This window comes from Pseudochaenichthys georgianus, unplaced genomic scaffold (genome assembly GCF_902827115.2).
Source record: "Pseudochaenichthys georgianus unplaced genomic scaffold, fPseGeo1.2 scaffold_459_arrow_ctg1, whole genome shotgun sequence".
Classification (NCBI taxonomy): domain Eukaryota; kingdom Metazoa; phylum Chordata; class Actinopteri; order Perciformes; family Channichthyidae; genus Pseudochaenichthys; species Pseudochaenichthys georgianus.
Window position 1 is genome coordinate 10,436 of NW_027263024.1, and position 72,089 is coordinate 82,524.

General features: G+C 44.1%; 2 pseudogenes; both read left to right on the forward strand.

The window, feature by feature from the left end:
• The first annotated feature begins 32,580 nt into the window (after positions 1-32,580).
• LOC117442722 (stonustoxin subunit alpha-like) lies at positions 32,581-46,007 on the forward strand (annotated as a pseudogene).
• A 127-nt stretch (positions 46,008-46,134) lies between these two features.
• Positions 46,135-57,021, forward strand: LOC117442724 (stonustoxin subunit alpha-like; annotated as a pseudogene).
• The last annotated feature ends 15,068 nt before the right edge of the window (positions 57,022-72,089 follow it).

Genomic DNA, 72,089 nt, shown 5'->3' on the forward strand with positions numbered 1-72,089 from the left:
ACCTCATGAAAGACGACACAAGAAGTGAGGATACCTGGCCCGGAGGAAGCCCGGGGTCCCCTTCTGGAGCCAGGCCCAAAAGGAGGACTCGTCGGCGAGCGTCTGGTGGCCGGGCTTGCCATGGAGCCCGGCCGGGCCCAGCCCGAAAAGGCAACGTGGGCAATACCTCTGCTTCTCCGTCCCGCAGGCCCACCACCTACGGGAAACAGCGATGGGGTCGGGTGCGCTGCCAGAAGGGTGGCAGTGAAAGCGGAGGGTCTCCACGGACCAGACCAGGGCGACAGAAGCTGGCTTTGGGGACGTGGAACGTCACCTCTCTGGGGGGGAAGGAGCCGGAGCTTGTGCGGGAGGTGGAGCGTTATCAGTTGGATCTAGTTGGGCTCGCCTCTACGCACAGCGTCGGCTCTGGAACCTTACTTCTGGATAGGGGTTGGACTCTATTCTTCTCCGGAGTTGCTCAAGGTGTGAGGCGCCGGGCGGGTGTGGGGATACTCACAAGTCCCCGCATAGGTGCTTTGTTGTTGGAGTTTACCCCAGTGGACGAGAGGGTCGCCTCCCTACGCCTGCGGGTTATGGGGGGGAAAACTCTGAATGTTGTGTGTGATTATGCACCCAACAGCAGTTCAGAGTATACGGCCTTCTTGGAGACCCTGGAAAGAGTCCTGTATGGGGCTCCTGAAGGGGACTCTTTAATCTTGCTGGGAGACTTCAACGCACATGTGGGCAATGATGGAGACACTTGGAGGGGCGTGATTGGGAGGAACGCCCCCCCTGATCTGAACCGGAGTGGTGGTTTGTTACTGGACTTCTGTGCTAGTCACGGATTGGCCATAACGAACACCATGTTTGAACATAAGGATGCTCATAAGTGTACGTGGTACCAGAGCACCCTAGGCAGAAGGTCCATGATCGATTTCGTTATCGTATCATCGGACCTGAGGCCGTATGTTTTGGACACTCGGGTAAAGAGAGGGGCGGAGTTGTCAACTGATCACCATCTGGTGGTGAGTTGGGTCGAGTGGCGGGGGAAGCCTCTGGATAGACCTGGTAAGCCCAAACGTGTAGTTCGGGTGAACTGGGAACGTCTGGAGGAGGCCCAAGTTCAGGAGGCCTTCAACTCACACCTCCGGCGGAGCTTTTCGGGCATTCCTGTGGAGGTTGGGGATATTGAACCAGAGTGGTCGGTGTTCAAAGCCTCTATTGCCAAAGCCGCGGCGGGGAGCTGTGGTCTCAAGGTCCTAGGTGCCTCAAGGGGCGGTAACCCTCGAACCTCCTGGTGGACACCGGTGGTCAGGGAAGCAGTCCGACTGAAGAAGGAGGCCTTCAGGGATTTGTTATCCCGGGGGACTCCCGAGGCAGTGGCAAGGTACCGACAGGCCCGAAGGGCAGCAAAAGCAGGGCAAAGCAGCAGGTGTGGGAGAAGTTCGGAGAAGACATGGAGAAGGACATTCGGGCGGCACCAAAGTTGTTCTGGAAAACTGTCCGACACCTCAGGAGGGGGAAGCAGGGAACCATCCAAGCTGTGTACAGTAAGGATGGGACGTTGTTGACCTCAACTGATGGAGTGTTAGGGCGTTGGAAGGAACACTTTGAGGAACTCCTGAACCCGACAACTCCGCCCTCTATGTTAGAGGCAGAGCTGGAGTATGACGGGGGATCAACACCAATCTCCCAGGGGAAGGTCACTGAGGTCGTCAAACAACTCCACAGTGGCAAAGCCCCGGGGGTGGATGAGATCCGCCCGGAAATGCTGAAGGCTCTGGGTGTTGAGGCACTGTCATGGTTGACACGTCTCATCAATGTTGCGTGGAAGTCGGAAACAGTACCGAAGGAGTGGCAGACCAGGGTGGTGGTTCCCCTTTTTTAAAAAGGGGGATCAGAGGGTGTGTGCCAATTACAGAGGCATCACACTACTCAGCCTCCCCGGGAAAGTTTACTCCAAGGTACTCGAAAGGAGGGTCAGGCCGATTGTCGAACCTCAGATTGAGGAGGAACAATGCGGATTCCGTCCTGGTTGTGGAACGACGGATCAGCTTTTTACTCTCGCAAGGACCCTGAAGGGGGCCTGGGAGTACGCTTATCCGGTCTACATGTGTTTTGTAGACTTGGAGAAGGCATATGACCGAGTTCCCAGGGAGTTACTGTGGGAGGTGCTGCGGGAGTATGGGGTGAGGGGGTCTCTACTCAGGGCCATCCAATCTCTGTACTCCCAAAGCGAGAGTTGTGTCCGGGTCCTCGGCAGTAAGTCGGACCCATTTCCGGTGAGGGTTGGCCTCCGCCAGGGCTGCGCTTTGTCACCAATCCTGTTTGTAATATACATGGATCAGACTTTGAGGCGTAGTCGTGGGGGAGGGGGTCTGCAGTTCGGTGGACTAAGGATTGCACCATTGATTTTTGCAGATGATGTGGTTCTAATGGCTTCATCGGTCTGCGACCTTCAGCACTCACTGGATCGGTTCGCAACCGAGTGTGAAGCGGCTGGGATGAGGATCAGCATCTCCAAATCTGAGGCCATGGTTCTCAGCAGGAAACCGATGGACTGTCCACTCCAAGTAGGGAATGAGTCCTTACCCCAAGTGAAGGAGTTCAAGTATCTCGGGGTCTTGTTCTCGAGTGAGGGAACAATGGAGCGTGAGATGAGCCGGAGAATCGGAGCAGCGGGAGCGGTACTGCAGTCGCTTTACTGCAGTCGCTTTACTGCAGTCGCTTTACTGCAGTCGCTTTACCGCACCGTTGTGACGAAAAGGGAGCTGAGCCAGAAGGCAAAGCTCTCTGTCTACCGGGCCATTTTCGTTCCTACCCTCACCTATGGTCATGAAGGATGGGTCATGACCGAAAGAACGAGATCGCGGATACAAGCGGCCGAGATGGGTTTTCTCCGCAGGGTGGCTGCTATCTCCCTTAGGGATAAGGTGAGAAGTTCGGTCATCAGGGAGGGACTCGGAGTTGAGCCGCTCCTCCTTCGCGTCGAAAGGAGCCTGTTGAGGTGGTTCGGGCACCTAGTTAGGATGCCACCTGGGCGCCTCCCTAGGGAGGTGTTCCAGGCACGTCCAGCTGGGAAGAGACCAAGGGGTAGACCTAGGACCAGGTGGAGGGATTATATCTCTTCGCTGGCCTGGGAGCGCCTTGGGATCCCCCAGTCAGAGCTGGTTGATGTCGCCAGGGAAAAGAAAGTTTGGGGCTCTCTGCTGGAACTGCTACCCCCGCGACCCGACCACGGATAAGCGGGAGAAGATGGATGGATGGACACTGAGGCCCCAAAAAGGTGGTTATGTCATAGCCGAGAATACTATTTTGCGAGCCCTGCAGAGTAGGGGTCATGTCCTTTTTACACAAACATGGGAAGGTGTGTCTTATGCCATAGCCATAGAATATGTCTGGTCATGTCCAGTCCTGTACATAGGAGGCCATGCCCAGCTTCCACAAATATGGGTATGGAGGAGGTGTTTTTGGGTTTATCTTGTTGTTGAACATAAAGACACTGGCGGAGAGGGAGCAAACGAGAGACAGGCGGGGGGGGGGGGGGGGGTTCCCCTGGTATACTCTCTCCCGGTAAAGCTCTCTCCTCGGAGAGCTGGGTTTTTGCTCTCGGTAAGGTTCTCTCAGACTTGGTAATCTCTAAAATGTCTTGGTTGAATGCTGAGTGAATCTATTTGTGAAATTAGTGGAATGATTTGATATTTGATGTGTTTGTGAAGATTAGGCCCGACAGCTGGGAGGAATCTTCCTCCAAATTCATGCGGATAGGTGTGGGTTTTTGAATGTTAGTCCCGCCACCTGTCGGAAAACATAGGTATGGAATTGATTTGAATTAATTTGGTGAATGAAAGTTTGAATGTGCTTTTTATTATCACTGGTCTTTTATGAGGAAATGCCTCTAAATTCTATCGGGAGATTTAAAAAATCACAACTGAATTGGGCAGTTGAAATGACAATTTCATGTAATAAATGTAAAACTGTGAATTAAAGTTTCATATTAGAACATGATCACAGCATGATAGGTTTAGTATAATTTCTGTCAATTAGTAGGTCTGAGTAATTTGCCGGAATAAATTAGCCTTACACTTACACTGTAAGGATTAGACACATATATTGTGTTTATGTGATAACATTTGGAGATGTTTAAACTCAATGAGAAAATGCGTTAGCATTGGCGCTAGCGTTAGCATACACGCTAGCGTTAGCATACACGCTAGCGTTAGCCATCCTAGCCTGTATACATGCTTATTGGACAGTTAGCATTAGCTATATTTACCTTGTTTACACTTAGCGGTCCTATGTGTTAATCTGTGTATGTTACACTTGCATGTATGAGATCATTAAGTGCCTTGTAACTTCTTTTTTTTGTAGTTTCACTCAGTTTGAATGTCAGTGGACTGATCAATAAAGGAGCATGGCTGCTCATTCCCTGGCTCTCAAAAGAGTTTGGCGGGCAGTTTAATCTCTACCGCTGACCGTAGTAGTGACACTAAAAGTCTTAACTAATGCGCTGCAAAAGCTCTGACATGTTAACTAGTTACAAAAAAGAAGCAGAACTTGTTAACTAGTGGCATACATTTTTCTGTACTAGTTAACTAGTAGCATCCAGAATCATTCGCTAGTTAACTAGTCAAGGCAAAAGGTTCACTAGTTAACTAGTCGACGCCTCTTTTGACCATACTAGTTAACTAGTGGGGCTCAAAATGTCTTCACGTTAACTAGTGAACCCTTTGCCCTTTACTAGTTAACGAGTGAGATACATTTAAATTCAACTAGTGAACTAGTGAGGCTTAAAATGTTCACTAGTAGCACTAGTGGATCCCAAATGCGCACTAGTCACACTAGTTGCACACAATGCTAATGAGGAGGAGGGAAATAATGCATCGAGCTCTCCTATTGGCCCTAAGCTGGAGAGCCACCCAGCCCAAATAGTTTTCTTTAAGAGCTTAACACTAGAACCACCAGAGGTCGCTGTATACCTAAAACCGCCAACGGGTAAAATGTACCCGCTATTGATTTTCCAGGTAGGCTACAATGTTCTTTTATATATCATACAGAACAGTGAGTTTTGATCGCACAGGGATGAAACTTATACCAATAGAATCTGTGGACTCTCAGCTTTTCATATGATATAGTTTGTGCAGATAGCATGAAGTATAAAATATCGCTAAGAGTGCTGATTTAAACGCTTGGTGTAAGACTTGTGTTTTGTTTAGGTACAAATCTCTCTCTCTCTCTATCTATAACTATCTATCGATCTATCTGTAATCTTCTGTTCTATGGATATATAATTGTCTACATAAATAGACGACGCGGACTACTTCTCTCATTGCGAGTATCCATCTTCATTCAACTGGCACGTAACCTGCACACATGCATTACGTCCTCAACGTGAGCTCAGTCATCCAAGATCTTGTATTCTCCAAGATGTTACACTATCTATAACTATCTATCCGTCTATCTCTCTCTCTATCCATCTATCAATATATCTCTCTACCTATCTCTCTCTCTCTCTATATATAAGGAACCGCAGTAGACAAAAGGCGTTGCTATAGCAACACGTCATGTTTACGCTGCATTTTCTATGAGGTAAATATTACCCACTGGCGGATATAGGTATAAATGGCATTTTTTGGGGCGATTTTTTCAATCTGACTTCATATTGACAAACAGAGGGTGCTACACAGGGCCGCCCCTCCCTACAGGCCAATCACGCAAGCTGCATGGGGCCCCGCCTTGCGCAGGGGGCCTCAGCTGCTGTGCACAGTTCTCCAATAAGTTCTCCAGGCAGTTCTCCGCGCAGTTCTCCGTGCACCCCCTGCTGACACGCGAGAGTGAGAGGTGACAAGGTGAGCACGTCTGTAACCCGACACCGTTGCAATGAATCGACATCTAACCAATCACAGCTTTGATACGGCCACTAGTGCAGGTGAAGAGATGTCGGTGAAAAGACAGTAGGCTTGTTTGAGACAAGCGAGACCTGCGCAGTTGCGATCAACGTCTTGCTAGTGCGTTGCATGATGGTTAGTCATTTTGTCGACTTGCGCTGGAGGCTCGCCTACATGAGACGTTGAAATCTCGAAGAAACTAGAGCATCACTCGAAGGAGGGTTATTGTATGAGTCAAATGTACAACGTGCGAATGTTGTGTAAGTCAAATTGCCAATTGCCATATTAAAGCATCAGCTGCAATTCACGACATGAAGAAGGCAGTCTCTGCAGAGCATACAGGCTAATGGAGATACAGTTATTTCCAGCATTCTTTATTTACCATTCATTCAAGTCTGTGATGCCTTTGATCTGCTAATGTGCAGGAGGAAGAGTGATACACTGTCTGTCTAGTTGGCTTATGTAACAGTTAAAGTTTACAGCCTAAAAAACATGGAGCATTTCTTCCCTTTTTATTCATTTTTATGTCAATTTGCACATTTCATGGTGATGCTCAGCCTCTCCCCTTAACTCCTAACAGTCATCATCATGTCAACCACAACACAGAGAAATACTGATAGCAATGTGTGTGTAGTTGTTGATGCATTGCTGACAGAGGGAACTAGAATACAGATTTAAGAAATATCAGGTTTTGAGCATGTCATAAGCATGTTTTGTCTTGACTATATTACAACTATATTATAATAAAATAATATAGTATTTATATGATTGAAATGATTATGATTATTATTATTATTAGTAGAAGTAGTTTATTTGCATTAATTATATTATAATCTTTGTGAGGCTAGTATTTGGCAGGATGCAAACGTATCACCTGTAAACGCATACTGAACGACATACATGCACATTTACCATTTACCTCACTTTATAAAAAAGTAACTGTGATGATGATATTGCAAAGTAGCCTACTTTGTTTCCAAAAAAATATGTGTTCACTCCTGTCAGTTGGGGGGGGGGCCTCATCTCACAAGGTCGCTTGGGGCCCCAAGTTGTCCAGGGGCGGCCCTGGTGCTACATAACACACTTTCAAGAAAAGTCACGGACTGGGAGACTTTAATATGTTATTGAAAAAAAGTTACATAAAATCAAAAAACAGCTGCGGGTAAAATTAACCCGTTGGCGGTTCTAGTGTTAAATACATTGTGTTTTAAAATACAGTCATATGACCATATTTACAAAAGTATAACACAAAAGTATTTTTGTAATTATGATCATATTAAGCGGAGGAATAACAAAACATCAGAGACAGTTATGCTTACTCTGCTATCAGACTGTATCTCAAATTAGGTCAGAACATTGAAGACTTTGTTAAAATGAGAAAGTTGCCTTAGGACTGCAGACAGGAAGTCATATGATCATAATTACAAAAATACTAGTGAGTGATTCTGGGTGCTACTAGTTAACTAGTACAGAAAAATGTATGCCACGCCCACTAGTTAACTAGTTCTGCTTCTTTTTTGTAACTAGTTAACATGTCAGAGCTTTTGCAGCGCATTAATTAACTTGTAAGACTTTTAGCGTCACTAGTACGGTCAGAGGGTCACTAGTTCATCAAAAAGCTTACAAGTTGGGACTTTGGTGCTAGTGCTGCTCCTGGCATCACTAGTAAGGCTTATGTGGTAACTAGTAGTCGGACAAAAGGGCCACTAGTTGCTGAAAAAGAGTGACTAGTGTAATGTTTAATTTAACTAGTAAAGCAGAGTGATAAACTAGTTTGACCATATATCTAACAAGTGAAATCAAAGAGCCAACTAGTGTAGGCAGCTGCCGTCTGATATCAAGGATATGGAATAAATACTCAAATGGCGTGTCATACTTGAGAGTTAATAACACTTGGAATCTGACTGTCAACTTATGCAGTATTTCCCTGCAGACACTAATCCAACAGAAAAGTAAAGTTTTTCTTATAAATCTATGTTGGTCTGTTAGTCCTCACCTGGTGAAGTTGTGTAGATCCGCAGAGTTGTGTGAGGGTCTTCTGACTTCCAGCAGATGCTTCAAGTCTGATACAATGTGGTGTTGAGAGGTGACTTATCAGTCACTGTCAGATACTCTCCTCCCCGAGCTCCACCACGACACGCCTACTGACCTCACACAACCTTTCCCTGTAACAGGCCGGAGTCAGGCTATAAGCCTTATGAGAAATAATGTGACAGGCACATTTGATGCATGCACATGTTCTTCAGTCTGTACTGTTTTAAAGACACAACGTTGTTTACTGTAACTGGTACCAATAAGAGCTTTCTTTAAATGTGTCACCATTTGTATAAAAATGTTCTCTATTTATTAAATGTATCATTATTATGATAATAATAAAAATAAGAATAAATATGTTTCCTCTTGTGGAAATGCATTTATGGTTAGTTAGGACATTCTGTCACAGGCCGTTTCTTCCTATAGGAGGACTATGCAGATGCATAGGGCCCCTGCGGCCACTAGGGGGCCCCCAAGATGAAAGTTCAGGTTCAGCCTCAATATATTTGGGGAGAATTCAAGTGAGCGGTCTTTATTTGTAGAGAGCCAAGCCCCCTCCTGTGTTTGGTGAGGCATTATACGCTTACCAATCAAATACACAACTAAACTGCAATGATAGCAAAGATGTGGCTTGTGTGTGTGGGGATCAATAAAGTCCAAATCATTGTTGGGCTGTCACATTGTTGAGAAAATGCTGCATCTCTTGCATTTATTGACGTAGAGGAGCATTAATGTTTACCTTTTTAATATAATTTGTTGTAAGTTTCAATTGCTTGGTTTTTGTGAAATTAGCCTGTTTTCCTGTTAAAGTGTAACAGATTGATGCATCTCCACAGATCATCGTACAGGCTTCGGAATTCCCCCATTGTAGTTAAAAGACTGTAAAGACAAGGGGTGCATCTCACTTCAGTTAAGTGGATTCCTTGCGTCCCTCACTTGCGTTGTTTCCCTGCGTTTAGTCCAAGCGGCAAACTCTGGAGAAGAGCCGGGACGCCAATACGGAAGTGCCACACACTGCAGTTCATATATTAGCCGATAGGGACTGACTGCAGAAAGGAGCAATATCCATAGACCCCCATGTTAAAATGCCCAACTTTAAGGCAGAAAAAAACATGTTTCTACTAGGGCTGTCAAGTTAACGCGTTAATAACGAGAGAGTATTTCTGTTTAATTTCTGTTCAGTTAAGTTTACAAGGAATAAACCTTTTGTCAACCTTTACTGAGAGAAGTAACAACATACTGATACCGGTTAGTAAAAACCATGGATTCATGCTTTGACAGGTTTGCAGACAAACGGCAGAGAAACACCTTTTAAAATGCGTGTTTTCTGAATGGAGATCGGATCGATCGGCTAAGCTAACGTGGTATATGCTCCGACCGTCCACACTCACAACAACAGCCTACAGACAGAAATGAACCAGCGACTGTAATGTCTGCTATTTAACGGCTGGTTAACTGCCGGTTAGCTGCCGGTTAACTGCCGGTTAACTTCCGGTTAACTGCCGGTTAACTGCTGGTTAACTGCTTATATGCTTAGCTTAGCTGCCTGAAGATTGTTATTTAAAATTAAACTGAAACAACAGTTAATAAACTTAAACTGTTTACCTGAAATAAAGTGCTTAGGCTGCATTGATCTGTTAGATTACATTAACTGAAATTGACCTGTTTTAGTTTCTAAATTGAACCCAAATGAAATTGAACTATTTTAGCAGCTAAACTGAGAATATATTGCTCTGTCTGCTTTGGGTTATTTGCCTAATTTCACATTTATACAAAATAAAGCAGATTCTGGTGGATTGTATTGTACATCACAGCTCTTAAACAAAGTCCTAAAGTGTGAAATGATTCCCACAGGATGTACACGCAGCGTTATCTGCTAGCTTGGCTCCTATTGGTTAAAATCTTGAATAGAAAATATTCTAAAAACATTGATCTAATATCTGCTCCATATAACAGATTTAATAATTATGATACATGTCCTCGTTGTGGTTGGCCAATACAGCTCTCCCTGTTGCTGATTGGTTCATATGTATTGTCCTCCTCTGTGATTGGATGAAATGTCTCTGATGCTGCTGAGAAGCTGAACGCTGAAATAAAACTAATGTTCAATGAAACTGGAGTTATTGAGTTTTTGTGTGAAAAAGTGTGTGTGTGTGTGTGTGTGTGTGTGCAACAATTTATTATTCTATGAGGTAGTAAAGTTTAATTAGATATAGAAAACCTGCACATTTTGAGAAAGAAATATTAATCAAGATTAAATAATTATACTTTACTTATACTGCTATTTTTTTGGAACACATTGAGAGATCTGCCTGGCAAAAAAGTAATTATGTTGAAAAATATTTTATATTTGTTAAATCTTTCCCTTTCTTATTTCCTATCATTTTCAGCTTTACTTTCAAACTGTTTATGTTAGAATAATATTCAAAAGTCTCGTTGTAACCCTGACTCTAGTTGGTCAAACATATGGTCCACAACAAGACGGCCATCTTGAATTTGGTCAGATGTTCTACTTGGTGCTGATGATCCATTACAGAGCGCTTTACATTTCCACATTATATGCTCCAGGTTCTTCTGGTAATAACTGATCTTGAAGATGATTTAAAGGTCTCAGAAATGTATTGATTAGATATCATTCAAATGAAGCGGGCGATGCCATGTTAAGTATCAGCAATTCCTCTCTAACAGGAAGTGACATCATACGATCATGTGGAGGAGCTCTAGCATAAAGTGCTTTACCTTTGGGGTGGTGAATGAGCGACATTCTGAGATATAACTGTCACATAATGAGGTCAGAGTAATCAAGGAAGTACAACTCAGAAACCTACTTTCCATATTTGGCATCGATACAGATCAAATGTTGAGCAGCTTGTTTCCCGACGTCGTGACGTTAAAAACAGAGATCCTTTTTACAGCAACTCGTGCACGTGTGATGTTGTGCACGTTGCTGTTTCCCCAATACATACAACAAGCTGTGTTGACCTGATCCTGGCCTGTTGTCACTGTTATAACTAGTCATATGTTAAGAAAGTGTTTTATATTATGTTGTAGTTTTAATTATGTTGTTTTGTGAAATCTAAATTAATATTAAACTCCCAAGGTTTTTGGAATACAACACTTTCCCCATAAACACACAAGTTGCTAAGAGGACCTTTTGGACTATGATGTTATTCTTGAACCTTTTATACACTAATCTACGCATGTGACAGTGCTGACACGTTCTGGGTATTTCATGATACACTTATTTCCTTATCAATAAGACCCCCCCCCCTGTATTGCTTATCTAGACGCACCAGGCCTCTGAGGAAAAGGGTTGCACCTTCACTCCTTAAACTCCGCAGCAGAAGGGAGCGGCTTCAGAGCGATAACTGCTGCTGCTTCTCAACGTGGGATTTAGTTTGCTCTAGTTTTTGTAAATATCTTTTTTTTTCATGTTTTTTTCCACCAAAGCAAGCGATGCTTGGCATGCACATTGGGTTCGGATTCACAAAGTAGTGATACATACAGCAGTATTCAAGTTCTCATAAGGGTTTCAGAGGAGCCTTTGAGTATGAACTTCATTGTCTCTAACCCTAAGAAGCACATGACATGTTTGACCCGCTGACAAAAGGATGGAGGGGTTTGTTGCTTGTGTAAAATAAGCTCTATGTTCCACTTTCAGTTGTATCAGGCTATGTTCAGCAGAATAATCACGTTTTAAGTATTGAAACAAGTGATTCTTAGGCAGGCTGTACAGTTCAGATAATTGAGAGAAAGACGCAAATGTGTCCTCTATGTGAAGATTATAAATAGATGAAATCCTTTATCAAACCAAACAGTTGAAGCCTCCTGACCTCAGCCCATAGTCTCGTTGAATGACTTACTATTACACCTGAGTCCAAATGATGATTGAGGAGGGGTAAGTCTGCACGAACCACTGAGCCCAGGTGGTGCTGATATAAAGAACACTCATTTCACCCAGTCTGCCTTTTCTGACATTGGTTTGTTTCAAACCAGTGCACCAACTTCTGAATGTTGCATGGCTAATCGTAGAAAAGGTCCTTCATATTCATCGTAATGTCATTTAGTCCGTACTTTGCTTTCTGACGATTGCGTATAATAATTGTAATCTTTGATGCGGTAACATACTTATTGTATTCTGGTTAATATGATCATTCATTGGATAATATCTGTGATTGCTCTATGAAACGCTTTGCACAGGTTCACTGATGCGTAACATGAAGGTAACGTGTTGTGCTGTTTTGGATTCACAGCTCTTTGCTGTCAACATTTAGTGAGTTGCTAAATCGAGCATTAGCATGGAAGAACTTAAAATGTTGAGATCTGGGCTTCCACCCTAATTATTGACTCAATGAAAGTACAAGCTTATCAAACCTGTGTAGAAGTTAATGAACACGTCTGACTCTGCTCCGCTTCCTGTCAGCAGGCAGTTACTCATAACTTTGGAAGGACTTCTGTACCACATTAACTAATGTTACTGATGTTCTTATTCTTTACTAGGATCCACATTAGCACTAGCATGAGCATTAGCTATTCTTCCTGGGGTCCTCACACACGCAAAACATACATACAATGTTCGGCTTCCTCTTTGCCTTATACCCATAACTACTTGACTGGCCTCTGGCTGATCACCCATAGAGCAGAATAAAATAATTATTGCATTTTGATATTAGCTTTTTGATAAAAATGCAAAACCTGATGAAAAATGTAATTCCTTATTGCCGCCATACTTTGTGTCGAATTTCTTAGTCCTTTGTTGGAAAATGAGCACTAAAACTATACATTTTAATTTGTAATCTAATGGCACAGAATGTCCTAACTCTAACCATACCTGCATTTCCACAAGAGGAAATATATTTCTTCTTCTTTGTATTATTATCATAATGATGGGAAATATAACAAATAGAGAACATTTGTATACAAATGGTGACACATTTAAAGAAAGCTCTTATATCTGCTGGGTCCAGGCTCAAGGGCGTATGGCACTCTCAACTCTTTCCAGGACATGCCGGGGCCCTGCCTGCCAGTAGCTTTGCCGATATCTGTGTTGATAGGTAATAGATTAAGAGCGGTGAATCATCTTAGATACAGGAAGCGCTCAAACGTTTGTGTGAGTTTATCTAATTTAGCAGTGATTCCATGTCAGCCACAGCTTGTTACAAAAAACATGACTGATAGTGTGTTTAACGAACTTAAACTAGCTTTATTAAATGTCAGGTCTTTGGCAGGAAAAACATTTTTAATCAATGATTTTATCACTGAGCACAATCTCGATTTTATGTTTTTAACAGAAACTTGGATTGAACAAAATAACAGTGCAGCTGTTCTTATCGAACCAGTCAGGAAAGAATGCATAAGAAAGGGGGTGGAGTTGCTATTCTGTTCAATGATTCCCTTCAATGCAGGAAGACATCGTATGGAAACTTTGATTCTTTTGAATATGTGGCCCTTCAGCTGAAATGCTCCTCTCGAGCTCTGTTCCTAAATATCTATAGGCCACCCAAATACTGTGCAAGCTTTTTTGATGACTTTACTGAACTGCTGTCTATAGTGTGTATTGACTTTGACCGTCTAGTCATTGTTGGTGATTTTAACATCCATGTTGACAACCCCCAGGACAGAGGGGCTAAAGAACTGTTTTGTGTTCTTGATAGCTATGGACTGACTCAGCATGTGACGGAGCCCACGCACAATAAGGGGCACACTCTGGACTTAATTATCTCAAAGGGTCTGAATATCTCTAAGGTTGTGGTGACTGATGTTGCGCTCTCTGATCATTCCTGTGTTTTCTTTGAGAGCTCTATTTCTGTTCACACAAGTGTTCAAAAAGAGGTAACCACAAAGCGATATTTAACTGAAAATACTAGGGAAATGTTTACTCAGAATATTTCTTCCACACTTGCCCCTGCTAACATCTCAGTAAATGAGCTAGTAGATCATTTTAATTCAAAAATTAAAAATGTTATAGATGCCATTGCTCCAATTAAGGTAAAGGAAGTGACTGGGAAGAAAATATCTCCATGGAGAAAGGCCATGACCGTGAAAACAGAAAAAAGAGAGTGTCGAAAAGCTGAACGCAGGTGGCGAAAAACAAATCTCCAGGTTCACTTTGAAATTTATAAAGAGAGACTTGGCCTTTATAATTTGGAATTGAAAAACGCACGACAATCATTCTTCTCTGACATCATTACCAAAAACAAAAACAACGCACGTGCCTTGTTTGCTACCGTCGACAGACTAACTAACCCCCCAGTGTCAGTAGCCTCTGAATTTCTAACCACCAGGGCGTGCAATGATTTTGCCTCCTTTTTCACTGACAAAATTCAGAAAATCAGACAAGCAGTCAGTGCCTCTGCATCAGGAACAGCAAATGTGTTGTCTCTGTGTCCACTTAACATCAATTCAGACATCATGACACAATTCCATCAGATTAATGATAAAAACCTAGAGGACATTATTCAACTTCTGAAGTCCTCCTCCTGCTGCCTTGATATTATTCCAACAGGATTTTTCAAAGATGTTTTGCCCTGCATGGCATATATATATATAGTAAACAAGTCTCTTCACTCAGGTATTTTTCCACAGGCCCTGAAAACTGCAGTCATTAAACCGCTCTTAAAAAAGAATAATCTAGATGCTTCAGTAATGAACAATTACAGGCCCATATCAAACCTCCCATTTCTAGGTAAAATTATTGAAAAAGTTGTTTTTCAACAGTTGAGTAATTTCTTGCATTTAAATAGTTGTTTCGATGTGTTCCAGTCAGGCTTTCGTCCAAACTACAGCACTGAGACTGCTCTTGTAAAGGTCTTTAAGGACATTCACTTAAACACAGACAGTGGCAGAACTTCAGTGTTAGTATTATTAGATCTCAGTGCTGCGTTTGACACTGTTGACCACAGCATATTACTAGACCGACTGGAAAACTGGGTGGGACTTTCGGAAACAGTTCTAAATTGGTTTAAATCCTACTTAAAGGATAGAAACAACTTTGTTTCTATAGGTAAATACACATCTGAGTTGACAAATATGACATGTGGGGTTCCTCAAGGCTCCATCTTGGGGCCTCTTCTCTTTAACATCTACATGCTACCACTGGCTCAGATAATGAAGAACAACAAAATAAGTTACCATAGCTATGCAGATGACACACAAATGTACGTAACAATTTCACCAGGAGACTATGCTCCAATTCAAACACTGAGTAAGTGCATTGAACAAATCAATGACTGGATGTGTCAGAACTTTCTCCAATTAAACAAAGATAAAACTGAGGTAATGGTTTTTGGAGCCAAGGCAGAACGTTTAAAAGTTAGCGCTGAGCTTCATTCTGCAATGTTCAAACCAACAGATAAAGCCAGAAATCTAGGTGTAGTCATGGACTCTGACCTGAGTTTCAACAGTCACATTAAAACAGTTACTAAATCAGCCTACTATCACCTAAAGAATATATCTAGGATTAAAAGACTAATGTCACAGCAGGATTTGGAAAAACTTGTCCATGCCTTTATCTTCAGTAGACTCGACTACTGCAATGGTGTCTTCACAGGTCTCACTAAAAAATCTATTAGAAAGCTGCAGCTGATTCAGAACGCCGCTGCTCGAGTCCTCATATTTTAAGAAAGTGTTTTATATTATGTTTTAGTTTAATTATGTTGTTTTGTGAAATCTAAAATAATGTTAAACTCCCAAGGTTTTTGGAATACAACACTTTCCCCATAAACACACAAGTTGCTATAATTATGTTTAGGACAATATTCTTATTCTTGAAACCATTTATATACATTAATATAACCATATGACAGTGAATCATAACTTCTGGGTATTTCATAATAGAGAACCGCAGTGACGCGTCCAAAAACCCGGAAGTAAACTTCTTCCGGTTCCTTCGTCAAAATGCAATGCACTTTCTCCATAGGACTTTGGAAAATAGCTGGAAATAAGGTATGTGGTTGAGACGGATCACGATTTGTTCAGCCGGATAATTTCCACATGTCTACCCTACTTTTATAATTTTCGAATCATAAATCTAGTCGCCAGAAGCAAAATGCTAACGTAATGCTATAAACGAACTACAAGCGAGAACAGCAGCAGGGTCGCACGACTTCAACGTCACGCCTACTTAAGATCGTTTCAACTGACTTTCGCGCGCGTGCATATTTTAACAAAGCTTTTCATTTGAGCCACACTGAATTTCACTAGAAGTCATGGCTGTGTCAATTACCAGTCTGATATCGTTTTACAAAGATGACAAGAAGAGTAGATAGAGGAGAGAACCACTACAAGTCAGGACACGTACAGCAGTGCAGCCTAGATGAAGGTGTGCTTACCGGTGTTGTCAGGGCTAGCATGAGGGACACGGTTTATAGTGTCGGTGAGTAGTAGGGGTTTAACGGTTCACAAACATTTCGGTTCGGTACGTACCTCGGTCTTTAGGTCACGGTTCGGTTCGGTACGTTTTCGGTACAGCAGAAAAAATTATCACAAAACATAACATATTTTTTTTAAATTATTATTAAACTGTGAATAATGTATTCACTCAAATAAATACAAAATATAATAAAATAAACATTAAGGTGCAGCATTTCGATGAACTGAAATAATCTGTATTTGAACTTTACTGTACTAGTACTCACAAAACATAAACTATTAGTTTTGGGTTTTTAATTATTATTAAACTATGAATATTCACTCAAATAAATATAAAATATAATAACATAAACATTAAGGTGCAGCTTTTCGATTAACTGAAATAATCTGTATTTGAACTGTACTGTACTAGCACCTAAGCAGCCAGTTAGACATAATGACTTGCTTGTCATTGTATTTTCATGTTGTTTGAAAAAAAGATGAACTTGTCCACATTGCTTGCCGAAAGGGCAGATCTGCTGGCACTAGCAATGTCTCCTGCTGTGGAGAACACCCTCTCGCTAGGGACAGAGGTAGTAGCAGATACAGCCAGGTAGCACTTTGCTAACATGGCAACATAAGGATATTTGCCGTTTGTAATAGCTTTGGCTCGGTCTGAAGTTTTTGCGAGTGGTGGAGGCTTAAATGCTAGCGGGAGTTGGGTTTGCACTTCAGTCTTTTGGTACCGGTGATATTCACGTTCGGGTGATGCCTTTTCAAATGAGTGTGCAAGTTTGATGTATTGCCAGCCGCGTAACCAATTTTAGTTGAACAATGCCGACAAACAGCGTTGGTTCGGTCCACCTGTCTTTGTCCGTCATCCTTGTTCGTAACTGCGAAACCAAAATGTTCCCAAACCGGACACTTCAATGATGCTGGAGGATTTTCGAGCTCAACTTTATCTGCGTTCGCCATTTCGATAGTTCCTCAAATTACTGACAACATTTGAACGCATCCCTCTGACCAGCTCGTCCAATGAAATGACTTGCTCGCTCTATGACGCGTTGATCACAATGGGAGCAAATTACTCTGAATGCTGCGACGCAGCACCTGAGAATGCTTCCAAGAAGTTGTTCACGTTCTCATTTTTTTACGTTTAACGTTATATGCGTTCGGTACACTTCGGTACACATGTGTACCGAACCGAAGGGCCCGTACCGAATAATTTCGGTACGGGTACGTGTACCGTTACACCCCTAGTGAGTAGTGATAGCAAGAGTACTGTTAACCTAGAGTTAATTTATCCACATTAGTGACATTAATTTCCATCAACAAATGGGAATTCTCTTCACAAAATGTGAATGCCCACGTGGAGAATGGAAATGCAGTCATGCGGCTGCATTAGCCATCTTTGCCATCCACAATTTCAGCTGGAAGTAGTAGTAGTAGTAGTAGTAGTAGTAGTAGTAGTAGTAGAAGTAGTAGAATCTTTATTTATCCAGGAAAATCTATTAAGAACAAATACTTATTTACAATGATGACCTGACAGGAGGCAAAGGCTTCCTGAGGGGATGGGGTTTGGGAGGAAAACAAATAAAAAGACAGACTCCAGGCACTACAGAACCCAGGAGACAACACAAACACATAGAACCAACATGACAGGCATAGCAGTTAAACATATAAAAACTCTAAATCAATATTGCTGTGGTTCAATCAGTCATTACAATCAGCATCAGGCAAAGCAGCTACATGTGTGTACCAGGGTGTCAATAATAGTGACATTGAAGGTGCGGGGGGAGACAAAGGTTTTCATTTTCAACGTTTTTTGAAAGACATTCCAGCTATCTGCTGCTGCAAACTGAAAGGCGGAGCGGCCAAAGGATGCATGGGCTTTGGGGATCTTTAACAGGATGCTTGTAGCTGACCTGGTGTTGTGCGTCGGGGGTGTGCGGAGTTGCAGTAATTGTGTGAGGTAGAAGGGGGTGAGGCCTAGGAGTGTTTTGTAAACAAACATCAGCCAGTGGATGTTGCGTCTGGTCTCAAGAGAGGGCCAGTTAGCCAGAGAGTACAGGTCACAGTGGTGTGTCCTGTAGGGGGCATTGGTGGCGAAGCGGATGGCGGAGTGATACAGAACGTCTAAATGATCGAGAGCTCCTTTACACGCCGAGCGGTAGATGGTATCGTCGTAGTCGAACAGAGGAAAGACAGTCATCTGGACCAGAGAGAGTTTAGCAGATGAAGTGAATGAGGAGCGATCCCTATATAGAAAGCTGAGTCTAGCTTTAACCTGCCCCACGAATTCCCGTGGGGCAGGCTCTCCCTGCCTGTCCGTAGGCATGTGCAATGCACTCGCAGAGCCAGCCTGCCAGGCGTTTCTTGGACAGAGCTTTCCCGATCACCCCGCCCCCGAAGCACACGAACAGCTGTTCGGTGCGTCTAAGGGCAGCCGTGCGCTCTACATAACATGCTAGCGCACGCACCGGGCAGAGGAGGTGCAGTTTAGCTTCCCTGGTCCCACCATGGGGGGGAAGCCTAAAACTGAATAGCCCTTGACCTGAACGCACTCCTTAGGCTCTTGGGCACAAAGGAGGGGTTCGGTCTGAGTGTCGCGCCACTCTGGTCACCCCGAATCTGTAAACAGCTCGGGTGCACCGACAGAGCAGTTAACTCGGACACTCTTTTGGCTGACGTTAAGGCAAGAAGCAAAGCTGTTTTCCACGACAATGCTTTCAGAGAGGAGAGCTCCAGAGGCTCAAACGGCCCCGAGGCCAGAGCCTCGAGCACGGGGCAGGTCCCACTGTGGGGTGGAGGCGTGCACTACTGGGCGCAGCCTCCTGACCCCCTGTAAAAACCGCAACATCAGTGGTTGACTAAAGGCTGACCTGCTGCCAAATCCCTCATGGCTGCTGCATACACCTTCACTGTTGAATGCGCAAGCCCTCTGTCCACCAGTAACTGTAAGAAGGAAAAAATAGAGCCTAACTCACAAAATAGGGGCTCTATTCTCCGCTCCTCACACCATCGCTGGAATCCTAGCCACTTTGGCCTGTAACAGGCTGTGGTGGATCCAGCTGTAGCTGCCTGGATAGACTGAATAACACTATCAGACAATCCACCCTGTCTCAACCTGTCCCTCTCAGGAGCCAAACCTGGAGAGGACGGCCGAGAGTGGGTAACGCCCCGATTGCACCTGCCTCTTGAGACATCGCCCCCCCCAGAACTGGGGAACCGCCCAGGGCTGGCCCACCTTCATCTGTGTCATCTCTGAGTACCACGGCGCCCCAACGCGATCCGGAAGCCACTAGGATGACTGACAGACGTTCTTGCCTCACTCTCCTCAGGAGGGGGAGAATGAGACGCAGCGTTGGAAAGGCATATAGCAGCTTCCTTGGCCATGGCTCGTGTGCAAACGCGTCCACCCCCAAGGGTGGGTCGTCGCTCCGAGCCACGGAGAACCACAGGGCACAGTGGCTGTTTCGCCGGCTGGCGAACAGATCCACTTCCGCTCTCCCGAACTGGGCCCAGATCTGCTTCACCACCTTCGGGTGAAGCACCCACTCGCCTGACAGGGGGCCGCCCCTCGACATGAGGTCGGCTCCCCCGTTCTCCAGTCCCGGGATATGGAGGGCTCTGAGAGATAACACCACCTCTGAAGCCCATAACCACAGTTCCTCCGCTGTGGTCAACAAGGCGGCGGATCGAACTCCGCCCTGCCTGTTGATGTAAGCCACTGTGGTGCTGTTGTCGCTCCTGACCATTACATGTTCCCCCTGAATTAGGGGCCTGAAATGCCGGAGGACTAACACTACCGCCCGTAGCTCTAGGAGGTTGCTGTGTCGAGACTCTGTTAGAGCCCAGCGCCCACCTATAGCCCTCTTCAGGCAGGTCCCTCCCCATCCTGTTCCGGATGCATCCGTGAACACTGTGATGTAGGAGGTCACCCGTCCCAGTGGAGACCCCCTCCGGAGGTGATCCGGGGACCCCCAAAACCGGAGGTTGCCCCTCACTGAGGGGGGTATGGTCACCAGCCGCCGCTTGTGCCTCTTGGGATCCAAGCGCAGGCTGGAGAACCACCTCTGCAGGCGGCGCATACGGGACCATCATGTGAGCAGCCGCCATGAGACCCAGCATCTGCATGACAGTAAAAGCTGTCACTGTTGCCCCCTGTCGCAGTCTGCGTACCAACACTAGCAGAGCTGACAGGCCTGCTCCCACCGCAATATACAGCCGCTGTACGGAGGAAGATAAACCCCGCCTTACTCCAAGTCCCTCCCCCTTTTTAAAATAGCCGGACCCCAGGGGGTCTCGGGAGGGTCCCCGCGACTCGAGAAAACGCCAAGCCACGCCCCTCCGCGACCCCCCCTATTTTAGGTGCCAATTAAACCGTTATGCCCCATCAGGACGCGCTTCCGTCGCCGACCACCAGGTGGAGCAGTCGGGGGTGTCCGGCAATGCGATACGGGAGCCCACTTGTCGCATATTACACAGCAAAGCGAGTATTCGCTTACCCGTGTACTTATACTCAGTGGGGGGGTTGTCAGTCAACCCGATATGCTAATACCCAATATTTGTAGTATTGTACTTAAACTTATGGGGGGGGGTGGGGGGGGGGTGTCAGTCAACCCGATATGCTATCCCACTTACCAAATATTTGTAGTATTGATTATTCAATGACTGTCCACCCTGACCATATGCTAGCCCACTTACTCTATATATCACATTCAGTTAATGATAACTCAATGACTGTCGACCGTGACGATATGCTGGCCCGCTTACTCTATATATCAAATTGGGTTATTGATGGCTCAATGAGGGTCCACCCTGATAATCTGTCCATTTCATCCACATTTGACTCGTGAAATGTACATGAAATGTACAGGAATCCGTCCATTTCATCCACATTTGACTACTCATGAAATGTACAGCAGAGTCACTGCTGTAAGCAGGGTCCCACGCACACAGGCAGAGATCCAGGGTCACGCACATGACTTTCTTACCCAGCAATAAGTGTGTGAAAGCTGGGTAAAAGTTATGTGAATACAGCAGCAGCAGCAGCAGGCTGTGACACAGAGGTACACAACGATGTGTACACTGGGTCATTCAGAATGTGCTATTTCTGAATAAATAGCACATTCTGAACATATGTCAAACAGAGATTCCTATTAAAAGTTATCAATTAATAGCAAGATTTGACATGGCCAAACAGGCTATTTCACAGGAAACAGGCTATGTCAGACTTCCATGACATAAACCGGGAAAAGCACCTCTCTGTGGTGGCTCACAGAGCCCCAAATGACGGACTAAGCAGCTCAAAAACGATTTAAAACCGTTTGAAATTACTGCCGGGTGCTGATGGAAAGCAGGTGGAAATATTCCTGTTTTCCCCAGGAATAAGTGTTTAAAAGGCGGGTAAAGTGTTCCTGCAGCCCCTCCATGACGGTAATAATGATTAGAAATCATTTCCAGGGCAGAAAGCTGTTTTTAAAAGTGAAAAAACGATTTTCTCAAGACTAAAGTCAAGATTGTCCCACAAGTCAATATGAGAGCCTACTTCAGGGCTCCCACATCTCAATATGGAAGCCCACTTGTAGATATACCTATGGGGATTGGGGCGATGTCCCACATCTCAATATGGAAGCCCACTTCTCAATATTATTAATAATTCCAAAATAATAATAACCCCACATCTCAATATGGAAGCCCACTTCTCAATATTATTAATAATTCCAAAATAATAATAATAATAATAATATAATAATATTTTATTTTTTTACTTGTAGATATACCTATGGGGATTGGGGCGATGTCCCACATCTCAATATGGAAGCCCACTTCTCAATATTATTAATATTTCCAAAATAATAATAATAATAATAGTTTTTATAACTATTAAATATGCACCCATATTGACTTGGGTCACATATAATAATGAATTCAAGGAACTCAAGATTTGATGCCAAGGGCGGGATTTGTACCCCGCTCTCACCACACCAAGGAGCAGTGGCGGTTCTAGAACATTTTACATGGGGTGGCAAAGGGGTGGCAAGAGGTCATGCCAGGGTGGCATGGGAGGGCGGACAGTACGTGGTATTTTATACTGTATATAACCTATTTATTGTTAATGCATGCCCTAACACAAGTGTTCTTAATGCACAAGAGAAACAAGGTGTTCAGACAAACAATTGGGTGCCCTTTGAGTCCCCCAACCTTACTTCAACAATTTTAAATGAAAGGAAACTACAAAATGTATTTTAAAGCAATGAATTAATGAAACAGGTTGTTTTGCATTACAATGTAAAACTAAATGTATATATATATTTTGTTTTTAAAAGATTGGTTGTCTTAGTAGTAGACAGACATATTTGCATGTCCTCACTAAGCATTATTACATATTAATTTAATATTAAACAAATCAAAATGGCCAATTATCCCAAAATGTTGCTGCTAATATAATCATATGATTGTCAACTTTAACTGATCAAAAAGAAATTCGGAAAAAATACTTGAATTATCTATGAAATTGCAATATTGACACACGTCCCTCAGTTTGTTTCAACCCCATCAAGCCATAACATTTACCCTCCTATTAAGTTAAAATAATGGATCAGTCCATGTGTCATCTGCATTGAGGGAATTACATCACAAAAGTCTTCTGAAGAAAAGATGGCAAAGAAAGGCAAGTGTCAGTTTCTTCTCTTATTTCAGTGTTTGTATTTTCAGATTAAGATTGACATGCTCAACATTTCAACTCTGTTATATGAATTAATAATAGTAAATAATTGTTTATTACAAAATAAACAATAGTTTTGCAAAATATTACAATTGTGTAATGTCCTTGACTTCCATGTGGTGCCATATCTTAGCTAAACAAGGTCTCAGGCCTAATTTGTCAAAAACTTCAACCCTGTTACATTTTTTCAAGGACATTTCTATAATTATTTATATTTTGTGCCTGAGGTGGGAACGTGTAAGTAGTCCACTACCAGATGTTGACCAAACATTTTGGTTTCGTTTTTCAAAGATGTAAAGACCCAAAAGGCACCCGATTCAGAGAATACTCAGAATTCTGCGTACTGTAAGTACAGTAAAAGTACTTAGTTATAATTAAGTACACACATGACATCACCCATCTCTTCAGAGAGCAAAAGGTGACCTGTGCAGCAACACATTTCAATCAATATTTGTCAATACTAAGAGTTGCTAGATTGTGCTGCTGTGATGGAATATGTAAGGAGAATAAGAAAATACCATGTGGTTCAGCTGGAATCTCATCTGCCTCCTGATCACTGCCTCTGTCCCTCTTTCTGACACTTCATCTTTATTCCAATCCTCACAGCCTACATGTCTTCTTCTTCACTAATGTCTTCATCTCCTCCTCTTCCTCCTGATCTGACCTTCCTGGTCTCTTCAGTGAACTCTCTTTTCCTTTCCCTCTCTTTGTTCGTCCTGATGACTCTCAGATATATCTTTTTGTTGTTGTTGAATCACTCCAGCTACTCTGGCCTGCAATAGTCTACTTGTGAAAAGCACTGGTACAAATGCTTGTATAACTTTACACATTAGCGCCATGTAGCTAATAAGTAGCATATCATAAATATAACATCAGAAATAATTTATCAAACGCATACAGGCAGCTGTGTTTAGTTCCAGTTTTTACGGTAAAGGATGTATCCTGGTTTCATTGATCTGGCCTCATTGCTGTGATGTGTAGTTTACGTGGATTTAATAGTATGCCTACCGCATAGTTTATCAAAGTGATCGATCTCCCAGCTAGCGCTGTCTGCGTAGTATTTTGTAACGTAACGCCCCAAACAGCGCCCGTCTGTTAAACGCTATCGATTCAAACGGCTGCGTTTTATTAATATTTAGTTTCAAGCTCTCGTCCTTAGTAAAAACAAAACTAGTGGAAGGGGAAATGCTCCCAGGGGAAGCTGATCCACCCTAGGTGCTGGGACAGCTCGTTCCCTCTCTGCACGCTGTGTGAGCCGCGGTCTGTGTGAACGCCGCTCCGCAGTTTAATGCAGGGCCGTAGCTGCATTTTTAACGGGCCTAAAATGATATTTAAAATGATTCACTTTTGACTAATGTAATGCTTGTTTCGTTGCTTGAGAAGCTTGTGGAAATAGTGTAGGTTTGCTTTAGTACAGTTTTAGGAAAACAAAAGTTAGGGGGGCAGCTGGGGGGGGCAAGGCTCTACAGTGGGGGGGCAGCTACCCCCCTTGCCCACCGTAGATCCGCCCCTGCCAAGGAGTGACTCATATTCCATTGCCCCACAAGTGGCGCTAAAAGCTACAAAAGTATCATATATAGACTCCACTATAAAGTAAAAAGACATTTCTCTATCGTTTTGGCGATCAAAATTGACAAAAAAACACATCAAATCACATCTACAAATCAATACGAAGCTAATGAAACCACTTTCAGACTCCTAGCGTGTTTACAAGTTTTAAAACGTAGCAATGGCTTTTCACATCACACCATTGTGTGATATATGATTAATATGATGAAATTAATGTGTATAATGTTTTTAAATGTTCCCAATGATTGTTCTTATAATGTTTCTTAAATGTTTTTGTATAAATGTATTTGTTCTGCTATATAATATGGAGAGTCTGACAGGAGTTTCGAACCCGTGTCACCCATGTAGCGACCTGGATCGCCTCAAGCTTATAGCTGTATAGTCTATTATAAACATTCTGAACGGCACATTTACCTGTGTTTTCCACCATCTTTGCTGCTAGTGGTTAGCATTTTCAATGGAAAAATACATTGAAATGGCTGCCGTTAGCTTAGCGACTAGCGGTTAGCATAATATTAGTATTTCACACATTCACTGTTCACCCTGACATAAATTATAATGTAACCCATTATCCCTCTCTTAATTCAACACAATTGTTTTATATTTAATGATTCCATAATAACTAAACCTATAATAATTAACTTAAAAGTATCCCTCTCTCAATTCAACTAATTTTAAATAATTTTCGCATTTCCATTAAAAGGTCTCAGGCAGGTATCGTACACGGGTCCCCCAGAGCAAAGACCAACGCTTATCTCAGTACGACACATGGCCGCTTAGAGATTACAGGGAAAAAAGTCTACTATATATGGATATATTTCTCAGTATTTATATCAACGGGACATTTTCATATCTTTTCCGCAATCAAAATGTATAAACGACACATCCAATCACATCTACAGACCAAGACGAAGCGAATGGAAGTAATCCCTGCGTGTGAACAACGTGTATTTTACATGTAATAGTTACAAAATGAATAAACCTATTATACTACATAGGCCTACCCTAAAATACTATAACACTAACTATACAATAATCAACTTCAAATATGGAGAGTCTGAGAAGACAACTTTCCACATATAATTATCTCTTGACTAAATATAAAAAATGATGCATGCCATAGCATGGATTCGAACTCGCGATCATCTGCACCAATGAGCTACGCTTATATCACTGCAACTGCAGCGACTCTCATTCCATTGCCCCACAAGTGGCACTAAAAGCTTATTGAACAAAAGTATCATATATAGACTCCACTATAAAGTAAAAAGACATGTCTCTATCGTTTTGGCGATCAAAATTGACAAAAAAACACATAAAATCACATCTACAAATCAATACGAAGCTAATGAAACCACTATCAGACTCCTAGCGTGTTTACAAGTTTTAAAACGTAGCAATGGCTTTTCACATCACACCATTGTGTGATATATGATTAATATGATTAATATGATAATAACAACGTCTGATCGGTTCGGGCTCAATGGCTATTCCCCACCTTTAATTATTCTGCATCCAATGGTACCCTCTCTGAGTCTCTAGGACCTCAGGGGGCGGAGCTAGGGCAGAGCGTCAGATTCGGAAAATGGGATTTCACGTTTTTTAATTAAAAATATCTTATAGGAGCGAACGGTAGCAGCTGGATCCCTGAAATTCTACACCAGTGTACTACATATAGCGGGGAACATTTGCTGTGAATATCAATTGCGTCACTCAAATGCTTGATTTTATATAAATATTATTCCAATGAAAAGCTAATTTGTCTAAAAGTGCTACTAATTCGTATCTTTTGATAACAACCTCTAATTGATTCGGGCTCAGTGACTAGCCCACATTTGAACGTATCCCGCATCCAATGGTACCCTCCGTGAGTCTCTAGGACCTCAGGGGGCGGAGCTAGGGCAGTCAGACGTCAATGGCAGTAATGCATGATGGCATTTGATTGAAAAAAAGTTCTTGGTGGGCTAGGGTTCCCATATTTCATATTCCTGATCTGGGCCCTATTTAGAGGCCCCCTGTGAAAAAATTATCTCTTTAGCCCTTTTCAAAGTACTTTAAACACTCACGGAGCACTGCGGCTTCTCAAAAGGCCTTAACGGAAGGTTTTGTTACATTTTAAGCCGTAACCTTTGACATTTAGTCCCACCAGAGGCATCCATCTGTATCTGCTCTCCGAGACGGTTAAAATGACATCAAGCTCAAAGCGGTCGGACCTTCCTTTGTGCTGTAAAGGGCACCGTACGGCATGGAAACGTGACCTTTGACCTTTGGAGCAGCAGAGGCATCAATCTGCATGTACTTTTCGAGCCGGTTCTAATGAGAGCAAGTTCAAAGCGGTCGGACCTTCCTTTGCGCCGTCGAGGGTACTGTCGGCATTGCGAATGTGACCTCTGACCTCGGTTTTGACCTTATCGAAAGTCGCAGGGTCCCCAAATTTTGCAAGCGGGTTCCACACATGTTAACCAACACACTCTCAAGGTTTCGGAGCGCCAACCACATTCCTTCTTTTTTTCATTTTCTACCCCTCTCCACCACAAGCCTGTCAGACCCTTAACTTATGAGAGGATTTTGTGAGAAAGTTTGACATTTAATTGAATAAACATTTCTGGGTGGGTAAGGGTTCCCATATTTCAGGTTCCTGATCTGGGCCCTATTTAGAAGACCCTGAATAAAAAATTAGGACCCCATATTAGGTTGATGGACACCCCCCTCATAAGTACAAGTACACAGTAAGTGAATACTCGTGTTACTGTGTAATATGTGGAAAGTGGGACCCCATATTGGGTTGACGGACACCCCCGACATGACAAATATTTGGTAAGTGGGACCCCATATTGGGTTGACGGACACCCCCCATAAGTACAAGTACACAGTAAGTGAATACATGTGTTACTGTGTAATATGTGGAAAGTGGGACCCCATATTGGGTTGACGGACACCCCCCCCATAAGTACAAGTACACAGTAAGTGAATACTCGTGTTACTGTGTAATATGTGGAAAGTGGGACCCCATATTGGGTTGACGGACACCCCCGACATGACAAATATATGGTAAAGTGGGCCCTCATATTGCCTTTGGGCCACCCCCCCATGCAGTATAAGTACACACTAATGAGAAGAGCGCCATCTATTGTCCAATGCATGCATAGATACTCATATGCTGTTCGTGTACTATTTAGACTGCCAAGTGACGGTAAACGGCCAAGTCCATCCCATGGCCCTAATATATTGCCCACGGCTGTTATATCCCAATGGGACAAATGTCCATGCCGGCACTAGAGTGCTTACCCCCTGAAGAAGGGACGCACGTCTGCTCTCTGACAGGGTGGCGCGCAACGTGCCTGCATCGAGCACCACACCCAAATACAACGCCCGTTGGTGAGGTATGGGGGTGCTCTTTTTCCAATTGATCGCGAAGCCTAATCTGGTTAGGTGTGTGATCAATTGTGCTGTGCAAAACATTGCCTGTTCCCATGACCCAGCCATGACTATGAGGTCGTATGTAAAATAAAACTCTCATGCCGTGTGCGCGCAGCGGTTGAAGCGCTGTGGCCACACATTTGCTGAATGTGCGTGGGGATAGGGAATAGCCGAACGGCAGCCTGTTGTACTTGTAGGCTATTCCCTGGAAGGCAAAACGCAGATACTTTCTGTGCTTTGGAGCAATTTCTACATGAAAGTACGCGTCTTTCAGGTCGATGGTGGTGAACCAATCGCCTGGCTGCACCAGCCCCAGTAACTGTTTCATAGTTAGCATGCAGAATTTCCTGCGGGAAATGTGGCGATTCAGGCCGCGGAGATCTAGAATAGGTCTGAATTCCCCTGTCTTCTTGGGAACCAGGAAGTATATGGAATAAAGACCCTCTTCCCTGCGCTGAGGGTGCACAACAGACACAGCCTGTTTCTGCACCAGAGCCTGCATCTCTGCTGAGAGGAAACTCATCCCCTCTCGAGAGGATAGCTTCACCTCTCGCATGCCCATAAAAGGGGGTGGGACGCTGCAGAACTGGAGTGAATAGCCCCGTTTCAGCGTCCTGTCCATCCACCTTGATAGTACACAGCTGAGTTTCCATTCCCCATAACACTGTGTTAAAGGGCATGCCCTCAGCTGTGGGGCCGCCTCATGGGAGAACAGATTTACCTCTCGCATGCCCATAAAAAGAGGTGAGTGTGGGACACCCACAAGACAGTGGTCCATGTGATACAGTGGTACAGTGTATAGACATGTGGTACAGTGGGACGCTGCGTCCTCCTGGCCCTCCACCTTGTTAGCACACAGCTGAGTTTCCATTCCCCAGAACATTGTGTTAATGGACAGGCCCTCAGCTGTGGGGCAGCAGCTATGAAGCTGTGATACTCTCTGGTGACCCGTTCCACCGCAAAAACTCCCCGCGAAGGGAAGATTTGCCCCTGGAGGGTTGACACAGAAAGGGCCGATTATTTACTGAGGACCCTGAACGCACCGCCGCGCGCTCTTGTGTGAGCGCGCGCTCCACCCTAATGCTGTTCTCACCAATACAGTAAACAGCATTAATCGGAGTCTTTATAGGCGTAGTGTGTTTTACTAAGGTCCCTGAACGCACCGCCACGCGCTCTTGTGTGAGTGCGGACTCCGCCATAATGCAGCCTTTACCACTACGGGTAAACTGCATTGGAGTCTTTGCTCTAGGCATAGTGTGTTCTCTGACAGCAATACGCCGGCCATAATGTCCCTGTACCCGCATAGTGCTCTCCTTTAGATAGCACTCCCTGCGGTTCATCCCTCTCTGCGCATGCCCATTAGCCACCTCCTTTACAGGAGCTACAGCTGGGGCAGCGAAGCCTTTGTGGAAACAAAAGACACTTAGATTTGGATACAGATCAACCTCATTCTTATTAGAAAACGTAGTGATCTGTGCATTATACAGGGAGGAGGCGGGATTCACCCCCTCGTCCCGGGCGGAGAGATGTTCTCCCCCCGCCAGCCAGATCCGTAAAGACGGAAAACCCGTCCCCGTGAGTGCCGGCACGCCGGTTCCACGGGGTGGGCCGAAGAGGTGGAGGGCGCCACGGGCACGGGATCTCCGTGCCTGCACCTCTCCCTTCGTCTCACCTCTCTACTGAGATCTTTGAACGCACCGTGGCCCGCCCTCGGGGGAGGGGGGCCACGCGCGCCGTCACAATGCCGTCTCTTTGAAACGGACATTATGGGGGAAAGTGGAATTGTGGAGAGAAATGACTCTTACTCTGGGATAAATGCAATAGTCTTTACTGAATGCATTTTCCCCACACACACACACACACACACACACACACACACACCTCACTCCAGAACTAGAGTTTACAAACGTAAACCACCGTTCTCCTGCGGGGGTCCCTGAACGCACCGCGGCCACTCTCACGAGGGCCGCGCGCCCACGTATTAACGCTGTATTTCCCATTGCAACGGTGAAATGCATTAATCGGAGCCATTATACTAGGCAAGGTGTGTTTTCTGACAACAGCACGCCAGCAATAGCGTCTCTTGAACCCGCACAGTGCTTTGACAGCACTCGGTGTATTCCACTCACGTGCACACGCCCACCTGCTGGCTCCCTATACTGGGGTTTACAGCAGGGGCGGGGAGTGTAGGACAGTGTTTCTTCCTCTGGGAATGGGCAAGAAGCAGCTACGCTGCGACTAATCCTCATCCCGTGAGCAAGGAGATCGATCCAAAGAGCCCTTCCGTAAACACGGGGGCTCCCAGGAGATCAACACGATCCTCTTTGGAAAGTGCCACGCGGCGTGATATCCCAGGGACATCACACGGCGGGCAGCGGTGACGGCCTGTGATGAAGTAGGGGCGACCCTATATCACGTGAAGCCACCGAGCACCGGTCCCTGGGGGAACCGGGCCTGGGGCAAGGCCCGTGGACCAAGCTACTTATTCGGCCTTGCGGCCCAATAATCGCTCTGACCTGGTGAGGCGGGGGCATCTCTCGCAATAAGTGAGTAGCCCACACATCCGCCGCCACGATCATCATCCAGGGAGAGTACAGCCCTGGGCGGTGGACTTCCATGGATGCCAGACCCGGAAGGAATGGCGAACGTGAATGGCACCGCCTCAGCCATATCCTGGTCCCCCAACCACTCGAAGCAAGGTGGTGGGGATCGGCGCCCGCTATTTCAACCAGGGCATGAAGGACAGGCCCGGGTCTCTAGCAGTGGCGACTCCCTGGAGGTATGATAACTCTTTCTTCTTCTTTCAAACGTCTCAGTCTCTCGTGAAATCACTTCCGCTGCTGAAGAGAAAAGGATGATAGTCAGGAGGCGAGGCCTCCTTTTATACGGTGTGATGCGCGCGCATTCAGGTAGGCCCGCCCAGGGCCGGCTACGTCTATAGAAGTCTCAGTGGGAGAATGCTTGCGGGGTAAGAGAGTACCCATAGAGTCCAGTAGAGGGCAGAGCCTGTGAGAGATATAACGACCATTTCAAAAATACAGATTCTAATGGTCAGATATACAGATACTAACGATAGGCAGGTACTTGCTTTCAAGCAGAACACAGGGGGAAACAAACTTAGCGGGAGTGTTTACGTGTTAGGCGTAATGACGTACAACGGCCTCGACAATTTCTGTAGTCCTATTCAGCCACTCGGTAACAACCATCGTTTTTCAGACACGTAAATTCTTCAAAAATCACCAGTGGGGTCACTGCTGATGTATTTAATGTCGTAGAACAAAACGTGATTTATCTCTTAAATTTGTGTCAACCACAGACCTTATTTCGAGCTATTTTCCAAAACCCTATGGAGAAAATGCATTGCTTTTTGACGAAGGAACCGGAAGTGCTTAAAATGCTAACTTACTTCCAGGTTTTACGACGCGTCACTGCGGTTCTCTATTCAAGCTCGGGAGGGTGTGTGTTAGTGTATGTGTGGCGTGAGCGAGTGAGATAAAGCGCGCACACCGGTTACGTGTATTGTTGTTGTTAGCATCTGGTGCTAGCTAGCTGCGCTAACGGATATAAGGAGCTTTTTCAACAACAAGGTGGAGGAGAGTACTCTCCTGTCAGACTGAGAGACTGATAACCTCAGCTCAGGTGAGGCAAAGGACTCTTAGTTAACTTAGTCTAAGTTATCTCAGTGGGTCTCAAACGGTTTGGTCACCATTTATGTAAACACATATTTCCATTTGAGGGGGGAGTGATTAGTAAAATATGCATGAATAATAAAAAAAAAAAAATGTTAACTAGGTGAAAAAAGGCAAGATAAACTATTAAAACTTGTTGAGAGCTAAAACTAGTCTTTGCTTCTGCCTCAAAGAGGAGCAGGGGGAGAGGGGGGAGACAGGTGAGGCTGGTTCACAACTATAAATGAACCAAAAACAAATAAATAAACCAGTTTCAATGTTTTTTCATATTGGATATGGTATTTTATTGGTTATGGCCATGTTTTTTTTTATCATTTTATGATTATTTAAATGTATACAGTTATATTTCATATGGGTGTAGTCTCTTTATTTCCCCCTCAAAATGCACCAGATTGATGCATTTAAGTCCAACATTTAAAAATAAATCTTACCAGGGAGCATGCCCCCGGACCCCCGATTTGAGGTCCACCCCCACTTAAAATATGCTCACATAGGTTCCTAAATAAATTCGCACATTTTTAAAAATAGTAACCCATGTCCATATGTTTATTTTTGGGTAGTAGATGTAGAGGGCTATCACTATGGGCAGCAACGCTGTAAGACTAAATCCAGCAAAATGGCACAAAAAAGTGGTAGTGGCCTGGCTGGGTGTATAATTCCCGGCCTGACTTATTGTCCCAGTCCGGCCCTGCACACAACTCTTCTGATCTACACAACTTCATCAGGTGAGGACTAACTGACAAACACAGATTTATTATAAAAACTTTACTTTTCTGTGTAAAACTGCAGCTGCTGGATTAGTGTCTGCATGGAAATTGGAGTCAGACTCCAAGTGTTATTAACTCTCAACACGCCTACTCCTTAACAGACGTTTAAATCAGGTTCTGAAGTCTGTGCTGTTTCTTCTCAACAGGTTGGAGAAATGGCCTCAGATCACATGAACGTTGCTGCTCTGGGACGACCCTTCACCCTAGGGATGCTCTATGATGCCCGGAGAGATGAACTGGTCCCAGGTAAGACTTCACATTGTCACAAAGCTTTCATCATAGTCACTGTACTAACATTATTTTGTTAAGTTATCTTTTGATTCTCGTTGTGCCATTTTAAATTGAGTGTGTTATGAGAGTTGTTTCTTTGTCTCTTTGTGCACCTGTGCATATCGGGATATTCTTTCACTGCTTTTGTCTGTCGATTGTATTTTCTATGCATTTATTACATGGCTTAGTTGAATACTTGATTCTGATTGGTCAATAAGAACATTTCAGAGGTTATTGATACTCCATAACAAACCGCTGCTAAGCAAAATAATGAGCTTTGCTGAGGAGGATCAAGGGAGAGAAAGAAAGAGGTTAAAAATACAGAGTGTTGGATGTCAAATAAATGAACTGAAGCAGAAAGACAGGAAGTAAACACTAACAGGAACACGGTATGGGCTCTGGAGGGTTTAAGGACTTGTTTGTGGAAACTGTGAGCAGATTTGGACAGAGAACATTGGTCAGAGCTGCCTTCATTTTAAATTCACTTGTTGTCGGAGCTCTATCCGTGCGCCGTGGAGCGGAGTTCACTTTCTTAGAGGAAGAAATACGATAATTTTCAAGTCAATAAAATAATTTAAAGGAATATTGGCAGTCAAGTCGTTAGTGTGTTAGTGTGTAATAAGCGGGATAATGTGCAGCGAGGCGGGCATTATTCAGAGTGATCAGGGAGCCGGACGCAAAGCGGAGGGATCTTGATCAGCGGGTCGGGTGTTGTTTTTTTACTAATGACCGCCTTCCTGCACATTATCCCTTACTTCATCTTAAGCCTCTGCCTTTAGCTATTGCCTGCCCGGGGACAAAGATGCCTTTCTGGCTCACTGAGAATAAAGTCAGAATTCTGAGGAAAAGTCAAAATGTTGATATTAAATCCTGAATTCAGAATTTACAAAATGTATTTACAGAGTTCTTTTTTTGTGTACTGTATGTACAATTATATTTGCTCTCAGAAAGTCTTTCATCTCAGAACTGAAAAAAGGAAATCACTTTAGATCTCCTCTGTACTCTAGAACTCTTAAATATCGAATGCTAGAGTATACAAGAGTAAAATGGCCACATACACACACACATACCATGCATGGGGACCTGCAATTTGTCCCCATAAGGGAGGCGAGTCCCCACACGTAACTGTGTAAACAGATTTAGGTCCCCACAAGTATAGTAATGCTAGGCCCCACACACACACACACACACACACACACACACACACACACACACACACACACACACACACACACACACACACACACACACACACACACACACACACACACACACACACACACACACACACACACACACACACACACACACACACACACACACACACACACACCACACACACACACACACACACACACACACACACACACACACACACACACACACACACACACACACACACACACACACACACACACACACACACACACACACACACAAGTACATGCATTTCCTGGAGACTTATCATAACCTTAACCACAACCAACACATGCCTAACCCTAACCCTTACCCTTAACCTTACCAAGTCTTCACCCTAAAATTAATGATTCCCCTCATTGGGACCTCCAATTTGTCCCCATAAGGGAGTCGAGTCCCCACACATGACTGTGTAGACAGATGCACAGAATATGTGCATTTCCAGGAGAGGTTCAATGTTAAATGATATCATGCAAAATGACAGGCTAAAACCTAGGAATAAGTGTTTGAAAGGCGGGGAAAAGTTGTTTAAAATAGTCTGATACGTCCAGGGCGCATCACTGCATTTTACAAATGTCTTGGCAGTCTTGTGATCCTGCACGTGGATGATGTAGCCCTCAGCAGTGCCCCTTCTGTCCGCCTCAAATACCTCAGTGTTGGTCATGTTTGCGTACACACCCGGACGGTGGCCATACAGGAGGCTCCAATAGAGGGTTAGATAGCCATATAGCAGGTACTGGGTGATTGAGGTCGGATTGCTAGCCATCAGGTCAAGGAGATCAGGTATGCGCTTCTCAGCGGCCGCCATGGTGGCGAGAAGCTCCGCCTGGCTCGGCACCGCATGACAGTCTTGACCGGGGTCTTGAGAGGGGTCTCACTATCGGAGGCTTCTGCGGACCGCATGACAGTCTTGGCCGGGGTCTTGAGAGGGGTATTGCTGCCGGAGGCTTCTGGTGAATGCATGACAGTCTTGACCGGGGTCTTGAGAGGGGTCTCACTACCGGAGGCTACTGGGTTTATGCCGGAGGTACTTGAGATTGCCAGGCCCTTAAAATCGTATACATTCTTCCTCTTCCTCAAGCACAGCAGCAGTGGCACTCTGCTTTCTGGGTTTAGCCCCTTTTTCAGCCTGGAGCGCAGGGTCTTCATCTCATCAATGAGCGCATCCTTCTGAGCCCTTAATGCCACATTTTCCAGCATCACCTGCCTGCAGTCCTCTTCGTCACGCTCGGTATGTGGGGAGAAGGGTGGAGGGTGCACCGGGTATTCCTCCTCATTGTCTATATCCAATGATGTAGCCATTCCAATGATGCGATTAGTCTCTCGGAGGTCATGGAGCAACTGCAGGGCCACACTATGCTTCAGCCTTGCCAGGACCTGATGTGCCTCTTCTCGGGAGAATTCAGGGTGGTCATGAGTTACATGACGGTCTCTTCCCAGCATACGAACACCCTGTGATGGGACAGGGTTTGGTCCGAACATTTATTCTGCCACTGGCCATTTTAAGAATGATGCCTCTTTCCTCCAAGTTCCGCACAGCATGTTTGTGCTTAAGGTGCTTGGTCAACGCCAGATAGAAGAGTCTACACACCGGGCATTCGGACGTCATCCTTACTAAAACAGACACAATGAATTGTATTTAAATTATTTTCTGTTTCTCCGTTTATATGCGTTAGCGTAACCGGTGATTGCAACAATGGGTCCGATGCTTCAATGCCTGGTACACGGACCAAGGGAGGACTTGGGTTACCACCGGGTTAAATGGGCAAAGAAAGTGTCCAACAATAGTGAATTGTGAGGCGGCCAGAGAGTCTGTCATCTCTTGGTTCTATCCTCCAGGCAATGCGGTACCAGAACTGGGTCAAATTGACCAAAATGTAAAAAAATAAGTTTCAATTCATCCATGGAAAAGGGCTGAAAATAAAAAAAAGTATCCGAAAATAGTGCCTCATAACCCGAGTAGAGTCCCCTGACAACTCTCCTTACATTCCTCCAGAGTCAGAGTTAACTTTTGGGAGAACCAGAGAAAAGAGGTGAAAATGGAGAAATTGTATCCGAAAATAGTGTCTCATAATTCCCTGACAACTCCCCTTGCATTCCTCCAGAGACCAGTTCAAAAATGTAAAGTTTGGTAAAAACCATGCTGGGGGGTCTCCATGCAACAATTGTATCCGAGCCAAAGCATTCATGTAGCAGATGGTAGCTTGAAAAACATGAATGCATTTTTTTGACGGAGGAGGGGAGGTCTCGATTCCCCTCTCCGTTGTAAAAAAAAATGCAACGGGGGAGTGGAAAAGTGTCCGGGGCTTCGGCCCGAAGCGCCGAAGACTTGAGCTTTTTGGAGCCCCCTCCTCTGTTGGCACTCATTTTTGATTATTTTAAGATATAACTGACCGTTTTCTTTACTTTTTTCTGCTTTCCACGGGTGGGGGCGCATGGCAGGCCGCCTATGAGCTCCCAAATTCGGCCTGGAACCTCCGGAAATTGTGGGCTAAGTTCCATAAACTGATAAAGTCATCCAGAAATGTCACTTTAATAGCCCAAAAATATATAATACAAATTCATTTAAATATTAAAAGGTACAATTGTGCTCCGAATTACCTGTAATTTGATTTATATAGCCCCATGATAGTGAATAAAAATAATTTTCATCGAAAAAAGTGTTAAAACGCCTGATTAATATGTTTGTAATGCTGTTCGCAGGGTCTCACAGGCACATAGGCAGAGATCCAGGGTGATGCACAAGGCTTTTCTACCCAGCAATGAGTCTCTGAAAGGCGGGGAAAAGTGCTGTGAATAGAGGGAGAGAGCAGCCAGAGAGAAGCGGGCTGTGAGAGCCACAGAGCGCACCCAGAGATCTCCTTGCAGCGTATGGCTCTTGCACCCAGACTGCACCCAGAGAACAGGCTGCTTCACAGCACTTTACAAGCCAGGAAAAGTGATTGAATCCTGGGTATACATTTTTTAAATAGTCTGATACCTCCAAGGCGCATCACCACATTTTCCAAGCCAGGGAAGGTGCCTGAAGCCTGGGTAAACATTGCTTAAGTGTTTTTAAATGTGTGAAACAGTGTTTTGTCACTTTCAAAATTCTCCCGTCATTGACCGGAGAAATTGGGTCGATGTTGTATTCAATCTGACCGTTAATATTCCAGTGAGACGAAGTACGTACAATGACCGGAGTGATCCCATGTTAATTTTGTATCAAAACCGGAGCATTCCCTAACCCTAATCCTAAACCTAACCAAGTCTTCACCCTAAAATGAATGATTCCCCTCATAGGGACCTCCAATTTGTCCCCATAAGGTAGGCGAGTCCCCACACGTGACTGTGTACACAGATTTAGGTCCCCACAAGTATAGTAATGCTAGGCCACACACACACACACACACACACACACACACACACACACACACACACACACACACACACACACACACACACACACCACACACACACACACACACCACACACACACACACACACACACACACACACACACACACACACACACACACACACACACACACACACACACACACACACACACACACACACACACACACACACACACACACACACACACACACACACACACTTTTCTTATGGAAACTCCTGGCAGGATATGAAGCTGTAAAGCTTTGAAATTATAATTTGTTTGATAACTTATATAAATACAAGTTTTGCCTTGAACTGATCCGAAAACTGTTTGCTTTCCAATTTGTTCAGGTCCCAGATTGTGGAATGAAGAAACTCTAAAAGTAACACAAACCCCTCAGCAGAGCAGTTATTTTGAAATGTCTGCATCTGACTCCATTGAATCCAAGTCCACCATGATGGATATTGAAGCTTCTCTGAAGGTCAGTTTCCTGAGTGGACTGATAGAAGTTGGAGGATCTGCCAAATATCTGAATGATCAGAAGAAATTGAAGAATCAGAGCAGAGTGACGTTTCAGTACAAAGCTACCACCAACTTCAAGCAGTTGTCAATTGATCATGTGACCCTGGACACCGAACAGATGGAGGTTATTGAGAAGCACTGGGCGACTCATGTAGTCACAGGCATCCTGTATGGGGCAAATGCTTTCTTTGTGTTTGACAGTGAGAAGTTAGAAGCCAGCCAGGTTCAGAAGATAGAGGGCAGCATGCAAGCTGTGATAAAGAAGATTCCTACATTTGATGTTGAGGGGAAAGTTGACATCAAGCTGACTGATGAAGAGAAAGCCCTGACTAACAAATTCTCCTGCAAATTCTACGGAGACTTCATTCTTAAAATCAACCCAGCCACATTTCAAGATGCAGTGCAGACCTATGTAGAACTTCCACAGCTACTGGGAACAAAGGGAGAACATTCGGTCCCAGTGAAGGTCTGGCTGATGCCACTGAAGTGTTTTGATCCCAAAGCTCCTGAGCTGATGACGGGGATCAGCATCGGACTAGTGAAGAAGGCCCAAGATGTTTTGGGAGATTTAAAGGAAATAAGAATGAGATGCAACGATTCTCTGGGAGACAAAGTGGCAGAGGACTTCCCAAAGATCCGAAAAGACCTAAACACTTTCCACAAACTGTGTGGTTATTATGAATCCCGCCTCCAACAGACCATGACAAAGTACTTCCCTCTATCCGAGTAGGAAAGGAAGAGGAGAGCTCACTGGAAGTAGTATTTGAAGCCAGGCACACGTCACCCTTCAGCCATGAAAAACTAACCAAGTGGCTGGATCACAAAGAGAGAGAAATCAACATCATCAGGTCTGTTGTGGATATCATGAAGGACGTTAAGATCGTCCAGAACCGGTCTGAACTGGACAGAGAGGTTCTTGGAAACCGCATGACTCTGTGCTTTGTTTTCACCTCCATGGAGAGTGCTGACCCCTGCCTTGAAGCGATGGATCAATACGCAAACTCACTAAAATGGGCGAGCACCGAAGAAGAGCCATGGTACTACTCAGACGAGGTCTTACAAAAGATGAGAGGAAAAGCCCAAGATTTCATAGCCATGGCAAAAAGATGCACGCAGGCCCGGACTGGCCATCGGGAGGACCGGGAGGTTTCCCGCTGGCCTGGCCTGTTAAGTGGCCTGCTGGCCTGAGGATTTTTTGTATAGGTAATATGTATTGTGAACGCAACGCTGCGCAAATGTGGGTCTGACTCTGTCTCACAGAGGGTGACTGGCTGTCTACATGATGTGGCCTGCCAACATGGCCACTTTCATACAGACCATACTAATGCCCTCGATTGGTCTCTGTGTGTGATTGAAGCTCGGGAGGGTGTGTGTGTGTATGTGTGGCGCGAGCGAGCGAGAAAGCGCGTGCACCGGTTACGTGTATTGTTGTTGTTAGCATCTGGTGCTAGCTAGCTGCGCTAACGGATATAAGGAGCTGTTTCAACAACAAGGTGGAGGAGAGTCCTCTGCTGTCAGACTGATAGGCTGATAACTACAGCTCAGGTGAAGTAAAGGACTCTCTGAGTGTTTAGATAGTTAACTTTGTTTAAGTTCTCGGTGGGTCTCAAACGGTTTGGTCACCATTTATGTAAACACATATTTCCATTTGAGGGGGTAGTGAGATTAGTGAAATATGCATGAATAATACAAATACAATTGTAACTAGGTGAAAAAAGGTAAGATAAACTTTTAAAACGTGTTGAGAGCTAAAACTTGTCTTTGCTGCTGCCTCAAAGAGTATAAGGGGGAGAGGAGGGAGACAGGTGAGGCTGGTTCAGGAGCACAGACACACTCACAACTATAAATCAACCAAAAACAAATAAATAAACAAGTTTCAATGTTTTTTCATATTGGATATGGGATGTTATTGGTTATGGCCATGTTCTTATGATTTTCTGATTATTTAAATGTATACAGTTTTGTTTCATATGGGTGTAGTCTCTTTATTTCCCCCTCAAAGTGCACCAGATTGATGCATTTAAGTCCAACATTTAGATTTGAGGTCCACCCCCAATTAAAATATGTTCACATGAATAGGTTCCTAAATAGATTTGCACATTTTTTTAAATAGTAACCCATCTCCATATGTTTATTTTTGGGCAGTAGATTTAAACTAGAGGGCTATCACTATGGGCAGCAACGCTGTAAATATTGACAAATAAATCCAGCAAAATGGCACAAAAAACTGGTAGTGGCCTGGCTGGGTGTATAATTCCCGGCCTGACTTATTTTCCCAGTCCGGCCCTGGATGCACGGATAACTCTTTCCTCATAGTAGCCATTGAAAATAAGAAGTTCAAAGGAGCAACCATCTACTGGTACCACCACGGCATTCTGAAGACTGAAGACTTCAAACCACGCAGTGAAGAGAAGACTGAATACTTCACATCACTCAGTGAGAAGAAGACTGAAGTGAGGTGAAGAAGCATACCGGAAAGTAGGGTTCTAAACTGGTGTAAGTCATTTTTCATGCATTTTGAGTAAAATATTTTCATATATCTTTTTTCTAAAAACCCTCAGAATGACTAATTAAATATTTTGTTTTGGTTTCTCCATTAGACGCCTGTGATCTCACACTGGAAGGAAACACTGCAGGCAACTTTCTTGTGGTCAATACAGTTTTCTTTCCGCTGTTAATCATTTTCTGAAGATACTTTATTTAGATGTTTCTGTTATGATCATGGCTAGTCTTCCTTCTGATGCTTGCAACACATTTAGGGGATATATGTGCTGGCCTCTAACACTAAATAAATGACCCTATTAACCCATATTAACTAGGGTTGCCAGAAACTGACCATGATCAAAATCTATTATTCGGCAGCCCTGGCGAATAATAATCGATTATTCGACCGAGTAAAGTACTGTACAGTACTTTACTCTCAATTTATAGATCTATATTTTTCTTATTCCTTCATTTTAATTTCACTATTACTTCACTCAAACTATTTAATTTCTCCTAGCGTCTTAAGTTGGAGGAGCCAAAACTATGCTGTAACTGTTGTGCATATGGCGACAATCCTTTCAATACCTTTTTTTTCGGAAGCAAAGGAGATCTGTCTTTTAAAATAGGTCAAACAAAAGTACAAAGTCTCTAAGTAAGAAAGATGTCTTTTTAGCTCTGCAGGTCAGACATACATTACACATGTTCTTCAATATTCAGACTGCAAACATTCATTAATATTACTATTAATAATGAATAACTAATTATTTAAATATGTATTGCTACTGTCTCAGTTGTTGGAAACTTACTTAAAATGTCTTATGGTCTTATTTTAACAAAGTGGTCACATGACTCCTTCTGATGTTACTGACGTTCTGCTGTAAGCTAGCTAGCTAACCTAGTAATTTCAGATATACTGACAAACACTGACAGTTACATTTCACACAGGCTCCGCCCTCTACTGGACTCTATGGGTACTACTCTCTATCATGCTGTGCGTGCTTTCACCTACTGAGTTTACGTAAACGTAGCCGGCCAATCGGGGCGAGCCTACCTGAATGCGCGCGCAGGCCCACAGTATAGAGGCTTTGCATATGACGTCACATTACCCGTGAAGTCAGCGCAACGGCCATACTGGAGTACCAAAACAGACACCGTAATACGTCATACCTGTTCAATGTTTGTTTTTTACCGGACATACAATGGTTAACTTCTGTGCCATTGTTGGCTGCGGCAACAGAGGTGATCGAAACAGGGGGCCGAAGTCATTTTACAGGCTGCCGGCGGTTATTATAACACACCAGGGTGAAGCAACACATGAACTTTCAAAGCGTCGCCAGGAAAGATTGCTCAATAAGATCGGACGGGAGGATCTCAAACCATCCAACCACAACTTTACTCGCGTTTCTGGGGATCATTTGACGTCAGGTAAGTGTCGGGTTTTACATACAAACATTCAAAATGAACATATAACCCACGTACTAAGACATGCATCTTAACAAGGAAATAGGAATCCTGGAGTCTGTCATCGATCGACATTTCAGATTGTGGAGTATCTACAAAGTAAAGTCATCCCTTGGTCATCTTCACCCCAGTCTGTCAATCCCCTGCAGCGCTTCGTTTAACTGTAATTTAAAGTAATTCCTCCCCCTACTGGCCATTTGATTATATGTAAACAGTGAAGGCTGTACCGTCCCTGGCACCTTTTCAGAGGCTTTTGGTTTCCTCAATTATTTGTCATGTTCCAATGTCTTGACACCAGCATTTTAAATATATCTAAAGTCTGACTTGTCCTGTCAAAAGAGGTCAAATTTGTATTAATTAACAGTTCACCCAGGATATAACTGACCTACAAGTGGCCCTTTTTGACAAAAATCATCCTGACTGGGCACCGTCTGTCAAATTGGGCCACGAGAACATTACAGCACCTTCCCCTGCTACACATGCCAGTTATAAACGCGCCAGGAAAAGGTCATCCATCGCGCTACTTGATCTCTACAGCATGGTGTCTGATATACCATCTTTAGAAGAGCCCGCACCGGTCCTGGGAGCCACTGGGGTAGAAGAAGGACTGATTGAACCAGACTGGCACTGCAACTCAGACTGATGAAGCTTGGGTAAATACATTTTGAAAAAAACAATTGAAACGGGCAAAGTATTATATTTATTACAGGTTTCCAATTTACCCCGTGAAAAAACAAGTACATGCTTATTTAACTTTAAGCTGCAGAGATCACCTCACATAACAGATAGATTAACATTGTGTTCATATTACAGTTTTTTTCAATGCTAAAACACATTTTTTGAAAGCAGGGCTTATTTTCTCAAAACACTAAACACCATACACACAAAGTGCAAAACACCTCATATATACTGGAGACTGAAGCACTGCACCCAGAACTACACAAACACTTACCTAAACCAAGCTGTTGCACCAAATGGCACACACTTCATTCATAGTACAAGACATTTTGTAAAACCAACTACACACCATCGTGCTCAAGCACACTGTTTCATGGCTTTTGATATAGACAATTCTGCAAATAAAGATTGTTCAAGTCTCCAAAATATGTGCAGAAACACAAATATACTGTTGTTATACTTTTACTTTTCAAAAAGTGGAAGTTGAATTGCAAATTGGGTGCAGAGCTGCACATGTGTTTAGAGTTTTGGATATTTGAGCTGAGGTTTTGCTCTTTGCGTGTCAGTTTAAATAATGATGTGTCATTTTAGTGTGCACAACTTGTTTTGATTGTTAAATTACATTACATTGCATTTATCTGACGCTTTTATCCAAAGCGACAATAAGTGTGTTCGACCACAAAATACAACCTTTGAAGAAAACAGAATCATAAGTACATCAGGTTTCATAGAGCCAGACATTTCAAGTGCTACTCAACTGGCTTTAGGTAAGCCAGTCCTTTGTTAGTATATAAGTGCTTTGTTAGCAGTTCTATCCTCGAGGTGGAGTCGAAGGAGATGAGTCTTCAGTCTGGAAGGTGTGTGAGCTTTCTGCTGTCCTGATGTCAATGGGAGCTCATTCCACCATCTTGGAGCCAGGACAGCAAACCCACGTGTTTCTGCTGATGGGAACTTGGGTCCCCCTCGCAGCGAGGGTGCAGAGAGTCGTTTGGCTGATGCAGAGCGTAGTGCACGTGCTGGGGTGTACGGTTTAACCATGTCCTGGATGTAGGAAGGGCCAGATCCATTCGCAGCATGGTACGCAAGCACCAGTGTCTTGAAGTGGATTCTAGCAGTTACCGGAAGCCAGTGGAGGGAGCGGAGGAGCGGCGTGGTGTGGGGACATGTAGGAAGGTTGAAGACCAGACGAGCCGCTGCATTCTGGATGAGCTGCAGAGGTCGGATGGCACATGCAGGTCGACCAGCCAGGAGGGAGTTGCAGTAGGCTAGGCGTGAGGTGACGAGAGTCTGGACCAGAAGCTGGGTCTCTTTCTGGGTCAGCTGGGGACGCATCCTCCTGATGTTGTAAAGCGTGTTTCTGCAGCAGCGGGTTGTAGCAGCGATGTTTGCAGTGAAGGACAGGTTGTTATCTAGGGTCACACCCAGAGTCCTTGCAGTCTGAGTCGGGGAAACAACAGAGGGGGCCGTGTACTTACATGTTCTTTATATAGATTTGATGTAAAAGAAACAAGTTCAATCAAATACATATATACACTGTCATTCAGATTGATTAGTACTTCTGTTTCTTTTGAGAGGGGACGCCTTTTCCTGGGTAACTGTCTTGGCATCACGTATCCGTACAGATGTTTCTATGTAGAAAAGGAGCGATGCAACATGGGTACATGTTGATCCCAAACCAGCCTTGCAGTTAGCTGTGATGACGACACCATCCTTCTTCATCAGTACCCACGGACATGTTGACCGCAGCCCAATACTCTGAGAATGCAATACCTGAAAAATAAAATACAAAATATTATTGGATTGTTGACTATTTAGAACCACCTGTCATATGCTAGGTAGCACATAACAGAAGCTGACAACCAAGAATAGGTTCACAACTTTTGGAATTTAAATATATTGCAATATATAATAAAGCTTTATTTATAAAGCCCTTTCATAAAGCACGTGTAGCTCAAAGTGCTTTACAATCACAAGTTAAAAATAAACCATGAGAAATTCCCCTCAGATCAGATGTTAAGACCTTTACAGGTACATAGCAACAACATATAATACATATAACATTTTAAAAGGTTAAGAGACACAGCGAGGTTAAAAGGTATGATAATAAAAATACGTAATAAGACACAAGACTAAGTTAATTGATGCAATAATATAAAACCCTATAAAATAAAGTAAACGTATAGATATAGGTAAACAAAAATAAAAGCTGGTGTTTAAAAATGTCCACTGAGTTGGCCTCTGATATTTCTTGGTAGCATAGTGGATAAAAGCAGCCTCACCCATTTTATTTTGGGGGACTTTAGGGATATTTAAAAAGCCAGCTGAAGAGGACTTCAAGAAATATTTACTCACTTTTCCAGCTATTACAGCCACATCTCCTTGATATGCAACGCAAACGTCGCGGATCCACCCGGATGTGAACTCTATGTGCCTAGAGTCCTTTGTACGCCTTCATTTCCTCCATGGTGTACAATGCAGAGCCCTAGAGATACTAAGAGTTACGACACTCCCATAGACCTCCATTGTAAAAAATGGCGGCGCCTACTTCCGGGGTATGGATATCGAAAGTTCAAAATATTGTCATTTGGGCGTTGGACCTCATTCACTTACATTACGGCGCGTCGATTAGTTCCAGAGGTAAGTTGCTGAAATATCGAACTCTTTTGAATTGTCAACTGTCTATATTGTATCAGAGGCCCTTTATGATGCTTATACTGGTCTTCATTTGTATATGCACAGCGTAATTATCTATATTTTATCTTGGTTATTACAACCAATTTTGCTAGCATTGCCTGCTAGTTAGCTAGCGCGACTTCGTCAGCTTTGAAGGTAATTTCAGTAATGAATCGCTAGCAGCTTATATCAATGATGCTGGGTAACTAACAAGCAGGATTTAGATTGATTATTGTTTTTATTGTTATTTTGGTTTTTATCTGCTGAACCTGACCGTGTCAGCCATCCTTAGTCGGCTTTTTCTGTATGATATGACTTAACTGCTAGCACTAGTAGAAATGAGGTGGCGTTTGTGATAAATATTTCATTGCATTTTGGGATATACTAACATTTCATTATGTGACATGTTGACTGTACTTAGTTTTTTTTTGTACTGTTCCGTGTTAACTTATCTGTACTGTACAACTAGCCTAGCGCTACTTTTTAATGCTTGATGGCATGCTAGGATAGATTCCTTTGTATTGTAATATACACACTAATTTAATGATTGTTCTTCAAAGGTATTATTCAGTCTTAAAAATATAATGCCTACTGAATAGGCTACTAATGAAGGATGAGCCAAAAACATGGTCATGCATCCAAAATGCTTTTTTTTATTCAGCCTCATATGTCAGCCTCATATGGCTGCTGCTGCTGCTGAAGGAGGGGGCTGACAGAGGACCGGGAATGGAGATGCCAAGTACATCGTGGCAACGAGTAAGGTGTTTGGCAGTGGCCTAGATGTTATGACCTTCGGTGCAGAGGTCTGTTGGGTCTTCTTTGTCTTCTTACTCCTGACTCTTGCTGCCAAGATACCCTTTATGTTTATCCTTCCTCTCAGCCCTGATGCACTTTGATGCAATCCTTAACCTCAGCTGATGTATGTTGAGAGGATTTTGTTCTTCAGGTCATGGCATGAGGGCAGGTTGCTGTCCAGCAACATGGCTTCTTGTTCCAGCTGTGACACTGCATTTGAGGACTCCATGAGGGAATCGCTCGTCCTCACATGGAACAGCTGCTCCACGTTCTGAACACAGGTGAACACCTCATCTGATGGACGGTAAAGTGCACCCCTTTTAAAATTATTTTAATACCAGCAGACCAGCTCTCTCATTTATATCCTGTAGTGCCACAAACAAGAACCTTAGTTGTATTGCTTTTTTCACGGTGTCTTTCCCCCACCGTATCCCACCTTTTTTTGATTGCCCAAGTGCTCTACTTTGGTCTGTGTTGAAGAGTTTTTGAAACTTTAGATTAATCAAATTGTGTTTTTTTTTTAATGCCGAATGAATCCTCTTCTGGTTTACCAGAACCCTCTCGGCTCTCTTTCTTAGTAATCTCTCCCTTCTCAGTTGCCTCATTAGATCCTCCACGTGAGGCCCGGTCACAACTGGCCCTTGGTCAGTCTGGTCCCTGGAGCACCTGACCCTGGCAAACTGGCCTCTTCATAGCTGACCCCTGACTGACTGGTTCCTGGCACACTGATCTCTGGTAAGGTGGCCTCTTGATTCGTCGCCCCTGACATACTGGCCCCTGGCAGTCTGCTGACATCTGTCTCACTAAAAAAAAGTATCCGAAAAAGTTGCCTCATAACCCGAGTAGAGTCCCCTGACAACTCTCCTTACATTCCTCCAGAGTCAGAGTTAACTTTTGGAGAACCAGAGAAAAGAGGTGAAAATGGAGAAATTGTATCCGAAAATAGTGTCTCATAATTCCTGACAACTCCCCTTGCATTCCTCCGAGACCAGTTTCAAAAATGTAAAGTTTGGTAAAAACCATGCTGGGGGGTCTCCATGCAAACATTGTATCCGAGCCAAAGCATTCATGTAGCAGATGGTAGCTTGAAAAACATGAATGCATTTTTTGACGGAGGAGGGGAGGTCTCGATTCCCCTCTCCGTTGTAAAAAAAAATGCAACGGGGGAGTGGGAAAAGTGTCCGGGGGCTTCGGCCCGAAGCGCCGAAGACTTGAGCTTTTTGGAGCCCCCTCCTCTGTTGGCACTCATTTTTGATTATTTTAAGATATAACTGACCGTTTTCTTTACTTTTTTCTGCTTTCCACGGTGGGGGCGCATGGCAGGCCGCCTATGAGCTCCCAAATTCGGCCTGGAACCTCCGGAAATTGTGGGCTAATTCCATAACTGATAAAGTCATCCAGAAATGTCACTTTAATAGCCCAAAAATATATAATACAAATTCATTTAAATATTAAAAGGTACAATTGTGCTCCGAATTACCTGTAATTTGATTTATATAGCCCCATGATAGTGAATAAAAAAATTTTCATCAAAAAAAGTGTTAAAACAACGCTGATTAATATGTTTGTAATGCTGTTCGCAGGGTCTCACAGGCACTAGGCAGAGATCCAGGGTGATGCAACAAGGCTTTTCTACCCAGCAATGAGTCTCTGAAAGGCGGGGAAAAGTGCTGTGAATAGAGGGAGAGAGCAGCCAGAGAGCGCGGGCTGTGAGAGCCACAGAGCGCACCCAGAGTCTCCTTGCAGCGTATGGCTCTTGCACCCAGACTGCCCCCAGAAACAGGCTGCTTCACAGCACTTTACAAGCCAGGAAAGTGATTGAATCCTGGTATACATTTTTTAAATAGTCTGATACCTCCAAGGCCATCACCACATTTTCCAAGCCAGGGAAGGTGCCTGAAGCCTGGGTAAACATTGCTTAAGTGTTTTTAAATGTGTGAAACAGTGTTTTGTCACTTTCAAAATTCTCCCCGTCATTGACCGGAGAAATTGGGTCGATGTTGTTTCAATCTGACCGTTAATATTCCAGTGAGACGAAGTACGTACAATGACCGGAGTGATCCCATGTTAATTTTGTATCAAAACCGGAGCATTCCCTAACCCTAATCCTAAACCTAACCAAGTCTTCACCCTAAATGAATGATTCCCCTCATAGGGACCTCCAATTTGTCCCCATAAGGTAGGCGAGTCCCCACACGTGACTGTGTACACAGATTTAGGTCCCCACAAGTAGTAATGCTAGGCCCCACACACACACACACACACACACACACACACCACACACACACACACACACACACACACACCACACACACACACACACACACACACACACACACACACACACACACACACACACACACACACACACACACACACACACACACACACACACACACCCACACACACACACACACACACACACACACACACACACACCACACACACACACACACACAACACACTTTTCTTTGAAACTCCTGGCAGGATATGAAGCTGTAAAGCTTTGAAATTATAATTTGTTTGATAACTTATATAAATACAAGTTTTGCCTTGAACTGATCCGAAAACTGTTTGCTTTCCAATTTGTTCAGGTCCCAGATTGTGGAATGAAGAAACTCTAAAAGTAACACAAACCCTCTCAGCAGAGCAGTTATTTTGAAATGTCTGCATCTGACTCCATTGAATCCAAGTCCACCATGATGGATATTGAAGCTTCTCTGAAGGTCAGTTTCCTGAGTGGACTGATAGAAGTTGGAGGATCTGCCAAATATCTGAATGATCAGAAAATTGAAGAATCAGAGCAGAGTGACGTTTCAGTACAAAGCTACCACCAACTTCAAGCAGTTGTCAATTGATCATGTGACCCTGGACACCGAACAGATGGGTTATTGAGAAGCACTGGGCGACTCATGTAGTCACAGGCATCCTGTATGGGGCAAATGCTTTCTTTGTGTTTGACAGTGAGAAGTTAGAAGCCAGCCAGGTTCAGAAGATAGAGGGCAGCATGCAAGCTGTGATAAAGAAGATTCCTACATTTGATGTTGAGGGGAAAGTTGACATCAAGCTGACTGATGAAGAGAAAGCCCTGACTAACAAATTCTCCTGCAAATTCTACGGAGACTTCATTCTTAAAATCAACCCAGCCACATTTCAAGATGCAGTGCAGACCTATGTAGAACTTCCACAGCTACTGGGAACAAAGGGAGAACATTCGGTCCCAGTGAAGGTCTGGCTGATGCCACTGAAGTGTTTTGATCCCAAAGCTCCTGAGCTGATGACGGGGATCAGCATCGGACTAGTGAAGAAGGCCCAAGATGTTTTGGGAGATTTAAAGGAAATAAGAATGAGATGCAACGATTCTCTGGGAGACAAAGTGGCAGAGGACTTCCCAAAGATCCGAAAAGACCTAAACACTTTCCACAAACTGTGTGGTTATTATGAATCCCGCCTCCAACAGACCATGACAAAGTACTTCCCTCTATCCGAGTAGGAAAGGAAGAGGAGACTCACTGGATAGTATTTGAAGCCAGGCACACGTCACCCTTCAGCCATGAAAAACTAACCAAGTGGCTGGATCACAAAGAGAGAGAATCAACATCATCAGGTCTGTTGTGGATATCATGAAGGACGTTAAGATCGTCCAGAACCGGTCTGAACTGGACAGAGAGGTTCTTGGAAACCGCATGACTCTGTGCTTTGTTTTCACCTCCATGGAGAGTGCTGACCCCTGCCTTGAAGCGATGGATCAATACGCAAACTCACTAAAATGGGCGAGCACCGAAGAAGAGCCATGGTACTACTCAGACGAGGTCTTACAAAAGATGAGAGGAAAAGCCCAAGATTTCATAGCCATGGCAAAAAGATGCACGCAGGCCCGGACTGGCCATCGGGAGGACCGGGAGGTTTCCCGCTGGCCTGGCCTGTTAAGTGGCCTGCTGGCCTGAGGATTTTTTGTATAGGTAATATGTATTGTGAACGCAACGCTGCGCAAATGTGGGTCTGACTCTGTCTCACAGAGGGTGACTGGCTGTCTACATGATGTGGCCTGCCAACATGGCCACTTTCATACAGACCATACTAATGCCCTCGATTGGTCTCTGTGTGTGATTGAAGCTCGGGAGGGTGTGTGTGTGTATGTGTGGCGCGAGCGAGCGAGAAAGCGCGTGCACCGGTTACGTGTATTGTTGTTGTTAGCATCTGGTGCTAGCTAGCTGCGCTAACGGATATAAGGAGCTGTTTCAACAACAAGGTGGAGGAGAGTCCTCTGCTGTCAGACTGATAGGCTGATAACTACAGCTCAGGTGAAGTAAAGGACTCTCTGAGTGTTTAGATAGTTAACTTTGTTTAAGTTCTCGGTGGGTCTCAAACGGTTTGGTCACCATTTATGTAAACACATATTTCCATTTGAGGGGGTAGTGAGATTAGTGAAATATGCATGAATAATACAAATACAATTGTAACTAGGTGAAAAAAGGTAAGATAAACTTTTAAAACGTGTTGAGAGCTAAAACTTGTCTTTGCTGCTGCCTCAAAGAGTATAAGGGGGAGAGGAGGGAGACAGGTGAGGCTGGTTCAGGAGCACAGACACACTCACACACTATAAATCAACCAAAAACAATAAATAAACAAGTTTCAATGTTTTTTCATATTGGATATGGGATGTTATTGGTTATGGCCATGTTCTTATGATTTTCTGATTATTTAAATGTATACAGTTTTGTTTCATATGGGTGTAGTCTCTTTATTTCCCCCTCAAAGTGCACCAGATTGATGCATTTAAGTCCAACATTTAGATTTGAGGTCCACCCCCAATTAAAATATGTTCACATGAATAGGTTCCTAAATAGATTTGCACATTTTTTAAATAGTAACCCATCTCCATATGTTTTATTTTTGGGCAGTAGATTTAAACTAGAGGGCTATCACTATGGGCAGCAACGCTGTAAATATTGACAAATAAATCCAGCAAAATGGCACAAAAAACTGGTAGTGGCCTGGCTGGGTGTATAATTCCCGGCCTGACTTATTTTCCCAGTCCGGCCCTGGATGCACGGATAACTCTTTCCTCATAGTAGCCATTGAAAATAAGAAGTTCAAAGGAGCAACCATCTACTGGTACCACCACGGCATTCTGAAGACTGAAGACTTCAAACCACGCAGTGAAGAGAAGACTGAATACTTCACATCACTCAGTGAGAAGAAGACTGAAGTGAGGTGAAGAAGCATACCGGAAAGTAGGGTTCTAAACTGGTGTAAGTCATTTTTCATGCATTTTGAGTAAAATTTTCATATATCTTTTTTCTAAAAACCCTCAGAATGACTAATTAAATATTTTGTTTTGGTTTCTCCATTAGACGCCTGTGATCTCACACTGGAAGGAAACACTGCAGGCAACTTTCTTGTGGTCAATACAGTTTTCTTTCCGCTGTTAATCATTTTCTGAAGATACTTTATTTAGATGTTTCTGTTATGATCATGGCTATCTTCCTTCTGATGCTTGCAACACATTTAGGGGATATATGTGCTGGCCTCTAACACTAAATAAATGACCCTATTAACCCATATTAACTAGGGTTGCCAGAAACTGACCATGATCAAAATCTATTATTCGGCAGCCCTGGCGAATAATAATCGATTATTCGACCGAGTAAAGTACTGTACAGTACTTTACTCTCAATTTATAGATCTATATTTTTCTTATTCCTTCATTTTAATTTCACTATTACTTCACTCAAACTATTTAATTTCTCCTAGCGTCTAAGTTGGAGGAGCCAAAACTATGCTGTAACTGTTGTGCATATGGCGACAATCCTTTCAATACCTTTTTTTTCGGAAGCAAAGGAGATCTGTCTTTTAAAATAGGTCAAACAAAAGTACAAAGTCTCTAAGTAAGAAAGATGTCTTTTTTAGCTCTGCAGGTCAGACATACATTACACATGTTCTTCAATATTCAGACTGCAAACATTCATTAATATTACTATTAATAATGAATAACTAATTATTTAAATATGTATTGCTACTGTCTCAGTTGTTGGAAACTTACTTAAAATGTCTTATGGTCTTATTTTAACAAAGTGGTCACATGACTCCTTCTGATGTTACTGACGTTCTGCTGTAAGCTAGCTAGCTAACCTAGTAATTTCAGATATACTGACAAACACTGACAGTTACATTTCACACAGGCTCCGCCCTCTACTGGACTCTATGGGTACTACTCTCTATCATGCTGTGCGTGCTTTCACCTACTGAGTTTACGTAAACGTAGCCGGCCAATCGGGGCGAGCCTACCTGAATGCGCGCGCAGGCCCACAGTATAGAGGCTTTGCATATGACGTCACATTACCCGTGAAGTCAGCGCAACGGCCATACTGGAGTACCAAAACAGACACCGTAATACGTCATACCTGTTCAATGTTTGTTTTTTACCGGACATACAATGGTTAACTTCTGTGCCATTGTTGGCTGCGGCAACAGAGGTGATCGAAACAGGGGGCCGAAGTCATTTTACAGGCTGCCGGCGGTTATTATAACACACCAGGGTGAAGCAACACATGAACTTTCAAAGCGTCGCCAGGAAAGATTGCTCAATAAGATCGGACGGGAGGATCTCAAACCATCCAACCACAACTTTACTCGCGTTTCTGGGGATCATTTGACGTCAGGTAAGTGTCGGGTTTTACATACAAACATTCAAAATGAACATATAACCCACGTACTAAGACATGCATCTTAACAAGGAAATAGGAATCCTGGAGTCTGTCATCGATCGACATTTCAGATTGTGGAGTATCTACAAAGTAAAGTCATCCCTTGGTCATCTTCACCCCAGTCTGTCAATCCCCTGCAGCGCTTCGTTTAAACTGTAATTTAAAGTAATTCCTCCCCCTACTGGCCATTTGATTATATGTAAACAGTGAAGGCTGTACCGTCCCTGGCACCTTTTCAGAGGCTTTTGGTTTCCTCAATTATTTGTCATGTTCCAATGTCTTGACACCAGCATTTTAAATATATCTAAAGTCTGACTTGTCCTGTCAAAAGAGGTCAAATTTGTATTAATTAACAGTTCACCCAGGATATAACTGACCTACAAGTGGCCCTTTTTGACAAAAAATCATCCTGACTGGGCACCGTCTGTCAAATTGGGCCACGAGAACATTACAGCACCTTCCCCTGCTACACATGCCAGTTATAAACGCGCCAGGAAAAGGTCATCCATCGCGCTACTTGATCTCTACAGCATGGTGTCTGATATACCATCTTTAGAAGAGCCCGCACCGGTCCTGGGAGCCACTGGGGTAGAAGAAGGACTGATTGAACCAGACTGGCACTGCAACTCAGACTGATGAAGCTTGGGTAAATACATTTTGAAAAAAACAATTGAAACGGGCAAAGTATTATATTTATTACAGGTTTCCAATTTACCCCGTGAAAAACAAGTACATGCTTATTTAACTTTAAGCTGCAGAGATCACCTCACATAACAGATAGATTAACATTGTGTTCATATTACAGTTTTTTTCAATGCTAAAACACATTTTTTGAAAGCAGGGCTTATTTTCTCAAAACACTAAACACCATACACACAAAGTGCAAAACACCTCATATATACTGGAGACTGAAGCACTGCACCCAGAACTACACAAACACTTACCTAAACCAAGCTGTTGCACCAAATGGCACACACTTCATTCATAGTACAAGACATTTTGTAAAACCAACTACACACCATCGTGCTCAAGCACACTGTTTCATGGCTTTTGATATAGACAATTCTGCAAATAAAGATTGTTCAAGTCTCCAAAATATGTGCAGAAACACAAATATACTGTTGTTATACTTTTACTTTTCAAAAAGTGGAAAGTTGAATTGCAAATTGGGTGCAGAGCTGCACATGTGTTTAGAGTTTTGGATATTTGAGCTGAGGTTTTGCTCTTTGCGTGTCAGTTTAAATAATGATGTGTCATTTTAGTGTGCACAACTTGTTTTGATTGTTAAATTACATTACATTGCATTTATCTGACGCTTTTATCCAAAGCGACAATAAGTGTGTTCGACCAACAAAATACAACCTTGAAGAAAACAGAATCATAAAGTACATCAGGTTTCATAGAGCCAGACATTTCAAGTGCTACTCAACTGGCTTTAGGTAAGCCAGTCCTTTATTAGTATATAAGTGCTTTGTTAGCAGTTCTATCCTCGAGGTGGAGTCGAAGGAGATGAGTCTTCAGTCTGGAAGGTGTGTGAGCTTTCTGCTGTCCTGATGTCAATGGGAGCTCATTCCACCATCTTGGAGCCAGGACAGCAAACCCACGTGTTTCTGCTGATGGGAACTTGGGTCCCCCTCGCAGCGAGGGTGCAGAGAGTCGTTTGGCTGATGCAGAGCGTAGTGCACGTGCTGGGGTGTACGGTTTAACCATGTCCTGGATGTAGGAAGGGCCAGATCCATTCGCAGCATGGTACGCAAGCACCAGTGTCTTGAAGTGGATTCTAGCAGTTACCGGAAGCCAGTGGAGGGAGCGGAGGAGCGGCGTGGTGTGGGGACATGTAGGAAGGTTGAAGACCAGACGAGCCGCTGCATTCTGGATGAGCTGCAGAGGTCGGATGGCACATGCAGGTAGACCAGCCAGGAGGGAGTTGCAGTAGTCTAGGCGTGAGGTGACGAGAGCCTGGACCAGAACCTGCGTCTCTTTCTGGGTCAGCTGGGGACGCATCCTCCTGATGTTGTAAAGCGTGTTTCTGCAGCAGCGGGTTGTAGCAGCGATGTTTGCAGTGAAGGACAGGTTGTTATCTAGGGTCACACCCAGAGTCCTTGCAGTCTGAGTCGGGGAAACAACAGAGGGGCCGTGTACTTACATGTTCTTTATATAGATTTGATGTAAAAGAAACAAGTTCAATCAAATACATATATACACTGTCATTCAGATTGATTAGTACTTCTGTTTCTTTTGAGAGGGGACGCCTTTTCCTGGGTAACTGTCTTGGCATCACGTATCCGTACAGATGTTTCTATGTAGAAAAGGAGCGATGCAACATGGGTACATGTTGATCCCAAACCAGCCTTGCAGTTAGCTGTGATGACGACACCATCCTTCTTCATCAGTACCCACGGACATGTTGACCGCAGCCCAATACTCTGAGAATGCAATACCTGAAAAATAAAATACAAAAATATTATTGGATTGTTGACTATTTAGAACCACCTTGTCATATGCTAGGTAGCACATAACAGAAGCTGACAACCAAGAATAGGTTCACAACTTTTGGAATTTAAATATATTGCAATATATAATAAAGCTTTATTTATAAAGCCCTTTTCATAAAGCACGTGTAGCTCAAAGTGCTTTACAATCACAAGTTAAAAATAAACCATGAGAAATTCCCCTCAGATCAGATGTTAAGACCTTTACAGGTACATAGCAACAACATATATATACATATAACATTTTAAAAGGTTAAGAGACACAGCGAGGTAAAAGGTATGATAATAAAAATACGTAATAAGACACAAGACTAAGTTAATTGATGCAATAATATAAAACCCTATAAAATAAAGTAAACGTATAGATATAGGTAAAACAAAAATAAAAGCTGGTGTTTAAAAATGTCCACTGAGTTGGCCTCTGATATTTCTTGGTAGCATAGTGGATAAAAGCAGCCTCACCCATTTTATTTTGGGGGACTTTAGGGATATTTAAAAAGCCAGCTGAAGAGGACTTCAAGAAATATTTACTCACTTTTCCAGCTATTACAGCCACATCTCCTTGATATGCAACGCAAACGTCGCGGATCCACCCGGATGTGAACTCTGTATGTGCCAAGAGTCCTTTGTACGCCTTCATTTCCTCCATGGTGTACAATGCAGAGCCCTAGAGATACTAAGAGTTACGACACTCCCATAGACCTCCATTGTAAAAAATGGCGGCGCCTACTTCCGGGGTATGGATATCGAAATAGTTCAAAATATTGTCATTTGGGCGTTGGACCTCATTCACTTACATTACGGCGCGTCGATTAGTTCCAGAGGTAAGTTGCTGAAATATCGAACTCTTTTGAATTGTCAACTGTCTATATTGTATCAGAGGCCCTTTATGATGCTTATACTGGTCTTCATTTGTATATGCACAGCGTAATTATCTATATTTTATCTTGGTTATTACAACCAATTTTGCTAGCATTGCCTGCTAGTTAGCTAGCGCGACTTCGTCAGCTTTGAAGGTAATTTCAGTAATGAATCGCTAGCAGCTTATATATCAATGATGCTGGGTAACTAACAAGCAGGATTTAGATTGATTATTTGTTTTTATTGTTATTTTGGTTTTTATCTGCTGAACCTGACCGTGTCAGCCATCCTTAGTCGGCTTTTTCTGTATGATATGACTTAACTGCTAGCACTAGTAGAAATGAGGTGGCGTTTGTGATAAATATTTCATTGCATTTTGGGATATACTAACATTTCATTATGTGACATGTTGACTGTACTTAGTTTTTTTTTGTACTGTTCCGTGTTAACTTATCTGTACTGTACAACTAGCCTAGCGCTACTTTTTAATGCTTGATGGCATGCTAGGATAGATTCCTTTGTATTGTAATATACACACTAATTTAATGATTGTTCTTCAAAGGTATTATTCAGTCTTAAAAATATAATAGCCTACTGAATAGGCTACTAATGAAGGATGAGCCAAAAACATGGTCATGCATCCAAAATGCTTTTTTTTATTCAGCCTCATATGTCAGCCTCATATGGCTGCTGCTGCTGCTGAAGGAGGGGGCTGACAGAGGACCGGGAATGGAGATGCCAAGTACATCGATGGCAACGAGTAAGGTGTTTGGCAGTGGCCTAGATGTTATGACCTTCGGTGCAGAGGTCTGTTGGGTCTTCTTTGTCTTCTTACTCTGACTCTTGCTGCCAAGATACCCTTTATGTTTATCCTTCCTCTCAGCCCTGATGCACTTTGATGCAATCCTTAACCTCAGCCTGATGTATGTTGAGAGGATTTTGTTCTTCAGGTCATGGCATGAGGGCAGGTTGCTGTCCAGCAACATGGCTTCTTGTTCCAGCTGTGACACTGCATTTGAGGACTCCATGAGGGAATCGCTCGTCCTCACATGGAACAGCTGCTCCACGTTCTGAACACAGGTGAAAACCTCATCTGATGGACGGTAAAGTGCACCCCTTTTAAATTATTTTAATACCAGCAGACCAGCTCTCTCATTTATATCCTGTAGTGCCACAACAGAACCTTAGTTGTATTGCTTTTTTCACGGTGTCTTTCCCCCACCGTATCCCACCTTTTTTTGATTGCCCAAGTGCTCTACTTTGGTCTGTGTTGAAGAGTTTTTGAAACTTTAGATTAATCAAATTGTGTTTTTTTTTTAATGCCGAATGAATCCTCTTCTGGTTTACCAGAACCCTCTCGGCTCTCTTTCTTAGTAATCTCTCCCTTCTCAGTTGCCTCATTAGATCCTCCACGTGAGCCCGGTCACAACTGGCCCTTGGCAGTCTGGTCCCTGGAGCACCTGACCCTGGCAAACTGGCCTCTTCATAGCTGACCCCTGACTGACTGGTTCCTGGCACACTGATCTCTGGTAAGGTGGCCTCTTGATTCTCGGCCCCTGACATACTGGCCCCTGGCAGTCTGCTGACATCTGTCTCACTCTCTCTGTCTGTGATGTCCCTTTCATTCCCTTGGAACTCCACCTCAATATCTCCCTGAATCTCTGTAACAATAACAAGGCAATGGCTGTTATATGTGTATGCTGCCTTTACATGTGCACCTATTGTCATTTAAGGGTACACTATACTCCTACAGTATAGTGACATTCATCTAAGTTCGCCTATTGGCAATGTTATAGTATGAAGAAATCTGTAGATGATCTCCATGTGGTATATGAGTCTTCAGAGAATCCCTGAACCCTGGTATTTTTGAAGCTGTATAATCTGAAGGTTGCATTAGGAGTGTAGTCTATCCTTGAATTATATAACATGGGAAACATTGTTAGCTTCATATATCATACCAATGTCTGATGTGCAGTAATAGGTGTGGTCATTATTCCTGACAGCTGGAGGCATACTCCTTGACGTGAATTTTCTCCTTTTCGGCTTAGGCCGATGTATAAATACTGTTGGAACAGCATCTGGCCTCAACCTCAAATGTCCTCCTGATTTGTTGCCAATATATTGGTCGTCTTCAAAGTGTACCTGTGGGTAGGTAGGTTTGATCAGTTTCCCCTGCACACTTCAAATGTCATTGAAGAGTCATAATTCTCTACACTTGGAAATATGATGCCCTTTAAAATGTTAATAAGTCATGTCACCTCTGTGAACATTACTTACATACATGACAGAGTTTTCTGCTGTTGTTGTCCTCTGTCAGACACAGGTTTTGTCTGTTGACCATTGCCATCCATCTCTTCCTTCGCTCTACGTCCTTAGGGGAGCCATACATCCGGAACCCCTTCTCGGATCGATTAGAGCACCCAAATGCTATGTATGACAACTGATCTATTAAAATGCAATATAAACGAAAGTGCCATAATATTTATTGTGCTAACATTTTAACATGAATATTGCTATGTCCTCTGTTCAGTCTGCTCCCAACTGTATTCTCCCCCCTTATTCACCACTGTTCCTATTCTTGCTCTGCTTTTTAGGGCCCAGGAAACAGATGAAGAGGATGTCCCTTTCACAAAGGAACCTTCTTGTTTTTTTCAAAATGATTAGGCCCCTGGATGCCCTAGACTAGAGTTCTGTATTGCTTTTTTGTAAATAGTTGCTTTTTTGTAAATAGTTGTTTGTAAATAACAATTGTGTTCACACAATTATGCTTGTGCGAACAACAATTGTGGGTGGGTGCTTATTGTGCTGCAGACGTTGAAGGACCTGAGTCTCCTGAGGAAAGACAGGTGAAAGGTGAGGAGAGGTCATCGCTTGGAAGGTTTTATATCCTGTGGTGTCTCAACAGAACTTAATATAAATTGCTTTATTGTCTCGTCGCTGGATCACCTCCCCCTGGCAAAGTGGCCTCGTCATTTTTATTTGTATTGTTGACAAACCTGTTTGTGTTGCTCTGTTGAACCATGGTTCAACAGGAGCTTCTGTAAATAGTTTTGTAAATAGTTTGAATATTTATCATAGTAATCATTTTCAGTCTCCCACTCTCTCAATTTAATTTATCGTTTCTTTGCCCCCCCATATCTTTTGTTGTCCAAGGGCACTCATTTGGTCTGTGTTGAGGATTGTTTTACACTTTAGATTAATCAAAATTGTGTTTTTTGGCTGAATTAATCTTTTTCTGTTGAACCCTAACCCTCTTTCTTCTCCTTCTCATTCATTTGACTTTGTTTTGTTCTAACACACATCACTTTTTCCATACACTGTTCTTAATAAGTAATAGGCTACCAAGCTTTCCGTTGTCACCCTGCCTCTCCAAATGCAAAACTGTCAATAAAAAGTATGCAATAATGCAATTACAGCTGAAAAAGTACTTGGGTGTGTGTTTTTTTTTAATATATATATTTACTATTCAATAACGCAATCGCTGCGGTCTGTCTGTCCCATATAAGAACATGACAGCGCAGCGCAACTATACTATGGACGTGACTGACCTGACAGTGACAGCAACATAGCCTGCTTGTGCTACCACACTTTCCCCTCAAAATATCGTTAAATAACGAAACTTGTAAATATTGCCAATCCATACAAAGTGTAACCACATCATGTAAATATGAAAGCAATCTTTAAAAAATAACAGCGTTGGTTTAATCTATGACTATTTTGACCATGTTTGTGCTGTTTTTGCCATAGAGAAGCATTGCCACGGAAGTGCGTTTTGAACTATCCCGGCATACATAAACCACGTGACCGGCTGGCGGCGACATCAAAGAGTGTCGTAACTCTTATCTCTCTATGGCTCTGGTACAATGGAACAGGCGTAAACACAGGTAGTAAACACAGGTAGTTCACGATATCACAGTAGGAAAGTGAAGGCCATGAATTTATATCGGTGCTGTAATCCTTAACGGGAATCAAATAAGGGTCCACCAAACCAATCGACGTACATTTCTCTCCGTAAACGGTCTTATCCTCCGGGTTTAGTGATTCGTAGTAGCCTTTCATTTTCGCCATTTTTGAACGCTGCCGCCAGTAGAGTGGTACTCCAAGATGTCTGCCGCGAAATCCCGTGACGTCATTAGGAAGCCTCTATATAAAGGCGGCTCCACCCGCCGCCCACTATCCCTTTTCTCTTCAGACAGCTAACAACCGAAGAGTTAAGCGAACGAAGATTAGAAGATTAGAATGAAAAATGGACTCACCATTACTGGAAGCTCGGCCATGCACCTAGGTTCATTTCTCGAAGCTTCAGATACAGCGACCTCTCCTGGCGAAGTGCAAGGCTGCAGTGGGTTTAACGTATCTTTGCCTTGAAAAATATTCGATGCACACACACACTAAGACTGAATATCATGTTCTGTTTGCAATTAAAGATTGATAATTGTGCGTATTGGGTTATTGAGAAAAGACTAGAGAGCTTCTCCACATTTCGAAGTGTTTCACGAGCCATAACGACCTATCTTTATTCCTGGCTTGCTCTATAATGATCCAATTCAAATGCAATGCCAACAACAACTCACATATTGCGCATTGTTTAGAGCGGTTATAAAGTGTTGAAGCGCTCAAGTTTGAAACTGTTTCATACTGTCACCTGTCAGAATCGAGACGAGGCAGTGCATTGAATCGCGTGAATGGACCGTGAACCAGTGAGTTGATTCATTCAGGAAATGAAGCAGTTGCTGGTTCGGACGTCACATGTCACGTGATTTGAAGCAAGCTTCGAAGCACTGCTTCTATGGAATAGGAAGTCCAGGGTTGAAGCTCCGTTCGAAGCTTCAGTGTCAAACTGCCATCACTACCGGTCTCCACCACCTCTGCTTAGAGTGTTTGGGGGACCAGGATATGGCCGAGGCGGTGCCATTCACGTCGCCATTCCAGCGGGGAGGATGGCTCCGTTTGCCGTTGCCGGGCACTTCCGGGTCCGGTCCATGGAGTTCCACCGCCCTAGGTGATGACCATGGCGGCGGAGCGCACCTGCTTCCAGCGGGCAGCAGGCTGGGCAGGGAGCTGAAAACAGCTCTGCCACGCTACCACGTGACAAGGCGACTGCAAATAAACACGGGTGTGTTCATTGCTGGAGATGCCCCCACCTCACCAGATCAGAGCGATTATTTGTAGCTTGATCGTGGCCGCCGCCGTTGTCTGCCGTGTGATATCCCGGTGAGGGATCACGCCACAAGGCACTTTCCAAAAGGACCGTGTTGTTGATCTCCCGGGCCGGGAGCCCCCGTGTTTACGGAAGGGCTCTTTGGATCGATCTCCTTGGTCACGTGGGTGAGGAGTAGTCGCAGCGTGGCTGCTTCTTGCTCATCCCCAGAGGAAATAACACTGTCCCACACTCCCCGCCCCCTCTGTAAACTCCAGTATAGGAGCCAGCAGGTGGGCGCGTGCACGTGAGTGGAATAAACCGAAGTGCTGTCAAAACACTGCGGGTTCAAGAGAGAGGGGTATGTGTGTGAGAAACGCATTCAGTGAAAACGATTGCATTTATCATCTCTCTCCATCATCTCTCTCCACATTTCCCCTTTTCACCATAATGTCCGTTTCAAGGAGACGGCATTAGGACAGAGCCGCGGCCCCACGGGAGCGTGCCGCGGTGCGTTCAAGGACCTCAGTAGAAAATCGGCCCTTTCTGTGTCAGCCCCCCATGGGTCAAACTTCCTTTTATGGAGGGTTTGACGGTGGAGTGGGCCACCTGAGAGTACCACAGCCTCATAGCTGCGGCTCCGCAGCTGATTGCACATCCCCTAACACAATGTCATGGGGAATGGAAAATCAGTGGTGTATTAACAGGGCGGACGGACAGGACATTGAGACTGGGTTATTCACTCCAGTGTTGCAGCATCCCTCCTCCGTTCAGAGGCATGAGAGAGGCAAATCTGTCATCCCAGGAGGAGATAGGTTTCCTCTCGGCATGTGCACTCTCAAGTCAGAGAGAAGGGGCACTATTCCATGTACTTCCTGGTTCCCAAGAAGACAGGAGAATTCAGGCCCATTCTGGATCTTCAAATGCATGCACCAGCACATTGCATGCAAGAAGTTCCATTATGTTAACTATGAAACAGTTACTGGGACTGGTGCAGCCAGGCGATTGGTTCACAACCATCGACCTGAAGAACGCTTACTTTCATGGCGAAATTGCTCGAAAACACAGAAAGTATTTGCGTTTTGCCTTCCAGTGGGTAGTCTACGAGTACAACAGACTGACGTTCGGCTACTCCCTATCCCCACGCACGCTACGGCGCTGCAACCGCTGCAGGACCATGACATGAGGGTGTTCTTTGATCCGGGCGACCTCATAGTCATGGCCAGGTCCAGGGAATGGGCAATGTTTCACAGCCCAGTCGATCCTACACCTAACCAAGTTAGGTTGAAAAAGAGTTGCGGTCAATTGGAAGAAGAGCTCCCCCATACCTCACCAGCAGGTAGAATATCTGGGGGTGATGCTCGATGCAGGCAGACTACGTGCCAACCTGACAGAAAGCAGACAGGCATCCCTGCTGCGGGCAGTCTGCAGGCACAAACGACGTCTGGTGATCATCCCCCCCCCCCCCCCCCCCCTCAGTAGAGAGCAACCTCCGATTCTGGGGTTCCCCAGAGAATCTGCGGAGGGGAGCTCCACTGGGGCAAGTGACCTCCTACATCACAGTCTTCACAGACGGTTCAGTGACAGGATGGGGGGGGACGTGCCTAGAGAGGCAGTGATGCTGGTCCTACAGCACTTCAAACCCTTAATACAGGGCAAACATGTGCTGGTGAGGAGCGACAACCGCACCACAGTGGCGTACATCAACAGGCAGGGCGGAGTCCGCTCCGTAGCCTTGTTGCCGTGGCAGAGAACCTGTGGTTGTGGGTTTCACAGATTGTGTTGTCTCTAACGGCCCGTCTACACTACAGCGTCGACAGCGTCGACAGCGTCGAAAGCTCCAATCTGCCCATTCACTTTCAATGGGGTGACGTCACATAGCCGCGCTTTTTCGCCGAACTGAATTGTGGGTAGCAGAGCGGTCCGTCTCAGGCGTCTCCGGCGACAGAAGTTGAACAATGTTCAACTTCTGACACCGGAGACGCCGGAGTAGCCAGCGCCAGCCAATCAAATCCCGTTTCCCAAAATCTGACAGCTGAAGCCGTAGCCAATCAAACCGCGTCTAAGCTGGGAGAGATATCCCGCCGTTCATTTCTATATTTCAAAAAAAGTTGGAGGAGAAACTAACTATCGCCGTAGCAATCACCCGGTTTTGTATGACCAGACCCTCTTCACCTACCGGGATACAAACCGGAGGAACCAGGCATGGAGGGAGGTGGCAGAGACCGTGGGGGAAACTGGTAGGTTTTCGCCTGTTTGGGGAGTTTATATATATTTATATATATATTGCTCCCATACAATCCCCGGGGGTTTTTGCTTTGTATGTCGGGGGCGGGAGATTTATGTGATTGGTTGTTGGTCGTGTTGCTTGAATAAAATCCCCAAGCTCCAGACACGCCCAGCTCCAAGCTATTTTTGAAGCTGTAGTGTGGACGCTCCGTAAGGGCCCTGCACATCCCGGGATGGGAGAACGGGGGGGCCGACCTCATGTCAAGAGGCAGACCCCTGCCAGACGAGTGGAGGCTTTACCCGGAGGTGGTGAAGCAGTTCTGGACTCAGTTTGGGAGAGCAGAGGTGGACCTGTTCGCCAATCGGCGCAACAGCCACTGTGCCCTGTGGTTCTCCCTGGCCCGGTGGGACAATCCGCCCTTGGGGGTGGACGCATTTGCACACGAGCCATGGCCAAGGAAGCTGCTTTACTCCTTTCCACCGCTGCACCTTATCCCCCCCTTCTGGAGAGGGTGAGGCGGGAGCAGCTGTCAGTCATCCTAGTGGCCCCAGATCGCCGCCTGGCGCCGTGGTACGCGGGGTAACACAGATGATGGTGGGCCAGCCCTGGGCTATTCCTCAGGTCTGGGGAGCGCTGTCTCAGGAAGCAGGGGCAATAGGGGTGTTACCTACTCTGGGCCAACCTCTCCAGGCTCCTGAGAGGGACAGGCTGAGACAGGTGGGGCTGTCCGACAACGTTATTCAGACTATCCAAGCAGAATGGGCGGGATTCCGGCGATGGTGTGAAGGAAGGAGTCTCGAGCCTCTGTCGTGCACGCTGGGCTCTATTCTTACCTACTTACAGATACTGGTGGACAGGGGGCTGGCTCATCCCACAATTAAGGTGTATGCAGCAGCCATGTTGTCCTGCCATGAGGGATTTGGAGGCAGGTCAGCCTTCAGGCAGCCGCTTATGATGCGATTTTTGCAGGGGGTCAGGAGGCAGTGCCCAGTAGTGCACGCCTCCGCCCCACAGTGGGACCTGCCGTTGGTGCTCGAGGCTCTGGTCACAGAAGCATTTGAGCCCCTGGAGCTCTCCTCCCTGAAAGCACTGTCATGGAAGACAGCATTGCTACGTGCCTTGACTTCGGCCAAAAGAGTGTCCGAGCTGACCGCCCTGTCGGTGCACCCAAGCTGCCTTTTGATCCGGGGGGACCGTAGCGGGGCGACACTCAGACCGGACCCCTCCTTTACTCCTAAGAGCCTAAGGAGTTCGTCCAGGTCAAGGGCTATGCAGTTAGGTTGCTTTAATCTTCCACCTCATATTGAGGCCAGGGAGGCTAAGCTGCACCTCCTCTGCCCAGTGCGTGCGCTAGCATGCTATGTAGAGCGCACGGCTGCCATTAGACGCACTGAACAGCTGTTTGTGTGCTTTGGGGATGGTGTGGCTGGAAAAGCTCTCTCCAAGAAACGCCTAGCAGGATGGCTATGCGGGTGCATTACACATGCCTATGGACGGGCGGGGAGAGCCCTCCCCACTGGGGTCCGTGCGCATTCTACACGGGCTGTGTCAAACTGCCTTATTCAGCAGCGTGAGTGTAGAGGATATATTCACGGCGGCGTCTTGGTCTACGCCAGGCTCCTTCATAAAATGTTATCTCCTGGACATGTCTGGCTCCTTCTCGTCGTCTGTGCTTGCCGAGGCAACGCATGACTGGTGAAAGGGGGGGTGGCTGTGGGTCATAAAGCACTTGTGTTTTCCCATGCTCCTGAGGGACCTGGGGAACATGGTGCGCGGTAGGCTCCAGACGGAGTCTCCGCACAGATCTTTTCCATGCACACTCTACACGAGGTAAGCGTGTGTGAGTGTGCCTTATCCAAATTGTGGCCCCGACTTCTCTACGGTTACAACCGGATGGGAGGAAGTGGGGATGCAATGGATGTTAGCCAAAAGCCGGTCAGGGACGGTGTGGTGGGTCGATGTTGTTGGATGACAGGGCGTGTATACATCGGGGCTCCGCCCACTGTACCCATAGAGTCCAGTAGAGGGCGGAGCCTGTGTGAAATATAACAGGAGGTTACGTATTGTAACCCTAGTCATATAAGCACAGGCGGAGCCCTCTACCTGGGGGCCCTGTCTTTCCTAGTCCGCTCGCTGAAGAGTGTATAGGCTAGTGGGCGGCGGGTGTAGCCGCCTTTATATACTGTGGGCCTGCGCACGCATTCAGGTAGGCTCGCCCCGATTGGCCGGCTACGTTTAGGTAATCTCAGTAGGTGAAAGCACGCACAGCATGATAGAGAGTAGTACCCATAGAGTCCAGTAGAGGGCTCCGCCTGTGCTTATACGACCTAGGGTTACAATACGTAACCCCCTGTTATGAGACGATTAACTCTGAGACAGAGACCGTTGATCAGCTTTATAATCCTGAACAACCCCAAATGGTTGAAATGGACATATGCAAAATAAATGATTTGGTTTTAAAGTCAAGATCTTCAACACGAATGGAAACCAACGTTGGTGAGGTCAACACAGCTTTACAGGTTATAGGACAAATCACAATTATAAAGATAACTATTGTTAAAAATGAATTGTTTAACAATGTCAGATTGAATAATGAAGTGAGGTTACAACAGTTTGACAATCAAGTAATGTCACTTTGAAATGAACATGGTCGTGTTTTTACTGATTTACCAACAGTTTAGTATAAGGCCTGTCTTTGAGTTAGTCAGTGGTGTACAGTCAGTCTTTTTAAATAAACAGTATTAATACCAGCATCCCTCAGGAAACTGTTCCAGGCCAGTAAAACCATAACTGAGCTTTTAGCACGAACATGTGTGATTTCAAACTTGAACATTTTCACTGGAAAAGTTCAGGGAAGTGAGTTATCTCACAAACATACTAATTAAATATATATATTTGACCTTATCCTAATTCAACTAGATATATTGGAACAACCCTTGGCGTTGTCCCAATACAAGAAAAGACTGCCAGACTGTTGATGAGTTGGAAATATATAATATGAATTGTTCCTGGTCTGATTAGATTTGCTGCTGGGTTATTTTATATTCTCAAACTCTGGCTTGAGAATGTTGGTTATTTATCTGGGTTAAATCCACACTGATGGGTAGTTTTGATTCTGTCTTGAACAATCTTCCAAAAATAGTTCCTCTACATACAGCAGAGGGAGACAGTCTCTTAAATTAAATAAAGGTTTGTACCTACTTCTGTTTCCAGCCAGTGATGATGTAGAGACAGACAAATGGCAGTCTCTATTGTAACACAAAGTTATAGTAAATTAGTGATGGGTTTTTTCTGTATGTTGTATTTATTTATAGAAGGACCATGCATACAAAAACATTAATCTCAGCAAAGAGAAGAGATGCAATATGCCAGATTATAGCCAATAGCTCATTTCCTGTAACGTTAGCTTGTGTTAGCTTGTGACTGTCATTAACATTCATTAGGTAACGTTAGTTTCAGAACATTCAGACGGAGACCAAGCCGTGTCAATGTGATGTGTTCTCTGTATTAATACTTGAGGTTGAACATCATGTACGGACAGCTTCATCACACACACATGTTCTTTATGGCAGCATTGTTTTACTGAGAGAACATCTTCATAGTTTGGGGTTGGCTGACCAGGCCTTGATATTAGCACAACATGCATTTGAGAGGAAGTGTATGAAACATTCTGTGCCGGCAGCCGAAGGGAAGGACCCATTTTTTTTTGTTTTTAATTCACGTCCTCCTTCCTTGAGTTTCTTTGTCATGGTCCTCTGCAGCAGCTCTGCAGGTATGCTGTTTGCTAAACAAGGCCAACTGTCGTGTGAAGGAAGTGTTTAAACTATTCTGTGTCAGCAGCAGAAGAACAAGGTCCTTCTTTATTTTCTGTAATGTAGAAACAGTATTGATAGAGAGTTATTCACATCATGTTGTTGTCACAGAAAATATAAACTAAATATAGGCTAAAGCTTAAAAAACAGATCAATAAAGTGAAATAACCCTTTGGTTAGCCTTAGTAAAACAAGATTACTAACATTTATGAAATGGGGTTTTAAACTGTAAATTAATGTTATAGTTAAGTTATTCGTGTAAGATGTTTGAATGCTGATCTGTCGTATCTTCTTTGATGATCTGCAGTTTGAGAAGTTACTCAGTTATGCCTTCGTTCCTCTGAACCGGTCTGAATGTCTTTGTTCCTCTGAACCGGTCTGAGTGCCTTTGTTCCTCTGAACCGGTCTGAATGTCTTTGTTCCTCTGAACCGGACTGAATGTCTTTGTTCCAGCTGCTTGTGTGTCTGCCTCTGCAGCAGCTCTGCAGGTAAGCTGCACTCCTAACAAGCACACCTGGCGTACCTTGTTACAGTGTCAGCATCAGAAGGGAAACGCCCTTCTTTGTTTTCTGTCTTTGTTCACTTCCTTGTTCCTTGAGTTTGTTTTTTACCTTTAATTTAATGCCTTCTTAATGTAATATTTGGATAAAAAAAGAGGGAACACGTTAATAATAATAATAATACATTTATTTTGGGGGGCGCCTTTCAAAACACCCAAAGACACCTTACAGGGTTACAGATTTACAATTTTACCTTACAAATTAAAACTGACTACAAAAGGACACAAAAGGACACAGGGTACAGATTATAGAGAAAATGCCAGTTTGAACTCAGTGAGTTTTGAGTTGGGTTTTGAATGTTGTTATGGAGTCAGACTATCTAGTGCATTCACACATTGGTTGGTCAAGTTTAATACAGAAGAATCTCCTTTACAGATTAAAGATATGCATTTGTAATTTCGTTCATACAGCATCATTAAGCACATTTTTATAAAACAATAAAACATTGCTTACAAGATGTCAACAATTTTAATAAAGTTATGTTTAAATGTCTGGTTTGCATCTTTGCTTCGTCTAATAATAATGTACCTGTCTGAGACGGTTCATGTTTTTGTCAAAGAACAAAAGCTGAACCAGAAGCTTGCTATGGTTCAACTAACCCGACTGCTTTAAGACGTGCTGCTTTGATTTTAACTTCTGTGTAATCCAGTTGAGAAAATATATATCATTTTTAATTAAATATCCAAAATAGATCAATCCAAAGCTCAGGATGTTGCTCAGGCAGGAGATCATAGGGATCTAATAGGGATTAAAGGTGTTTCTCTTGAACCACTACTCCCTGCAGTATTGCTGACCGAATAGTGCCACAAGGGCTGTAACAAAATCACATGTTCTCTGCTTGATTCAATACATCACAATAACAACAGCTTAAAGGTGGGGTATGTTATTCATTTCAGAAACACTTGTTGTTATATTCCATGGAATGCCCTTAACATCCCGATAGCAATGAAAATATGAAATGCTTTGACAATAAATACATTCATCTGTGGAAGCCGTGGCGCTGTAGAAAGCAAGACCAATCATCTGACGCTAAAGTAACTGGATGGCCTACCTGCCTGTCAGCCTTCCATCTGGGCACAGACTTATCTCGTGCCCTCATTGGTCATGTGCGCGTTCGTGTGTGTTGGGGGAGGGGCTCTGTGAGGAAGTGGAAGATTTGTTCCGGCTGTGCATTTTCAAATTCTAGCCACTCGAGCTGGGCTGAAGTCGAATAGTCCTTTTCTCTTAGGAACCTTCCTAACGGAGTGAAATGACCCGGAAGTCCCTCAGTGGCAGCCATGATAAGTATATATAGAAATGTTATTCATTGGGATAAACCCCTTGAGATGCACCATCTCGTTTTCAGGGGGTCCCGACAATAGCAACAACTTACAGACATACATAAATAAAAAGACACAATGCAAAACATGACACACAAGACAAACCACATACAGTCTGTTAAGTGAAATTCAAGCAATGCACACAATCATTACAATTTGAGACAGTCGAGCAAATCAGTTTAATCAATATCTGTTATAACAAGTACAGACCAGCTGAAAGTGAGATAACAATGCATGTTTAAACAAACCCAGTGATGACAGAGATCTAATAGCAGCAGGTAAAGTATTCCAGTCAGTTGGGGCTTTGAACGCTCTTCTGCCAATACATGTTTTTGCAGAGGACAGAGAAATAAATCTGAACAGAATGTCTAACTTGATGAATTGGTGAGTAGGGTACAAAATACTGCTTTAAATAAGGGGGATAGTTAAAATAAATGCATTTAAATATCAGCTGAAGCCAATGCGTGTCTTCTTACATTTAAAGAAGGCCATTTAAGTTGGTTATACATTGTGCAGTGATGTGTACGAAAAGGACAACCAAGAACAAATCTGCATAGTCTGTTGTAGGCTATGTTGAGTGAAGCAAGATCTGATTTATGTGCATTTTGGTAGACAACATCACAATAGTCCATAATCGGAAGAATAAATTGAGAAGCAATTCTCTTTCGGACACTGAGCGTAAAACAATTGCGAGAGCGGTGTAAAACACCGATTCCGTAATTGACTTTTTGTATTACATGCTTTATATGTAGTTTAAATGAAAGTTCAGAGTCTAGCCAAACACCAAGATATTTAAAGCTATCAACTGTATGCAGAGAAGTGCCATCCTTACATGTTATTACTACATTACGTTTGGATTTGAGCTTCTGCCTGGTACCAAAGACCATGGTATAAGATTTTGTTTTGTTAAGCAGTAGTTTATTGTGTGATAGCCAGTCCTGTAAGATATTAAAATCAGATTGAGGAGAGATCTGAATTTGTGAAAAATCTGATTTGGATGTATATATGACAGTGTCATCAGCATAAAGGTGAGTACAATAATTAATGAGACAAGAAGATAAATAATGTATGTAAATAGAGAACAGAAGTGGGCCCAGAGTTGATCCTTGGGGTACACCCTTTTGTTGGATCAACAGGTCAGACTGTTTTCCATTAACAACCACACATTGCTTTCTACTGTGAAGGTACGAGTTAAACCATAACACTGTATTATTAGAAAGGCCAATGCCATGCAGTTTATCCAAGAGCAGATATCGATCAATGAAATCAAAGGCTTTTGTCAAGTCAATAAAAATGGCACCTGTGAGTTCACCATCATCTGCAGCAGAGTACAAGTCATTCGTAAATGTAAGTAGGGCAGTTGTTGTGGAGTGATTAGGCCTGAAGCCAGATTGAACCGGAGATAAAATATTATAAGTATTGAGATAATGTGACAGTTGATTATAAATTATTTTCTCCAAAACTTTGGAAATAGAACGGATTATAGAGATTGGTCTATAATTATTTGTATCCAGTAAATCCCCACCTTTATGCAGTGGAATGATGCGTGCACATTTCCAAATAGTCGGCAACTCACAGGTGGACAAAGACAGGTTGAACAAATCAGCAAGTGGGTACATGAGAATAAGGGACGCCAGTTTTATGAACCTGTTTTCTATACCATCGAGTCCTGCACTGCCATCCACTTTTAATTCTGTGATAGCATTATGAACTTCGTGTGGTAGAATTTTCTTAAAAGAAAAATAACTGTTGCAGTATGAGTTACTATTAGAAATACCAGTCGTCAAATAGTAGTGTGGAACATACATTAGCGAAATGCTGATTAAATATTTGGGCAATGGATAATGGGTCATGAATTATTGTATCAGTGCTGTTCGAATTCTCTAGATGATAGGTACTCTTTACTGTCCCTGGTCTCCCAGCTGTGTGCGTCACTCTTTAGTGTCCCCTGTTTTCCAGCTGTGTGCGTCACTCTTTAGTGTCCCCTGGTCTCCCAGCTGTGTGCATCACTCTTTAGTGTCCCCTGTTTTCCAGCTGTGTGCATCACTCTTTAGTGTCCCCTGGTCTCCCAGCAGTGTGCGTCACACTTTAGTGTCCCCTGGTCTCCCAGCTGTGTGCGTCACTTTTGAGTGTCCCCTGGTCTCCCAGCTGTGTGCATCACTCTTTAGTGTCCCCTGGTCTCCCAGCTGTGTGCGTCACTCTTTAGTGTCCCCTGGTCTCCCAGCTGTGTGCGTCACTCTTTAGTGTCCCCTGGTCTCCCAGCTGTGTGCGTCACTCTTTAGTGTCCCCTGTTTTCCAGCTGTGTGCATCACTCTTTAGTGTCCCCTGGTCTCCCAGCAGTGTGCGTCACACTTTAGTGTCCCCTGGTCTCCCAGCTGTGTGCATCACTTTTGAGTGTCCCCTGGTCTCCCAGCTGTGTGCGTCACTCTTTAGTGTCCCCTGGTCTCCCAGCTGTGTGCATCAATATATAGTGTCCCTGGTCTCCCAGCTGTGTGCTTCACTCATTAGTGTTCCCTGGTCTCCCAGCTGTGTGCGTCACTCTTTAGTGTCCCATGGTCTCCCAGCTGTGTGTGTCACTCTTTAGTGTCCCCTGGTCTCCCAGCTGTGTGCGTCACAATTTAGTGTCCCCTGGTCTCCCAGCTGTGTGCATCACTCTTTAGTGTCCCCTGGTCTCCCAGCTGTGTGCGTCACTCTTTAGTGTCCCCTGGTCTCCCAGCTGTGTGCGTCACTCTTTAGTGTCCCCTGGTCTCCAGCTGTGTGCGTCACTCTTTAGTGTCCCCTGGTCTCCCAGCTGTGTGCATCACTCTTTAGTGTCCCCTGGTCTCCCAGCTGTGTGCATCACTCTTTAGTGTCCCCTGGTCTCCCAGCTGTGTGCATCACTCTTTAGTGTCCCCTGGTTTCCCAGCTGTGTGCGTCAATATATAGTGTCCCTGGTCTCCCAGCTGTGTGCGTCACTCTTTAGTGTCCCCTGGTCTCCAGCTGTGTGCGTCACTCATTAGTGTTCCCTGGTCTCCCAGCTGTGTGCATCACTCTTTAGTGTCCCCTGGTCTCCCAGCTGTGTGCGTCACTCTTTAGTGTCCC